The sequence below is a fragment of the Lygodium microphyllum genome, chromosome 25 (assembly GCF_053477565.2).
Source record: "Lygodium microphyllum isolate KBCC chromosome 25, Lygodium_microphyllum_v1.1.10, whole genome shotgun sequence".
Lineage (NCBI taxonomy): Eukaryota > Viridiplantae > Streptophyta > Polypodiopsida > Schizaeales > Lygodiaceae > Lygodium > Lygodium microphyllum.
The window spans coordinates 51,476,472-51,548,560 of record NC_141159.1 but is presented as its reverse complement, the minus strand read 5'-3'; the positions used below and the strand labels follow the sequence as shown (position 1 = coordinate 51,548,560).

At 39.7% G+C, this 72,089-nt stretch overlaps 1 protein-coding gene across 1 annotated transcript; it reads right to left on the bottom strand.

The window, feature by feature from the left end:
- Positions 1-31,677: 31,677 nt before the first annotated feature.
- LOC148014217 (uncharacterized) lies at positions 31,678-64,580 on the bottom strand. The gene is made up of 8 exons (XM_087666473.1): positions 64,129-64,580; positions 63,200-63,287; positions 62,968-63,053; positions 62,548-62,626; positions 62,303-62,362; positions 42,728-42,849; positions 42,566-42,637; positions 31,678-32,387 (listed from the first exon to the last, which is right to left on the bottom strand). The coding sequence occupies exons 1-8, from the start codon at positions 64,557-64,559 to the stop codon at positions 32,285-32,287; spliced, it is 1,041 nt and encodes a 346-aa protein (XP_087522599.1). The 5' UTR covers positions 64,560-64,580; the 3' UTR covers positions 31,678-32,284.
- Positions 64,581-72,089: the final 7,509 nt, after the last annotated feature.

Below are 72,089 nucleotides of genomic sequence, written 5' to 3'. Positions count from 1 at the left end.
GCGAGTATGATTATCAATGAAGGAAACATAATACTTGCAACCACTCAAAGTTGTAGTCTTTGTAGGACTACACACATCAAAATGTATCAATTCAAGTGGCTTCTTGCATATAAGCTTTTCATGTGGAAATGAATGCCTTGCTCGCTTTCCAATTTGACATGCTTCACATACTTTATGTATCCCATCAACTCTAAACTTAAGCAAGTCATCCACTACTATTTTGACTACATGTCTTTCAGTCATTGCACATTCATATGATCAATTCTCTTATGTCAAATTTCAATATCATCCACAACACTCGAACCTTGTGCAAATAGGATAACATCCATTTCACTTAAACTTATGTTAAGAGGAAACAATTTTCTAGCACATTTCCCTTTTGCAATCAACTTGCAATTATTTTTTAGATCTTCTACATAACAACCATTTGATGTGAACCACACCTACAATCCTTGTTCTACTACATTTGACAGACAAAATCCAAAGTTTTTGTAATATTTGGTATATGTAGCACATCAATCAAATACTTAGTTTAACCATGTTGTATATTCACGGATCCCCAGGTACTATATTTTTATAAGAAACGCAACTAGCAAGCTATCATCCCATAAATTGGCAACAAAAGCTGCATTCGTAAAATAGGATTTTATTCATTTCTTGCATATAATCTTTTCAAGGAATTCTTAATTGCAAATTCCAAGGGGTAACTTGGGTTTGTACAAGAGAAACCAAAGATAGTGCAAGGAAGGTACTGTGTCCCTAAAAGACTTAATATTTTTTATTTGTATTGATCTAACGAAACCGCTAATGGATAATCACGAACGCTAATTCTCGGTATATAAAAGACATTGAGATGAAATTTCTAAAGAATATTGTTCAAAATTAAACTAACCAATATTTTCTTTTATTGTGGACAAGGACCAACAAAACTCCAATGGGGAGATTCTCAAGAATAAAATTCTTGTTTAGATTCAGTCCAACTAGATCCCAAGGAGGAAGGGAAAATCCGGGAAGACTATTGGAAGGAATTGCCACTTACACTAATTTTGCCACTTATACAAAGTTTTGCCTTGATGTTATTATTTTTGGAAGAAAAAGATTTTTCTTGGAAATAAATTTGTTAAAAGCAATGCATTCAAAATAAGATGTGATTGTTATAAGTTAGGTATTGATCTTTCCTAAAATCATCAGGCTAAAAGATGGATGACCGAGTACAGATCGCTGATTGATGCAGTGTTCCGGTGAGTACAAAACACTAATTGAGACAGTATTCTTAATGGTGCTAGACCTCCCCAAGGCCAGCATAAATAAAACCTATTTCATGGGGGTTTTCCTTTTGTTTCATGTTAGTGAGTATAGACCAATCATGATGTGAAAGGTCTTGTCAAAGGAAACTCTAGTCAGCAGGAGGAGGTGAGGATACCAGGGGGCTTTGGTCATAAACTCCTTAGGCTCTTAGGAACTGCCAACTACCCTTCATTTTCTAGACTGTGTCCTAGAAGTTCCAATACTAGTTGGGAACAGAACTTGGAGAGAACAATACCTTCAAATAGAAAACATTGTAAAAGGTCATTTTTTTAAAAGGAACTATTAAAAAGTGAATTTCTTTACTCTGTTTTTGTGTCATGAATTAATAGCATGTAATGAATTTGTATCAGAAGATAATTTACAGAAGTTGTTTTTATATGTTGAACCTAAAGTGATAGGTAATTAGGTAATTAAAAACACTTTCTCAAGGGAAGCAGGAGGATGGACCCCAGATAGATCCAGGCCTATGGTTGGCTGGTCTCGGTAAGCCAAGAGCTTTCCAAAGAAGGAATAAAAATCGCATTTTTGATGGACCATTAGAGATCAAAGAGCCTGACTCGTATCACTTAGAACCCTAGGAAAAAGGAATTAAAGTATCATACTTCTCCCATTCTCTTTGAACCCAGCACAACGTATGTCGGTTTCAGTCACAACAATTCCTATGGGGGATGGAATCTTGAACTACTAATTTTAATCAACTATAGGGGATGGAATCTTGAACTGCTAATATTAATCAACTATTAGTAATAGATTTTACTAGAATACTCAAGTCAATCCTCATGGGAATGGTCGAAACTTCCATTGTGGGGTAGACTCAAGTCAGCCCAGTTAGCAAACTCTGAGGGTTTCATCAAAATCTTGGACGGTGCTTCCTAGGACATCTCTTGATGGGTTACTAAGAATGTACCACCAAGGAAAGCTTGGGTGGGCACATTACAGTTGGTATCTGAGTGCATTTTTATGTAGGACATGATGCAAGTAGATAAAACTAGTTATATTTATAGCATAAAATATATTTTCCTTAAATAGTGAAAATCTTCTCTTGTTAATATATGTTCTTGATTTCTAACAAATAGACGAACCTTGGAAACGATTCTTGATTTTCCAAGTTATGTTCATGTCATTAATGCACTCCTCTAGTTTCATTTGGAGAAACTAGATTATGCGAATATGAGATTAGATATACAATCCTTCACCCCTATATTATGAAAGGCGATGGATTCTAAGTAGAGGGTATTGTTATATTGACGCAAACCATCTTGCTTACCTCCATAATAATTTAAAGAGGTTAAGGTGGATGGAAGCCCTTAAGGTTGCAAAGATTTATCTCTTCTATCAGGCCAGACTAAACTCAAACATGTTCACTAGACGATGATAGGTCAAATTAAACTGGTACATCTATGAGGAGGTTACAAGGGTTATATTGGTTGATCGAGTCATGGTTGTAGAATGCTTCAGTTGCCATAATTACAAGAAAGATGGATTACCTGATCTTCCCCTGAAATATAGATTTCTTGATATCTATTCTCAGAATCCTAATTACTATGCGATGGATGTATCGCAATGCCATGCCTAGATTGTGGTAGAAGAATATTTTCCAAGAATAATACGAGCGCTCGGATCACTCAAATAATGTATTCCCTTCCTATTGACATAAAGAATTATTTTTTTCCATCCGTTTGTCTCCTTGATAAATCAAAAATAGTGAAAAGATATTATTTGTTTGATGAGATATTTTTTTTTATTAAAATTAAAACTCTCTTTTGAAGTATAAACCCTGATCATTATCGAAAGGACAAGTAGTACGTAATTTTCTTCCTAAATCAAAAAGGTAGATTAATATAATTTTCCCATTACTTAGTTTATTTTAATGTGTGTACATTGTGCTCACCCATATATTCATACATTTTTATCATCACGCTACAAAAATGGAGCTCCCTTTTCGACATCATCAAAGATGTCATCAGAAGCGCTAAAAGAAAGCGTTCTCTCTTTGTCATCGACAATGTCATAAAAAAACACTAAAAAACAAGTGTCCTCTCTTTAAACCCCTTGCAAAACTAAAAATTGAGGGCTTGGGGATGACCAAGAAAGGGGAACTAGAGCAATCTTGATGGGAATGAGAAGTTGATGGAGAAGGAAGAGACTCTATTCCTTGAGATGAAGAGACATCATTTCATTCAACCCAAGAAAAGGGATATGCAGAAGGTCTCTCATCCTCTTCTACTCTAATCTGAGAAGAGAAGACATTGAAGAAATTTATCATATTCTATCAATCTGGTTAGAAGTCATACCTCCACTCTTGTCCCTATTCTGTCTACTAGAGAGAGAGAAGTATTGCTCTCCATGAGGCAAGAAGAACCATTTGCGAGGCCTACATCATTGAATCCCGCAATAGCCATCATCATCATAGTGAGTCTTGCACCTTTGCTAGCCGGTATTACTGTTGTGTTCTTCTTCTTCTATGAATTATATTTCCATCATTGCCGAGGAGAAAAAGAATTCAAAAGTGGAAATCACAAATGACCCTATTAATGTGGAAGCAACAGTTAGAGTTGTGAGCAAGGGGAGTCACTAATGGAGTCACGGGCGCGGATAACAACCCTTTACCAATTTCGATACCCATAGTTTTTTTTCTAAAAATTTCTATCCGAATTCAATAGAAATAAGATAAGTCTCTTAAGAAATACAACGATCTTAGAGTATTCACTTGGTAAATTATTAGAACATCTTATAAGCTAGAAATCATTAGGGAAACTATGAAATTCTAAAACTCAAGAGAAATCATGAGGAATTTTTCAAGACGGATTTATTAAGAACGAACCCCGAAGAAATTAGTAAAGGATATAGTTTAATCTAGAAGCCTTGACAGAAGATTTTAAAACAGGAAATATCTCTAAGTTGAAGAAACTGACTTAAGGCCAAGAAACTTGGTTACAAGAGTGTCATTATAAACCTTAAACTAAGAGGTTAGAGACCCCAAAATCTAGATACCCTAGGGGAAGAGCTCATTGCGTGAATTTCAAATGTCAATTGCTACGAGGTTAATCATCACTTGAAAGTTGCATGAGTCTTTGAAGTCATAATTGCTTGAAGACATCAATCTTGTTTGTGATTTTCTAAATTAGATCCTGATTGAATTAAGTATTGGAACATATATAAATTGAGGATCCCTATACCTCCCCCAAGGATAGGTGCTGAATCCCCATACTAAGAGGGGATGTTTTTACTACCGCGGAAGCATGGACCGACTCTGATGGCGAGAGGTCTCCCAACAGGGATCATATTCAGTAGGAGGTGGTTAAGGTGCCAGGGGGGCTTTGGCTAGTAAATCCTTTACGCACCTACAAACTACTTGGTCCCCTGTATGGCCTCGAGTTCTACTTGGGACACCTAAAAACGCTAGCTACAGGTGGATTTGATATTGGTGATGTGCAGATGCGACGGATGAGGTAGCACATGAAACTGTAAATTTTCTCCTGTATGGGCGGGAGAACATACAATATGGAACACATAATCAATGAATTTATTTTATTTTAATTGTATGTTCGTGAGTAAATTACAAAAATGAACAATTGTGCATAAAAGGATTCTTTTTAATTAATGAAGCTGTTTTTATATGTTTCACGTAATGTGGTAGGTAATTAGATAACTAAGAACTTCTATGGAGGAAAGCAGGTGGATGTATTCTTAATGAATCCAGTCCTATAGTAGGGTGGTCTTGATTAGCCGAGAGGTTTTCCCAAAAGCAAATGCTAGGAAGAAACTCTAGGAAGGGCCGATTTGCCGACTTACCTAGGGTTTGGTCTCAGAACCCGAACTGTAAATTACATTAGGGGAAATGTACGACGGCTGTGCCAGAGCACTGTGAGGGATTTCATAAATTCTTAGTCTGCTACTAGAAAAAAGTATTGTGCTCCATAAACCAAGGGTAATGACAGTTGCTCCTTCTAGACAAGAAGCCTCTAGAAAGACACCTTCGGATGTGAGCTAGTTGTTGATAGGTGAATGTTAGGTCAATTAGGAACCTTTAGGTCGGTCCTTCGTGGGTAATGACATGACGCTTCCCTTGCAAGGTAGACCTAGGATTATAGAGCCGGGACAAAATCCGATCATTCTGGTTAGAGTACGGATGGCAATGGTTGGAAGGTAAACTCTAGGCGACTACTAAAACGTTACTCATCATGTAATAAAGGCATGTACATTACAATTAAGCAAGTAAACATCTTTTTTTAAAATATGGTTAGGAAAGAAAATTAATCATAAAATTTCATAATTTCCTAGAACGTCACCCCGAATCTCAATACTACGGAAGCTCAAGAGAAGAAATTTCTTCTCAAGTGGTACAAGCCACTGGAGTTTGATGGTAAAGAGACGGACATTCCAATTGAAGTAGAAACATCGATAGAATCTATGGAAGACTATTTCATTGTTGCAAGGACTATACTGTGAAATCAAGCCATGATCACCAAACTAAAACTCATAGGAGATGCCCGTTGTCTTTGGTGGAAACAATGTTGCAAGGACCAAAGAACGTCTGAAAGCACTATCACTTGTTGGGAGACAAGATTAAGGACATTGTGCGTGGGAGGTATCTTCTACCCACATATCAAGCCCAGAAGATGAACGAGTTCTTAAATCTAAAGCAGTTGAACCTATGCCTAGAAGCCTACTACTCCAAATTCGTAACACTTCTAAAATATGCACCTACCATGGATGTTTCACAGCAAGTATCCAAATATTGCAATGGTCTAAATCCACCCCTGAATACGCTTCTTGAATCAATGAGACCATCATATTTTCAAGATGCGTTGATTTGAGAAGCTCCAATAGTTCAGGAGATCGAACAAAGGCTAAGAAATGCAAAGCTTTGGAATAAAACAGTCAAGGTAAGGGCAACTTCCAAGGTTATGCGAAAAGAGCCCAAGGGCAGTACAAACCAAACAAGACAAAGAAGGCCAAATTAAATGCAGTGGGAAGCTTTATATCCACGAGAAGGAGCAATGAAACTCCAAGGTGCTTATATTGCAAGGAAGCAAGACATTTCAAGAGCAGTGCCCGAAGCTTGGTCAAGGTCAGTTTCACAGACAAAGCCAAGGTACCACAAGAAAGGTTGCTGGAATAAACCTAAAGAAGGTCAGTAATGATAAAGATCCGACAATGGAATCCGATATGGAAAGAGCTAGAGTACACGCCACTCTCATTATGAAGGGTCTAAATTGCCAATTTTCAATAATTTAAACACTAGCAAATTATCAAGGTTTTGAATTTTAATCGACTGTGGTAGTACCCACTCTTTCGTATCACTAAAATGTGCAAAAAGGCTAGGCATAAACACTACTCTTGTACCTAGATTGCTTGTGGAGTTAGCAAACAGCAAAGAAGTTCTATCAACACAACAAACTAGCAAGGTCAAGTTTAGCTTGGGTAGCAATTCTTACAAAATGAGTTTTTGAGTTATGAACCTCGTGGCTTATGAATGTTTGCTAGGAATGGATTGGTTAATTCCAAATAATGCCCATATCCATTGCGAAAAGGGCCAAATCACATTTCAAAACTTAAAGGGAGAGCAAGTAACCACTCAGGGAGAAGCAGGAAACCCTAAGGTTCAACTGGCTAAAGATTCCCGAATAATAAAAGGGCTAAAGAAAGGATTACCCATCTATCTAATTAAACTCAAGAAGGCCGAGCAGCATGATAGTGAAGCCAAGGATCAACCATCTTGGCTAAAATAATATGCAGATGCTTTTCCAGAAGACCTAATAGAACTCCCATCAGCAAGGGAAGTAGATCACGAAATTCAACTCATTCAAGGCACTGCACCCATTGCCAAATAGCCCTACCAAATGTCAATTCCTAAAGCCATTCAACTAAAAGAACAACTCAAGCAGTATTAGACAATGGATATATCTAGTCAAGCAATTCACCATGGGGAGCCTCGATTTTATTCAGAAAAAGAAAGATGGAACACTTTGCCTTTGTATCAATTATCGTGGATTAAACTCTTCAACTCTCCAACTTCTCCAAGCATTCATGACTTCTCTCACCTCTTTTCTCTCATTCTAGTATTTCTCTCTCCTTCTTTCTCTCTCTTCTACACTCTTCTCTCCTCCCTAGTCTCCTTCATGAATTAGTCATAGCTTAACCAAGACATGAATCCCATTCAAATAGTGAATCCAAGGTTACACGCAAACACATGGTATAGCACTTGAAGAAAACTAGTGCAGAGACCAAAGATCCTTCAAATGAAGGAGATAGCTTATTTGGAGGCTATTTCAAGATATGGAGGAAAAGTTGAAGGCAAGGTGGACAAATTAGGAGGTCTCCTCTCACCTCTTTTCTCTCATTCTAGTCTTTCTCTCTCCTTCAATCTATCTCTCTCCTCTTTTCTATCTCTTCTCCACTTTTCTCTTTACTCCCTACTCTCCTTCATGACATCTCTCTTCCCAAGTTACATAGTTCTTTACTAGTATTAAGGATACATAATATTTCATGTACTTGCTTACCCACACTTTCAAATATTTTTACCATTATTGCTAGCTTCATCCTACTTAACCTTTACAAGGATTTATCTACATGATAGCTTGATGAGTTACATGTACAACTAAAAATCTTTGCTTGGGAGAATTCCATCTTTTCCCACTTCTTTATGAGGCCCCTTCAACAACTTATTAAAAAATCAGCCCATAATCATGTCCCAATTAGGTTGCCTCCTATAAGAGGTGGTTATATGAGCATCTCTGCAAATGGCTTATTGATAGATTTCCCTAAAGGTCTTTGCAAATATCTCTTGGAGTCGCATTCTTCCAAGATAGCCTTGATGCCCTCATCCTACGATGTATCAAGAGATGAATATGGAATATGTTAAGCTTCACCTACTAGCTAACACACATGTTTATTAGGTACTACTAGGGGCATATGCTAAGCTTCACCTATTAGGCAATGGGTTAGTTGCATTCATAGCCACATCTTGATTTTAGTATTATTGTTAGTTATGAACCATCTCACTCATATGTAGAGATTAGAATCATTGTCACACACAAACCATCTTGCTAGTGATAAGCCACCTCACTCATATGTAAAGGTTAGAATCATTATCTCACATGAACCATCTTGCTAGTTTTGAGCCATCTCACTCCTATGTAGAGGTTACGATCATTACCTCACATGAAGGTTCTCATTCTAGGAAACACTTGAAGGAAAGCATTTCATGCTTGTGTTTCTTGGAGGGCTATTTTTTATCATCAATTAATAGGCCACACTTAGCTCATAATTATTACAACCTATGTTGGGTTATACTCAATAGGAAATGTGGTTATTATAGCTTGAGGTAGTACAATACTAATGATTTGCTTTATCTTTCATGACATGAAACAATCTTCCACTTGTACCATTAATTAATAGATTATCATTATAACCATTAACGCCTATATTGTATAAGCAATACACTATGCCAGAATGTCATGGGTGCAGTTAGCTATCAATGCATATTTTTAATGTGTTCTATGTGCCTATTCATCTTTTAGCATTATAAGGATTTCAATCCATATTAGGTTTTCAAATAATATACATGCTTACCCTCTTATATAGAACTCTTCAAGCCATATCAACCTTTACTCCCATCACTATATTGTGACTGGAGTTATATGTAAGCATACTAATAGTGGTGTATGTCTTACTCGGGGAAGTTACTATATATATAACCTCTACATCACATGTGTTCAAGGCCTATTTATAAATATCCTTATTTGTGATTTTTTCTTGAATAAAATATAACACTTTTCTATTCAATCTGTAAATAACCCTTTATATTACATCCATCTATATGTAAAAAGTGTATAAAAATGGTATTTTAAAAATACCTTATTTTGAACCCATGTGATGCACACATATATTTCATGAGTAACTTACCCAAGATGTCTTATTAGCTGGAGAAGTTTTGTTTTGTTATTATAGTTAGCCATTGGGACTTGCGGCTAACTAGCGTAATTTTGAATTGTTAAATCCTTTAGTCCAACAAGCAAACTACATTGTCTAAATTCATTGAAGCCATTTACGCTATACTTAACTAGGATAGTCTCTAAGAATAGTCATCAAATAGTATGGGTGCACAAATTATTGATTTCCTTCATCAATCACAAAGAATGTCTCAATTTTGCACACTAATATTTTTTTGTTCCTTTTCAACATGTATTGGGCACTTATTTATTGCAAAAAATATGGTGTAGCTCTCTTGTCAAGGCATGCAATGCTTGGATATGGTAATTTTGAACTATTGTAGCTTCCAACTAAGTGGGCTTACCCCATGTTTATAGAGCTATTTCTACTAATAATCATACTTTTGACTACAATGGAATGTACATACCATATTGACTACAACTACCTTCGAACTAGCCTTCAATTGGATTCATGTTATGCTATATTAACTTAATATAGTAGTATGTTGTGCAATGTATTGGGGCCTCATATTCCTTCTCAGCATCTTTGACATAGATTGGGCTAGAATGAGATCATAGAGGTAACTAAGTACTATAATGATATTTTTAGTGATTATATCAACATGTCTAGATCTCATGCTTTTAGTCAAAAAGGAGCAATATTACATGCACTCATTCATTTTCTCAATATTGTTGATAAGTGGAAGATGTTTATTAGTTTCCAATTCATATATTTATTAGATGATCAAGTCCTTAGCAACAAACTCCCATAGTATCATAAGGGAACCTTGTGTACAAAGTACTTCTAGTTGGGTGTACTTGGTTATCAATGGTATCTTGAATATGGACCTACCTAAACAACTATTTTACTCTTCTAAACATATTTTGCTAAATTCAAAGCCCATGTTTATATAATTTGATGTAGGTGATTCAAGAAACACTATGCTTATTTTCATAATATCGTGGCAATCCAAGAAACGCTTAGCTTATTTTCATTCTATAATGGCATTGATGTGATCTAATAATGAATATTGAAATTGAAGCTTGTGAACTAAAGCCCATTTGGTTTGAAAAATGATTACCACATCAATAGTAGCATGTTGGGAACTGCTCACATGAAAGCATACATGCTAATATAAGCATCACATAAGCTATAAAAAATTGCAACATCTAATTTTTAGAAATGCAATAATTGATTATTCTTCAAGAGAGATGATCTAGTTGTAAATATTATATTAATTGTGTTTGTACAAGTTCTTAGGCTCACTAAACTAGCAAGGTTACAAATGAGTACTCATAGTATTAATTACCTCTCTTCACCATAGTAAGGTTTCAAATATATAAAAAAGAACTGAAACCTACATAGGAAGGGAATCCCCTAACAATGGGATTACTGTAGCTTGTGTTAACAAAATAATATAAAGCTCTTGGTTCTTAAACTTGGATGTGACTTTGATAATTAGTAGGATTATATAAAGAGTTTGCAATGTTTAAAATCTTGCTTGAACATGCAGTGGTTGTTGTTAGAAGGAGATGACTTGATACCTTGATGCTTAGGTTTTTTCTAATTAGAAGTAGTTTTCTAAGCAAAAGAAAATTTTCTATGAAATCCTATTAAAATTAAACATCCCTTTCTCAAGTTGAGCATTAAAGGAGCCTATATACTAGCTTGAGTGTCTACATGACCCTTGAGTTAAATTTTAGTGAGTAATCTCCTTAGAGACTTACAAAGTTTTTTTCTTGAGTAACCAAATTGTTTGCTTGTTAGGTTCATAGCTAATAACTCCTAATTACTTTACACAAATTTCCCCCTCAATTATTTGGATTGAAATACAAACTTAGGCAACTCCCCTTGGTTCTATGCTTGAAGTTACTAAGAAATAAATATCACTCTTCTAAGCTCCTTTTGTGGGATTTGCCTTGCTTTTATGCATGAATTGATGCTTTAGTGAATTAATAAAATTTATATAATATACATAGATGGTTACTCAATCAAATTTTCTTTTCATATTAATTCCTTTAATAATGTTGAAATTTAGGTAATTTTTCTAGAAGGGTAATCTATCAAAATGTCTTTTTTTGGTCCTCTCAATAACTTATTTTCATAAGATTTGATGTTGGTTCTTCTAGCCTCTTAACAAGTGTGGCAAAGATAACAAGCACATCATAGTGTCTATACTTGCAATGTGAATTAAGATGGATGGTTCTAACCATGTTTTAAATATGGATGCCACTAATATCTAGACCTTCATGGAATGTTAGTTTGCTTAAACTCTCAAAGGATAAATTGTATTATTTCAAATGAATTTTATTATGAGAATATACTAAATTCAAATTAAAGGTCATTTTTTAACCTTTTAATCATGTTTATGTCAATTTCTCTTGAAATAATATCAATCTATCAATTGTTATTATGTATCTCAATGAATTTTTGTATTGATTTTATTTGTCAAATTAGATATTATATTTAAGCTAGTTTATTGATTTCTCAATTATCATATATGGTTATTAAAGGGAATTGGCACTCAAACACTTACACACCCACTCTTTCTACCAACTGTGAATTAGATATTATATTTAAGCTAGTTTATTGATTTCTCAATTATCATATATGGTTATTAAAGGGAATTGGCACTCAAACACTTACACACCCACTCTTTCTACCAACTGTGGGTTGGGTTATTATAATACTGGCTAATTGAAAAACCTATAGATTATACTAACACATGTGACTCCTAATCTAGATTTATATTGACCAAGTGGTTTTACATATAGCTCCTATATGTCTTTTCTATTGGGAATGTTATGAGTTGCCTTTCATTATAGTTTTTCATACATCCCTTAACTATTAATCTCTTGACATGTTCTACTGCAAGGATATAGCACAAAAACAAGAATGACATCAATAGCTTTTATATATATTATATTTACACAAGTAACATTAAGTATACACCAACATATACTTGCCTTGTCGAGACCTCTTTAAGATTTTTTTCACCATGATAGTAAAATAGCATGACTTCCTTTAGCATCCACATTATGTAAAGTGAAAATGCAAACACACGATTGAAGTGCTTGGGTAGCCTTGTAGTCAAATGATTCAAGATAGTACTACCTTTGAATGTTAAGGCATATGTTTGCTTCAGAATACAACATAAATTTGCCTATCATCGCTTTTAGTCCTCTTTAAGCTTACATATAGCTTGATAGAAAAGTTAAGACCTTTGTTTAATAATAATGTAATAGAGTATATGCACCAGCACACAATTGAAGTCTATGGTTTGTAATTGCCTTGTAGGTTTTGTTTTCATGTGTGCTAAATTATCATTCTTCTCTAGGTTTTCAAACAATTAGGGTTTCCAACTTCAATTTTATTTAGACAAAATGATATCACATTGGTCTATGGGGTTACAAAGCTAGGTCTTAAGACTAACACGTTTTGTTCTTTTATGATGTGGTTTAAAAAGGTTTGGATTGCAACAATTTATTTTTGTACCATGATATCACATTGATCTATGGGGTTTCAAAGTTGGCCCTTAACAGTCTTTATCCCTTGGACATTTTGGGGCATGCTTATGGCTTAGTAATCAGCCATAGAGAATGTAAGCATGTTGCAATGAGATGAGACAATTAAGATAATAATGGACTTCCACGTCTTGAAAGTTTGCTCTTTCTATTTTCTTCTTATTTTTCTCACATGTCGTCAAAGTTCACTCTTTCTATTTTCCTTCTCACCTTTCTTTTCACATGGGATAAATTGTCATGTTGGATTCGATTCAAAATTCAATTTATTTGTACACTATGATGACACGGTATTCTATTAATAGGTCAAATCACTTGTAGAGACATTTTCAAGCTTGCATGTCTCTTTGTACTATTCACAAAGGGTAGGTAAACACTACATGGTCGCCCAATTGAGAGCACCTTGTAAGTGATGAGGTTGGCATACCTCTAATCATTGTGGTTTATGTCAATGACATTGGTCCTAATCAAATACATATTACTTATTTTAAGTATGATATAAATTTTTCTTTTGACATGTTAGATTTGGGCCTATTGCATCCATTATTTGGGTGTTCAAGTTAAGCAGTGTGATGAAGTCATTGCTTTGCGTCAAACAAAGTATGTTGAGATATTCCTATGTGCAGAGATGTGGACTTGACAATTACAAGGTCCCCCAAAGTATATTTATTTAGCCCATTGTTACATCAAGAACATTATTCTAACTATTCTGGAATAGATTGTGTTGATTGGGCATGACCAATTATATTTGGTCAAGTTTCACCATCTAGCATTTTTCTTATGTTTCAAATATTCTAACACAAATATACACACCTCCCCCCTTTAATGAGTGCTTCTTCACATGTGATTGCATGCCAAGTACGTGGGGTTGTTGTTAATGTGTGTGTACTTGTTGGAGCTCTTAACATTGTTTACTATGCCCTCTGTAAAGGGGATGTAGTATGAAGTTCATCCTTGTCTTGTGAATGGTTATTTTGGTATTCTTGTGCTCATGCTATAGGAGAAGGTGTTTGATGCATTGATATGGGTGTTTGATGCATTGATATGGTTGCACCCACCATTAGAAGTGAGTATTAACCCATTGCATCTTGCATTTTGGGTTCACATTGTGTTCAGTCCCAAAGCATATATTGGACGAATCAAAATGAATTTCTCTTTCTTTATTCATGTATTGTTATTTCACAAGCATGGAGGGTACATGATAAGATTCAAGGGATCAATGTATGTTAATATCATCTGATTGATGATTTTGTTTCATCTCTTCACTAACTCATTTCTATGAGGATGATATGGAGATATGAATCAATGTTCTATTCCCATGCATTTTATCAAAACATGCATCACTTCTTATTGGAATTGCTTGTCTTCATCAAAGAAGACTATTTGGGCACGTCTTGAAATTTGACATTTTCTAACAAAAATGTTGTTATATGTCAATTGTGTGGTTTATAATAGCTCTCCCTTTGTATCATTAGATAAGGTATTTGGTGGGAGCAATACTGTACCGATTGTCTGAGGTTGACCAAGGGAAAGGTCCTACCAATGATATCCCAAGTGACCATCTCAAATGTTGTGGACACTATGGTTAGAGATCGGTGGCCTTCTTTAAGGTTTAGGTTCTAAAATTTTAGGTACATTAAGCATGCTTGGAGATTATTCACTACAATAGCATGGAAGCATAGATGTGATTGATAGACACATATTTACAAGTGTGTCTACACACATGTGCAATAACACATAATATCGTGGACAAACAAAAATCTTTGATGCACATATTCTATACAACTACAATTGTGGTGTATCTAAAAATGTACCTTGCATATACACACAACTAAACATTCATGATAGTCCAAATTTACATCAAGTCTAATAAGTGATCTTTGTTTCCAAAAGTAAAATTTAAAAACACAAATAAAGAGAAACATTTACAACACACACACATAGACTGAGAGGGGAGGGATGTGCACGCGCGCGCGCACACAAATCAACCCAAGATGTGAGAGCTCCATGGCACCAAGCCATTAAGATCAAATCTATGCTTCTTTTATTTCTTTTGGTGTTTAGGGATTCTGACTTAATGATCGCATTTTGGTTGTTTCTTGTTATCTTTGTGTGTAAGCATGCAACTTTAGGCCATGCTTACATGTAGCCTATGCCTAGCCCCTACCTATACCATGCCTAGGCTAAGCATCGTGTAGCCTATGCCACACGTAGGCTAGTTGTCCCATGAGAGTAGGCTAGGTGTGGAGTGCATAGGTTAGGTGTCCCATGAGTGTAGGCTAGCAAGGCATGGCTCGCAATAAGGCCATGTTGTAGGCTAAGGACCTTGCACAACTTATCCCAAGCCTAGCCTATGCCATGTGTAGGCAAGGAATCATGGAAGCATAGGTTGGGCTAGGCACGATGTAAGCTAATGGCGAGCATACCTGCCTTATGCATTGCCTATGCCTAAGTTAGACTAGGCCTATGCATACACCATGCCTATTATACATCTATGCCTAGCAAGTGAACACCTACATATAACATATATATGTGCCTATACCATGCCTAGCCTAGCATTTTGCATGTTATTTGTTGTGCTAATGTTAGATTGCAGTATCTTGTATATAGATGTACATCACTAATCTTGACATGTTGTGTTTTGTAAGATGTATCTATTCATCTTGTTGAAAATATTGATGTGGCCAAGATCCTCGTCTTAGAATCTTGACTTAGAAATTAAAAGAGACTGTGCAACCCATGAGGAATTTATGGTAGAGATCAAGTCAAGCATCCCCCTAGCATAACAAAGGTGTATGCATATATGACTAGCCCTTAGTCTTCTTGGACACATAAGGCCACACAATCCTTGCTAACATGCCCTTCTACCCAAGAAGAAAAGCTTTATTTCCTTGTACATGGTTGGATCAACTTGTAGCAAACTATTGATTAAGTTTTATTACAAACTAGGTATTTGTTCACTTGGCTCTCATTGTAGGGCTTGAATTTGTTGTAGAGCTAGCTATGTGAGGTTCTACTAAGCAAAACTTTGGGCTAAGTGTTTTCTAATGACATACCAACTTACTTTTATGTGTACTATCAGACAAACCATGCAACTACAATTTCTTCTAGCAAAGTTTATGCTTCCAATGCTTTTTTGTCCTTTGACCAAATATGGTAATTTGATGCATTTTTAAAATGATCAATCAACATTAGAATGTCTTATGTGGGTAATCCATCAAACTTTTTTGGCCAAACTTTTGCATTATATTTTTGCCAACAACATTGTTGTGTTGTTACATAATCTACTAGAGATTGGTTTGTGGTGATTTACTTTTGCTAGTAGGGTTGAAAGTACATTAAACATATGTTTTAAATGCAAATGTTTTGTGTCTGCAAGGAATTTGAAATGCTTGAACCATCCTTCAATGGAGATGAGAATAAGTGAATCCAAGGGGGATGTAATTTGTCTTATACTGTGCAATGAGAGAATGGATCAATCAACATCTCCATTGGTGTAACATGCCTATATGATTATACAAACACGCAGATTCAACCAAGGGGAGAGAGAGAGAGAGAGAGAGAGAGAGAGAGAGAGAGAGAGAGAGAGAGAGAGAGAGAGAGAGAGAGAGAGAGAGAGAGAGAGAGAGCAACCTATGAGACAAAAAAATGTACAATGGGTAAGCTTGAAGGTTGTTCTCCCTTAGTTAGAGAGAGAGAGAGAGAGAGAGAGAGAGAGATTGATCAAAAGAGTCAAGTCCCCAACTCAGGCCTCCCAAAGTGTATTTATACAACTTGTTATATCAAGAACATTATTCTAATTATTCTTTAATATATTGCACTAACTAAGGCAGAACCAACTATATTTGGTCGGGTGTCCTTGTGTGGGCCCTATTAATGATGTGTCATATCTACTCAAGTGAACTTGCCACAATATAGTTTTGAAGAGAGAGTGCATGGTTTTCTGAACAAGTAAGGATCCTAAAGTCCATAAGCAAAACCCACCTATTCTTGTGGTAGTGTCCTCTTCTCTAGGCATAATATTACCGTATAGTTCTTTACCAATCACCAAACTCCTTGAAACTTGTCTACTATCTTTAGCTTAAGAGTGGCTTCACTCTAAGGGCTATATATTGTGATGATAATCTCTCCATTGCATTAACCCAAACCCTTTTTTGTTGATAACGAATTAGACTTCCTAAACTAACATCCATTCCCCACAAGCATCCAATTTCAATCAAAGGCTAATGAAATGTAAAATCTTGTTTCTCAAGTGCTAAATCAATCACAACTTTGTTGGATTTGACTCATGCCTACACTCACATAGGAGTATCAATGATCTTTAGTAGGACACTAGGGCACTTTTTACTCTCTGTACGATAGGTTTTTTCATAAATATTTATTTCTTTTATTTTATGTGCCTATGTTATATAATTTTGGGCACTTATCATTTTTACACTCTTCGGATGTGAACACCCTCTTACAACGCTAAGGTTTAAGGGTTTTACTTTGTACTTGCACCTTACACTTCAGATTATTGTATTTTTGTGTCATGCTCTCACACTCTACACTGTCAATTATACTCTCGATCTATCTTTCCTCTCACATTTGGTATTAGAGCTGAGCTTCAACTCAACTGACCTCTCGGCCCCATCGTCAACAGGTCCTCAATCATCATCACAAGCTCCACTGCCACCAACAGAGCTACCAGCAGCAAACAACTGGCGACTACCTAGCACCATTAGCAGCACCTACATGCTCTGCCAGCCGCCCATTGACTATGCCACCGTGCACCTCACCTTAGCTTGCGCCGAGAGTTCCTTGTCCCTAGGTCCGACCCGCTGGCAGTCTGCAATGAGCCGCTGCCCCTCGCCTGCCTTGTTCGCCTGCCGCAGCTCGTCCACCTCTACCTTCTACTCCAACTTCTAGTAGCTCAACTACTTGGTTCGACATGCGAAGCCTACAGCGTTGCCAGAGCTGCTAGTTTAGCTACCCACAAGTCTACCTGCCAGTCCCTCATGCAGCTTGGTCTACGCCTACTTCAGTCGCCTCCACTACCAAAGCCACCAGTTGAGCATCCAACTTAGCCACTCAAATCAATGAGATTTTGTGATTTTTAGGTCAGACATTTCGAGCTTTTGCAGTTAGCTCAGAGATTCGCAAATGTACATATGTGATAGTATGAAATAGACTGATTTCGTGCATTTTGGGACACGAAATTTTGGGGCTTTGCATTTTAAGTGATGTTGAGCATTTATTGCACCTTGGACAGCCTGCATTTCAGAGAGTTATTGATAGTGTGATTAAATTTTCTATATAGATTTTGTGCATTTTGGGACAAGAAATTTTGGGGTTTTTGCATTTGCAGTGTTGTTGAGCATTTATTGCACCTTGGACAGCATGCATTTTCATAGAATTGTTGATAGTGTGATTAAATTTGCTAATTATAACAAAGTACTTGCTGTAATTTTTAGAAATTCTGATATTTTCAAGTTGATCCAGCTTGAGAAATTGCTATTTTTCTTTCTAATCAATGACATTTATCATGGAAAATCATGGAGGTGATGTATTTACATATGTATCCAAGGAGGATAGGTTGGATGGTAATAACTATTCCCTCTAGTACTTCATGATGAAGAATGTGTTGATTGTGAAGAATCTTTGGGATTATGTCAGCGATGAAGAAGTTGGGCCCAGAGTTGCGGCTCCTACTACTCCTCTCCAGGAGGACGTGGACAACGGGAAACTCAACCTATTCAGCCCACTCCAGCTCAGCCACTTCCTTAGAGATTAGTAGCACAAAAGGCATGGGATACACAAGATGCACAAGCTTTGTCGTTGATTGCATTTGCAGTTCAACGGTCTATCATCCCTCGCATTTAGTCTACAGCTTCTTCATGATAAGCATGGCTGACCTTAGAGTAGATGTTTGCTGGAAGGAACGAGACACGCAACTATTTCTTGAAGAAAGAGCTTGAGACTTAAAGATGAATTAGGGTGATTCTATGTAGGATCATCTACATAAAATTCAGGACTTGTGTGAGCAACTTATGAATATAGATGAGTATTACTCATGTGCGTTCATTGCCGCCCTCATATTTGACCTTTCATATGGCATTGAACCTCAACATGAGGATTTCCCCACATCCACTTACTTTCCTTCAATTGGTCAGTTTACTCTTAGAGGAAAAGCAAACAAGAAAGAACAGTGGTGTGGATGTTATAGCCTCTAAGCAGGCTTTTATAGCAAGGCAAGAGGGCAAGGCCAACCAAGCTAAAAATGCTCCACATAGCTCTAGGATATCAATTGCCTCACAAAGTAGCAAGAAACAAGGGAGCATGCAAGCCAACAAGGGAAAGTGCCACTATAGCAAGAAGCCAGGACACTACATCACTAAATATAAAAATCGAATAGCCAAGGAGAAGAAGAAGTCAAGGATGTCTACTTCTAATGCACCTTCTACTGCCATTGAGTCTACATCCTTTGTTGTTGCAGACAGGGACTATTGTTTTTACACATGCAGTTATGACTCTTCTTGGGCTGATAGAGCATTAAGCTCTACTGAGGATACGAGCACATGGTTTTTTGATAGTGGTGCTTCCAAGCACATCATATCTCGCAAAGAGTTGTTTGCTTCTGTTTTGCAACTCGGATTAGCATGCCTATACAATGTGCCAACAATGCATCATATCCTATTAGAGGCATTAGGGAGATTGTATTGACAACCATTAATGGCTCTATTCTCTGCTTGCAGGATGCCTTATATGTATTACACATAAAGAAGAATTTGTTATTTATTCTTCTTTGGCAAGGTGTGGTTTGTAGGTCACCTTTGATTATGACAGATGTATGGTCAAAGATAAGAAATACATGAATCTGGTTTTGATTGGCACTCTATGTCATGGGCTATATGAGTTAGCGGTCTATCTAGCATCTACTCTCACTCCTGCTATGTCACATGTAGAGTTATGCATGCTCGCATCATGGGGCAATGGTAGCTTGATGCTTATGCAGTACACACAGATGCTCGATGGTTTATCTCTCTTGGAGAGATCTCTTGAGCATATATATGAGGGATGTAATTTGGGAAAAATGCAACGTTTTTCGTTTCCCTGTGATGTTGCTTTTAGAGCAACTGCCTAACACAAATTGTGCAGTCACGTGTATCTGGCCCTATGCAGACAAAGTCATTGGGTGGTTGTTACTATTTTGTCACTTTCATTAATGACTTTACTTGTTTCTGGTGGGTCTACTCTTTGGTGAAAAAGTCAGAAGTGCATGATGCATTTTTTGCTTTTGTAGCACTTGCTAAAAATCAATCTGGCTACAAAGTAAATACTCTCCGTTCGAATCGAGGGGGGAGTACATGTCCTCTATGCTGAATTCTTTTTTGAAGCAAAAAAACATTATTCATCAATACACTACTGCTTATACTCCACAGCAGAATGGGGTTGCACAGAGATGGCCAAATGTATGCTAAAAGAAAAGAGCTTGCCACACAGTTTTTGGATGGAAGCAGTTATGTATGCTTGCCATGTCTTGAATAGGTGCCCCACCAAGGTATTAAAGAATATCATGCCTTTTGAGGCTTGGAACAGCTGAAAACCTTTTGTTGGGCATTTTCATACTTTTGGATATCTTGCATATGCACGTGCACATTCCCAATGTACTCATCAAGAAGAAGTTGGATAACAAGGTCGTTAAATGCATTTTTGTAGAGTACAACACTAAGAGCAAAGGATATAGATTATATGATCTTGTGTCTAAAAAGGTATTTGTCAATAGAGATGTGGTTTTCAATGAAAAATCAGAATTATCCCTTACTGGGTTATACAGGCTGCCAATGATGTATTTGAAGGGTTGCTACCCATTTATTTCTGTGGTACAACCGAAGCTTCAGCAAAACTGAACTCAATGTTCAGCTAGTTGCTCCATTGGGTAATGCAAAAAATCAGTCCATGGCTTATCTAAATATTTAGCAAGGTGCTGAATTTTAAATTCAACAAGAGCTTGTACACAGTCAGGAGGCTAGATAGATGCCTAGATGGTATTTGCAGACTATGAAAGATAGTCATTTGGATGCTCCTATTGTTAGCCGTACTAGAAGGCAAGCTCGTATGCACGATGGTGCACATACCATGGAGTTTGTTATGGCAGCAGCAAATACAGTTGATAATGAGAAGCCTGAATGTTTTGAGAATGTACAACAGAGTCTGCATTAGACGGCAACAATGCAAGCTGATTTTGATTCCATCATGAAGAATCAAACATGGGATTTAGTATCTTTGCCTGTCGGAAGAAAGCCATTGGTACAAAGTGAGTCTATTCGTTGAAAAGGAATGCAGATGGATCCATTGACAAATATAAGGCTAGGCTTGTGGCCAAGGGCTACGTATTAAAGAAAGGCATTGACTTACAAGGAGACACTTGCTTCTACCTCCCGCATGACTACCATTAGATCTATGGTTGCTTTGGCTGCCCATTATGGATGGACTGTGCATCAACTTGATATAAAGACTGCATTTTTACATGGGGAACTTCAAGAAGAACTGTATGTACAGTAGCCCATTGGTTTTGCAATTAAGGAATTTGAACACTTAGTCTGCAACCTAAAAAATGCAAGCTCCTCGATCTTGGTATGCAAAGATTGATGCTATTTTACTCAGCAAAGAGTTCATAAACAGCACATCAAAGACTACCCTTTACGTATATAAAGAGGGGAGATTCTTGCTGGTCATATGTCTATACGTTGATGATCTTCTGCTCACACGAATACATACTAATCAAATTTTAGCATTCAAATAAAATTTGCTGCAAACTTTTAAGATGTCACATTTGGAGCCTTTACATTATTACTTGGGCATTCAGTTCATTTGTGATGCTAGAGGCATTGGATTATCACAATCGAGATACATTGGTAAACTTCTTGAGAGATTTGGCTTACAGGATTGCAAGCCAGTTTATACACCAATGGAACATGGACTGAAGCTATCATTGCATGATGACAATGACTTGTTTGATATCCATATATATTCTCCAGCTCTTGGATATCTTATTTACTTATGCAACACAAGGCCAGACATACAATTTGCAATTTCAACCCTAAGCAAATATATGCATCAGCCCCGTATGTCACATTGACAAGCTGTCAAGTGTGTTTTCCATTACTTGCAAGATACTAGAACTCTTGGATTGCTTTATGCCAAGGGGAGACCACTGCACTTACATGCTTACAGTGATTCTGATTGGGCTGGTGATTATGATTCTCATCACTCCACTAGTAGCAATTGTTTCTTTCTTGGCTCATCTTGCATCTCTTGGCTTAGCAAAAAACAATCCATCGTTGCCACTGTAAACGCCCCGAACAACGTAGTATGCTTAACAATTATGATATTCGCTTGTTTTCGAAACTTAATATAAAAGAGAATGAACACTTAAAGCTGAAAGTGAAAATTACTCACAAAATTACAGCCATGAAAATGTAAAAGTAATGGAGACAAGATTGAGGGTTGAAGATGGGCAAACCCCCCCCCCCCCTGAAGGAATGTATTTCTGCTCAACCCAAGTCCCTTAGGGAAGAGCTCAGTTACAATCAACCTGAGAGTGAGAAGAAGTAATTCTCACTCTCACAAGATCATGCAAAGATGTACAAACACACATGCATTATCTATTATGCAATGATAAGAACTGATTTCTTTACAGTATGAGAGAAGAAAAAGGGAAATTCAGCCTTTCTCCATCGTTGATCAGCAGTACATGGATAGAGCTTGCTTCTTGTAGCTAAAATGGAAGAAAGAGCTCAAGAAGGAGGTGCTGTAATGAATTTACAGGCTTGCTGTCTTGTAAAATAATAGTGATAGAAGAGAGAATATGGAGAAATTTGATAATGGAGAAGTGGGGGATGATGATGGGGATGGATGGGGCCAGTTTCTGGCTATCTGTGGGTTCTTTACATGAGTTTACAGCAAAGAAAAATGATGCTCAATGAAGAAAAACGAGCTCTTATTTATAGGAGAGGGGAGAGCTAGTACAAAAGGGGAAAGTGGAGTAGCACAAGACAAGTGTCCAGCCACATGTCATGAGATGTGACAAGTGGTGGGACACTTGGAAACTTGTGTGACAAGTGTCTTGACACTTGTCTCTTCTTTATGGCCTTCCTTTTTGGGTTGAATACTGTCAAGAATAGAAACAACCAAATTTAGTAAGCACAGTCAGAGTACAGAACTTACTATTTTTAGAATGACATCCCTATTTTTTAGGACTAGCATTTTTAGGCTAATTCGAGGCTCCTAAAATTTAGGGACCTCCTAAAATTTAGGGATCTCCTAGAATTTAGGGACCCCCCAATATGGGTATCATATGAAAGCTTTTTCCGTGTACATCGCAAAAATGGTATCCGAATCTTCATGTGACTTTCCTATGCAAAGAAATGTGCATTTCAAGCTTTCAACCCACACATGCACATTATACAAGCATTTCATGATCATGCCATCTTGTTGATTGTAACTGTCTGTTCTGGTGGATCTAGCTCACACTTCAAGGCATCAATCCTTTCTGTGTGCGAGTCTAACCCTGATATGCGTGAGTTCTAGTCACAGGCGCCCAATCGGGTCATATAGGTGGAAGTGTGAACTATCTTTTCTCTAACCCACCATATGGGTCCACCATAACCTGTGACCACTCATCAGTGGCCAGCTCCAATGCACTTTTCTTTATATCTAATTAGTGCAAAGAAAATAAATTTAATAAATCATTATATAGACAAATTAATGAAAAATGATACAAATTCTGTTTTTATAGAGTTGTGACAGCCCTCTGGCTTTTATTCAGCTGTCCTCAGCTAAAAATCTTCTTGATATTGTTGTAGAATATTTGGGTAATCCTTCATGAATTTTTCATCTACCCACTGTGCATCTGTGGTGGGTATATTCTTGAATTTTAGCAAGAATTTTCGTGTCACAAGGCCACTTCTCGTGGTTCGATCCTTGAGAAACAAAATCTTTTCAGGTTCCAAGAGTTGCTCTGTTTCTTCAACTTCTGGGGGATCTTCAGTAATGGGTTCCTTTGGTTCTGGTCCTATGTAAGGTTTTAGCAAACTTACATGAAAAGCATTGTGTATTTTCCAATGAGTAGGAAGCTCAAGTCGATAAGAAACTTCATTTATTTTCTCAATCACTTTGAAGGGTCCAAAGTATCTACTGGAGAGCTTTGGAAAAGATGAATTTTGACCAGAACCTTGTTTGAGCCTGCTTTTATCAAACTTTAGCAAGACATATTGACCTTTTTCAAAAGCCAAAGGTCTTCTTCGTTTATCTGCTTGCTTCTTTTGTCGCTCTTGGGAAACTTTGATAGTGGCTCGAACTTGATCCATTGCGGTTTTTAAATCTGAAGCAAACTCATCGGCAGCAAAAATCTTATCTTTAGTGCGAATAATTGGAGGAGGAATCACTTTACCCTGTACTATTTCATTTGGAGCTTTCCCTGTGGATGAGTGCACTGTATTGTTGTAAGCAAACTCCAATAATGGAAGATATTTCTCCCATTGTGACTTATGTTCACTAACATAAGCTTTCAACATATCCAAAAGAGTGAGATTCATCACCTCTGTTTGGCCGTCAGTTTGAGGATGAAAAGCTGAGGAGAACTTTAAAGTGGTTCTCAAATTCTCAAATAAAGCACGCCAAAAGTTACTTGTGAATTTGGAGTCTCTATCTAAAATGATCTCAGAAGGCATACCATGTAATCGGAAGATATGTTGAATGAAAAGTCTTGCAACTTGTGCGGATTTCAATGTTTTATGACATGAAATAAAATGTGATTGTTTGCTGAATCTATCAATTATGACCCAAATCATATCATGACCTTGAGGTGTTCTTGGAATACCTGAGATGAAATCCATTGTGATAGATTCCCATGGATCTTTGGGCACTGGAAGAGGTTGCAACAATCCTGGAATCTTCTGCCTATCATATTTGGATTTTTGGTATACCAGACAAGCCTCGATGAAGTTATGTGTATCTTTTCGTAATGTTGGCCAATAAAAGTAGCGCTCAATTGCACTTAGAGTGGCTGCCCTCCCTCTATGCCCTGCATAAGGGGGTTCATGACTTTCTTTAAGCACCTTTTGTCGAACAGGAAGAGTGACACAAAGGTGATAGTTCATGAGAAGGTAACCGTCCTTGATGGAATAATCTGGATGAGAACCTCCTTGCTATAAATTTGACCAAATTGCTGCAAAATCAGTATCTTCATCATAAGTATTCTTCATCGTTTGAAAATCTTCATGATGAGCCACTGTAATAGTTGCAATGCGAGGCACTCTAGAAAGTGCATCAGCAACTACATTTTGTTTCCCTGGAGTGTACATAATTTGAAAATGAAACATAGACAAGAAATTTTCCCATCTTGCATGTTTCTCCTGCAAATGCTTTTGAGTCTTGAAATACTTCAAGCTTTGATGATCGGTCTTAATAAGGAATTCATTGCCTAAAAGATAATGTTTCCATATCTTTAAAGCATGAACCACTGCTAAGAGCTCATAAATGTCATACCTTTTCTCCACATCATTTAGACGGTGGCTTTCAAAGGCTACGGCATGGCCTTCTTGATTTAGCACTGCACCAATACAATCACCGCAAGCATCTGCTTCCACCACAAATGGTTTTACCAGATTTGGAATGATAAGAACAGGTCCAGAAGTAGGAGTTGTTTTCAGCCTTGTGAAGGCTGCCTTCTCTTTTTCCTTCCATTGGAAAGAGATCTTCTTCTTTGTAAGGTCATGAAGTGGAGAAGCCATATGTGCAAAATGCTTAATGAAGCGGCGGTAATAAGAACATAAGCCAAGAAACGATCGCACCTCATGTACATCACGAAGATGAGGCCATTCTTGGATTATCCTGATCTTTTCAGGATCCATCTGGATCCCTTCAGAAGAGATGACATGCCCAAGGTAATTTATTTTATGCATGAAAAATTCACTCTTTTTACCATTTACCAAGAGTTGATTTTGTTGTAGTAATTGTAGAACAATTTCCAAGTGTTGATGATGCTCCTCTTCATTCTTGCTAAAGACAAGAATATCATCAAAGAAAGTACCGACATATTGTCGATGCTCTCTAAAGATGCGCTCCATCATTCGATTAAAGGTGGCTGGTGCATTGGTTAATCCGAAAGGAACCACCAAGAATTCATAAAGACCGTATGAAGTGCGGAAAGCAATTTTGTGTACATCTTGTGGTATTACCCTAATTTGATGATAACCACTCTTTAGATCAATGCGGCTGAAAACCTTTGAGCCTCCTAGACGATCCAAAATGTCGTCAATTCTGGGAATAGGAAACCGATTCTTCACAGTGATTTTGTTGAGGGCTCGATAATCAATGCACATCCTGAATGTGCCATCTTTGTTTTGAACGAGAAGAACCGGTGAACAAAATGGTGAGCTACTTGGCCTAATTAGCCCACGGTTGAGTAGGTCTTCGACTTGCTTTCTGATTTCTTCTTGTTGAGGACGGCTCACACGGTATGGCGCTATATTAGGAGGAGAACTGCCCGGGATAATATCAATGTGATGGTCTTCAGGCCTTTCTGGGGGAAGCTGATAAGGAAGATCTTCCGAAAAACAATCTTTATACTTTTCCAAGAGCTGAAGTTGCTCTTGGTTTTTAGCATTCATATTATCTTTTACATCAGTGACATAAAGCAGACAACATTGAACACAATCCTTAATTGCTCTAGAGACTTGCATATGGCTTACCATAGGTATGGTGTCTCCAGAAACTCCAGCTTGGATCTCGTACTTCTTGCCTTTGTTGGTGAGTTCTACCTTCTTTTTCTGAGAGAAGATGGTTGAATCTACTCTATGATTCCAGGGCATGCCAAGAATCACATCGCAACCATCAAGGTCTCCGATACAGAAAGTATCTTCGTCACTGTAGCCTTGAATTTGAAACTTGAGCTTGCCAATGTAGGGTATCACAGTCTTCACTGTGTCACCTTCATCAGCATTTAAAGCTTGGCGAACTTCTACCGGAGTGTCCATCTCTTCATTCTTTAATCCAAGCTCTTTAGCTAATTGCAAGGAAATGATATTTTCATTCGCCCCAAGATCTATCAAGAATAGTGCTTGCTTACCTTGCAACTGTCCCCAAGCTTTTAATAATTTGCGCGTCTCTGGAGTGTGAGTTGTGTTTGCAACTACATCACTGATAGCATTGATTTTCACTGGCGACTTAGGCTTGTTGTCAGAAACCTTGCTTTGTCCCTTGTTTGGACATTGCTTCGCTATGTGGCCTGTTTGTCCACATTTAAAGCACTTCCCTTCTTTCATGAAGCATTGCTTTTCTTCTTCGGAAAATTGCTTTGCTTGTGGGTATAGATTGGAGCGAAATTGAGGTGCATTAGGAGGTGCATAGGGCTTCATCTTCTTTTGATTTGATGGTGGCTGCTTTTGCCACTGTTTTTGTCCTTCATTTGGGGCTGAATACTCCTCATCATCAACTACTCTCTTCTTATCATTCTTTTGGAATGATTTGTTGCCATTGTGCTCCATTTCCCATGTCTCAGCATGGTCAATGAGTTCCCTGAGACTAGAACAATGATAATGATTAAGAGCAGTACGAAGTTTAAAATGCAAACCTCCTTGAAACTTCCTAAGCTTTTCCGAACTACTGATCTTCTTGAAATGTTGGACCTTCAAAAGTAGCTCCCAAAATCTCTTGGTATAGTCACCAAGTGACTCATTTTTCTTTTGCCAAAGCCGATCCCATTCCATTTTTACATCTCTTTTGAAATGAACAGGAAGAAATTGGCTTTGTATCAGGCGAACAAAGGACCGCCATGATTTTGGGGCAGCATGATCATATTCCAACCCCGTCCACCAAGTATGGGCTAAGTCGGTTAAATGTAAAGCTGCAAACTTAATCTTTTCTTTTTCTTTATACTTGTCACGACCATACAAAATTTGAAATTGACGAATAAACTTCAGAAGAAGATCAGGATTTCGGGAACCATCATACATACTGAACTTGATCTTCTTTTCAAGTTGAGATAGTGACTTAGTCTTCTTCTTCTTCTTATTCTTTCGTCCATGCTCGGATCTTGAGGTTGAAGATGATGAAGTGCTTGATGGGGATGAAGATGGAGACGAGGGTGAAGAATGTCGACGCCTTTGACGATGATGAGGTCTTCCACGAGAAGGGTGTGACTCTTCATTACTAGAAGAGGATCCATCAGAATAGGCGCCAGATGACTTTGAAGAAGAGGATGAGCTTCGACGCGATCTCTTTCTTTGTCTTGAAGTAGAATGGGACTGCCTCTTAGAAGTAGTTGGACTTCTTGATCGGCTCCTTTCATTAGTATGGCTTTGTCTTCTTGAAGTAGATGGGCTTCTTTCCTTGAATTCTTTGGGATTCTCAACTTTTTCTAGTTTGAGAAGTTGCTCACGAATTTGTTGATTCTCCTCTCTAAGACTTTGAATGGCTTGAAGGATAGCACTCGATTGATCCATTGAGACTAAAGAAAAAAAATATGCTCAAGCACTCAATGCAAGGGCTGAAAACAAATAAACTTATAGTTGTAAGCACTACCAGTGTTGGGGGTGAGGACCGAGCCAAATCTCTGATACCACTGTAAACGCCTCGAACAACGTAGTATGCTTAACAATTATGATATTCGCTTGTTTTCGAAACTTAATATAAAAAAGAATGAACACTTAAAGCTGAAAGTGAAAATTACTCACAAAATTACAGCCATGAAAATGTAAAAGTAATGGAGACAAGATTGAGGGTTGAAGATGGGCAAACCCCCCCCCCCCCCCCGAAGGAATATATTTCTGCTCAACCCAAGTCCCTTAGGGAAGAGCTCAGTTACAATCAACCTGAGAGTGAGAAGAAGTAATTCTCACTCTCACAAGATCATGCAAAGATGTACAAACACACATGCATTATCTATTATGCAATGATAAGAACTGATTTCTTTACAGTATGAGAGAAGAAAAAGGGGAATTCGGCCTTTCTCCATCGTTGATTAGCAGTACATGGATAGAGCTGGCTTCTTGTAGCTAAAATGGAAGAAAGAGCTCAAGAAGGAGGTGCTGTAATGAATTTACAGGCTTGTTGTCTTGTAAAATAATAGTGATAGAAGAGAGAATATGGAGGAATTTGATAATGGAGAAGTGGGGGATGATGATGGGGATGGATGGGGCCAGTTTCTGGCTATCTGTGGGTTCTTTACATGAGTTTACAGCAAAGAAAAATGATGCTCAATGAAGAAAAACGAGCTCTTATTTATAGAAGAGGGGAGAGCTAGTACAAAAGGGGAAAGTGGAGTAGCACAAGACAAGTGTCCAACCACATGTCATGAGATGTGACAAGTGGTGGGACACTTGGAAACTTGTGTGACAAGTGTCTTGACACTTGTCTCTTCTTTATGGCCTTCCTTTTTGGGTTGAATACTGTCAAGAATAGAAACAACCAAATTTAGTAAGCACAGTCAGAGTACAGAACTTACTATTTTTAGAATGACATCCCTATTTTTTAGGACTAGCATTTTTAGGCTAATTCGAGGCTCCTACAATTTAGGGACCTCCTAAAATTTAGGGATCTCCTAGAATTTAGGGACCCCCCCAATATGGGTATCATATGAAAGCTTTTTCCTTGTACATCGCAAAAATGGTATCCGAATCTTCATGTGACTTTCCTATGCAAAGAAATGTGCATTTCAAGCTTTCAGCCCACACATGCACATTATATAAGCATTTCATGATCATGCCATCTTGTTGATTGTAACTGTCTGTTCTGGTGGATCTAGCCCACACTTCAAGGCATCAATCCTTTCTGTGTGCGAGTCTAACCCTGATATGCATGAGTTCTAGTCACAGGCGCCCAATCGGATCATATAGGTGGAAGTGTGAACTATCTTTTCTCTAACCCACCGTGTGGGTCCACCATAACCTGTGACCACTCATCAGTGGCCAGCTCCAATGCACTTTTCTTTATATCTAATTAGTGCAAAGGAAATAAATTTAATAAATCATTATATAGACAAATTAATGAAAAAGGATACAAATTCTATTTTTATAGAGTTGTGACAATCACATCATCATGTGAAGCTAAATACAAAGCAGCTTTCACTACCACAGTTGAATGCGTATGGCTTAGACACTTGTTAGCCCATTTAGATGTATCTATCATGGAACCTACTCCTTTGTTCACTGATAGAGTGTCATTGCAAGGGCACGGAAACCAATGTTCCATACACCCACAAAACACGTTGAGATCAATTATCACTTTTTCAAAGAGAGACTACATGCAAATGATATCAACCTTGTCTATTGTCCTACCACCAGTAATGTAGCAAAAATCTTCACAAAGCTATTCATCGTGACAAATTTGAAGCATTTCACAATGCATTAAATTTGATCTCTTTGGTGGATGATCCTTGTATCTTGATCACTCCACTCTAAGGGGATTTGTTGGATTTGACTCACGCCTACACTCGCAAAGAAGTATTGGTGATCTTCAATAAGACATGGGGACACTTTTTACTCTCTATACAAGAGGTTTTTTCCCAATTTCATTTTTTTAATTTTATGTACCTATATTACACATTGTTGGACACTTATTGTGATTTACACTCTTCGAGTATGAACCCCTCTTACAACCCAAAGGTTTAAGGGTTATACTTTGTACTTGCATCTTACACTTCAAATTATTGCATTTAGGTGTCATGCTCTCACACTCTACATTGTCAACTGTACTCTCAGCTGAGCTTCGATCTATTGTCCATCCTCTCACAAACTTAAAATTTGCTTTGGATACACATCTAATTTGGGCATCATCCAAGTAACTTTCATGTATCTTTCATGGACATACATGCTTGGCATTGATGAAACCTCCCTCCACAATTAGACTTAACATTTTAAAATCAATCACATATATTCAAAGAGCCAAAAATAGGCAAATACTCGTGCACAAAATTCTCAACCACTAGCCCATTCTCTATCAAAAGCCTACAGCCTCTTCAATTCGTTCAATTTGGTAGCAACTTTTAGATCTCTTTAGCTCTAAAAGAGCTCTTAACCTTTCACTACAAACAAGAATTGTTTAGAAACAAATTTCATTCCAAGAATATATTAGAGTTTAAGATGGATGTAAGAACTTACTATGGAGACTCAAAGTGGAAAAGGTAAATTAGGTCTCATACTACAAAGGCATTCGATTCCTAGTTGAAGATAAATGTGAAGAAGCACAAGATTATGGTGCATAGAAATACACTAAATCTATCAAATTGAGATGCAGTTTTATGACACTAAAATGCCCTCAAACATACCTAATGTTTAGCTTCCATTCTTATGAAAAGTGCTACTATGTGACCTGTAGAAGCTACATGCCTTGCAATGTCAAGTGTTCCAATACTTGCAGCACAGTTAATCAGACTGCATAATGCTCATATTACATTGAAAACTGACTATTTTTCAAGCAGTTTGCAGGTAACTCATTGGAAAGAAAAACTTGCTAATAAAACAGTGAGATGCCTCAACTTACACATGTTTTAAAGTGAAATTTATGAATCCTCGCTTTCGCACTTTTCTCGCTGAACTTTGTAATGGACATAGGACAACTACATAAAACTAACTTATGAAGTTCTAAGCATCTCATTACATTTAGTTTTGTCAATGACTCTAGTGCCTTATTGGCTAGGTAAATTTTGCCCTGATCCAAACTGGAAATCATAATCTGAAATAATCATTTGAGTCATTCATGCGCAACTCTAAACAGAGCATTATGGGTTTGTAACATTTCAATTATTAGTTTATAATGCTAGTTAAATTTGTTCTTAGTTGATTACCAATTTATTTTGACTATATGAGAAATAATGCATTAATTGCCCATCCTTGAAAAGGAAGTACTTCAAACAGTCTGAAGAGAAAAGTTTGGAGTAAAACATCTGTGAATGATTGCCCATTTGCCACATGAGAATAAAAAAGTAAAAATCCATTGCTAGATTTATGAAGCATGAAAAATGTAAAATGAGCTTCCATTCCCTGTATCTTACACATCTCAGCTTCATTGTCAATTGATCAAAAACGATTCTTGACACAGTTTCTCAGTTTTAAATGATACCAGTCCTTCCATGGAAATACTTCTTGCCACACATGATCTGTCAGGGCATGTCTAACACATTGGTATAATTACGAAAATAACATCTCTTCTTGGTTCTTGCCATTTATGCCATGTGGACCTCTTGGTGGTCTGCTAACCTAGAAGCTCTGCCTTGCACAAAAGGCTGTAGAGACACATCTGGCTAAGTAACCTTGAATGCACCCCTATCTATCAAAGGCAGTTCTTTTACTGAGAAAACAAAGTTTGAATCCTCTTCTGAGCCAATCACCATATGACCTACCATACCCTTCCACAAGCTCTTGAGATGCAGTCACATGGGTCACTCCCACCATAGATCAAGACACATTCCCACCTCGATAACTCAAATCACAGGTCAGACATGATACAATCATGCATGCCGAATTGATGAAATATCATATTCTGTAGGACTTGTAGCCATCATCCTCAGTTGACATCTCCTCATCCCATTTTCCAAAATCTTTTCCTCCAAATGTGACCTCCTTAATGCCCACATAGCTGGAAAAAAGTGAGCATTAAAATTAAGCGCTCGGTCTCTCTCTCTCTCTCTCTCTCTCATGAGAATAAAGGCTATTACCAACACCCTTGCTGCTCACTCCTTGTTCATACTATTTGACACGCCCCTTCATACTTTTCCTTTCAAATTTTCTACACTCTACAAAGAATCATATTTCATCCAATATCTCATTTAACTTTTGGTCTCATAGGTCATTTTGGCCTTTTTAGAAGTTACTATAACCTTTATTTTCCTTATGTAAAATTGCATTAATGGAAAAGAATCAGCTATCCTTTTGGCTGACAGGTCAATGTCACAGGCCTTCTAACCAAAAGGTGCGCACCGAAGTTGCTATAACCTTTATTTTTCTTACATAAAATTGCATTAATGGAAAAGAATCAGCTATCCTTTTGGCCGACAGGTCAATGTTACATGCCTTCTAACCAAAAGGTGTGCACCAAATAAAAGTATCTATTATAAGCTTTCAAATTAACAAGGCAAGACTCAATAACTTGCCAAATCCCAAAGAAGAAAACAAAGTTCGAAGTCTAAAGATGAGTATTAAGCTACCCCAAACTTAGCCTAAAAGTTAATATCAAAACTAGGGACTAATCTAGAACTTGTTCAAATACAAAACTCCATAATTTTTTGTATGAGAGATGGCTTCTATCAAAGGTCATCCTCTAGAGCATCATGTAAGAGACAAGTTCCTCATTGCATGCAGTAGCTAGGAGTGCCTGCGCAATCAAGTTACCCTGAGCATGAAAGAGTGTGAGGGAGTAAGTGTGTGAGGGTGAGGGACCGGGGTGGAGAAGCTCTCCTCTCTTCTTCCCTTCTTTTCTCTTCTCTTGTCTTGCTCACGGCAATGGAGCTTGGAGCGTGGAGTTTGAGGATGGAGCTTGCTTGAAGCTTGCACTTGGATTGTAGAGCTACGAGAGTGCTCAAGAGAGGAGGTAACTCAATCGGGCATGGAGGTAAGCTCACTACACCCATGGAGATGGATAACGCGCCGGCTATGTGAGAGGTAGCCATTAGTGCTCGGCTTGAAACGCTTAAAACAATAAGCGGTCCGTGTGTCTCGGCGGTTGATCGCTGCTACAAAAGGGCAAAGAAAGATCAGCCCTCTCTGAATCCCCCTCTAAAGTAGACAGGGAATCCAAAAACTCATGGATCACGGACTCTGAAATGTTTTTCACCACCACAGATGTTTGAGGTCGTGCCGAAGAAGATATCTGGGGTGGTGAAAAACTCCCAGAGGTGGCCTCTCGAACCTGAGTAGACAAGGGTGAAGGGTGCGGCTCAGACTAGAACAATGAGTGGGCAACAGTCGCTTCTTCTCAATGGAGTGGACTAGGAAGCCGAAGAAGAGGAAGAAGTCAAGCATCCACTGTCTCTCAAAGGAGCAGATTGACGAGGAGACGGTATCAAACAATCACCGTCTCTCGATGGAGCGGACTGCAAAACTACGGGCCGTGGTAGCCACTGTACCCGAAAATAGGTGGGAGAAGACTGCCGCTAGCACTGCGACGATCTCCAGGAGGTCGTAGTGCCAATAAATCATCCATGTCCTCGAAAGGACTTAGTGTGCATCGGATGCATCTTATTACCTTGAGCATAGTACTTTGATGGCCAATGCACAACGATCTCCGTGGCCCAAAAAGGAGAGGTGGCACAAGGAGTGTTTGGTGGAAGACGCATATACTTCGAGGAGGTGGGGAGCAAAGGTTGAAGTCGGCAAGCATCAGTGGTGTGTCCGGTGAGGCCACAGTAGGAGCACCCAGTAGTCTGGTCATCTGTTGGTAAAAAAGCCATGGGTACTAGTGTGCCTTGCTGAAGAAGAAAGAGGTGGAAGAGGTCAACCACGAACCACGAACCACGAACCACAATGTCCACCTCAAGCCTCAAGAGGTGTGAGGATAGTGTGAAGGATGAACCGCAATGTCTACCACAAGGAGTGGAAGGCCAGTGGAAGGGTTGGAAGTAAGCTATTAGTGGGAGGAGGATACAACCAACAGTAAGAGATTGCAAACAGTAGAAAAACGCAAGTGAGGAGAGAGAAAGACTAAAAACACTTTAAAAACTAACAATAGCAAGCTAAAATCAACTCCGAACAATGCATGATAGGCTGGAAATAGGCACTAGACTGTTATAGACAGCAATGGCCAGCTTGGACTGTGATGTCCTCTGCATCCGAAGTGTGGACAGCAAGCTGAAATACCTGAAATCTGCAAAAACGAGATTGTTTTCTGAGTGGAGAGTGATCAGAAATAGTTGCTCTGCTCTGAACAGTTGCAAACTACAGGTGGAAGGCTGAAAACAAGTGCCAGATTGTAGATGACAGCAAGGGACAGCTGAGACTATAATGTCCTCCATGAAAGGGGTGTAAGTAGCAAGCTGAAAACACCTGAAACCTGCAAAAAGGAGATTTTGATGCAACGGAAGAAGAAAAGAAGTGCATGCTGAAACCGCCACCGGTATTTCCAGACACTAGAGTGGAGGATCTTTGCCGTTGTTTGAGCACATCCAGCTCTGATACCATGTCAAAAGATGACGTACTAGCAAGATAGTAGGGTTTGCAGGGAGGAACACGGAGTGAACTCGGCAAACATGGAGAAGAGAAGAGAAGAGAAAAGAAACTCTGATGAATGAAATGATGAAGTTCTGAATCATGAAGTGAATGTGATACAAGGGAATAAGGGTGCCATAGCATAAGGAAGATGATGAAGACAGCCACGAACCACGAACCACAATGTCCTTTTGAACGGGTGTGAGGATAGTGGAGAGGGTGAAAGAACTGAGTGTCTTGGATTTGAGGTCACATCGGGCGTGGCTCATATGCAAAGAGGTAAAGAAATGATGATGCACTAGCACAAAGCTTGGGCTTGCGATCAAGTGCCTCAAGCCCACCAAATCAAGGAATTGAGTGGTATCCCGACAATGGAACCATGAAACCAACCTCCTTCTTGGATAGAATGGTAATTCCATGATTAAGCACTTAATTACAGCAATCAATAAATAAACATATATTGAGATACACACTTTACCTTAATAATCTTGGACAATAGACACCTTGTTGGCTCCAAAATTGACACCCCTTTCGATATTTCTTAACTTCAATTACCAACGGATTTATTACAAGCCAAGATTCCACAATCTCCTTGGCTGATCCAAAAGCCCTTTTGTTGTACCAACAATCAACAAACAAATTGGGCAATTTGCCCCTTGATTTTCACCCAAGACTTTCTCTAATCGGATCCCAATTGGCCAAATGCTACCCCAAATTTATCATGGATGGTCTGGTATCTGTGATCCCAATCAATATCACAAATTGCAAGTGCTGATTTCAGTGTACAATGCCTTATCCTGTTAGTATGCATGCCGAGGTGGTTGCTAAACCCTAATTTTTATAGAAATTATTGTTTACAATAGAATTCCCTCTATTGTCCACCAAATATGGCTGTCTGCTCCAAATGGCTGGGCAATGCTGAGAATAGCTAAGCACAAACTGGAGAAGGTGAAAAAATACTGAGATGAGAGAGAATTCGAAGTTTCTTCGTGATGAAACGCCTAGAACTGATTGCTGGCCTGTCAATTCTGCAATTAATGCAGTCATCTACTGTCCTAAGTCCTCATAAATATTGTTGCCTGATCGACAATGCTATTGCCAGTCCCTAGAAGGTATCTTCCTGCTGTTGCCTACCTCCTAAAGCCCTGGATGGCTGTCACCTACAGAAAATGCTGATTTCTACACATGTAGAATAACCATTAACCTTCTCTCTCTCTCCCACCAGCTCCAAACTAACTGAATGGCTAAGACCCAGCCCCAAAAAAGATTTTCTCACTTGCATGGGTATTTTTGCAAAAGTGGCAACCTTCTAGACCCAATTCTCAGCATTATCCAGCCATTAAATTAATTTTCAAAACTAAATCATTTTAAAAATTAATTTCAATCCTTCTGACCCTGCCCACAATTGAATGTGCCCATCCATAATTAAATTGGCTAGGCCATTTGCAACCTAGATTGGTCCCCAATCTCTGTTGACCCTTAGACTCGCATTAATTAATTAATTAATTAATTGCTAGTCCTTAATGTCACCACTAACACTTATTGGCCAACCACAGACTCGCATTAATTAATTAATTAATTAATGCTAGTCCCTAATGTCACCACTAACACTTATTGGCCAACCACCTATCCTGGGGTCAAAACCCAACACCACCTTATAATCAAAACCCAACTCGCATAACTTATCACAACTTTTGCCTTTGACACCCACTGCATCCTTTAGGTCCTTGGCCTATAACCATGAAATAACTGTCATGTACATCACATGTGCTGAACAACCTTGCACATTTGATTAGTAACTTAATCAAATGTTATCAACAAGATTAAAGCATCTCAAATTTTCATGTCCCCGAGACAATTGGAGAAGCAACCTGTAAAAGAAGCGATCTGCCCTAGCCAGTCAACCTAGTGTAAATAGCAAAAAGGACCAAAACTAGCCGACCTGACATTAGTCAACTAAATACCAGCTCGCTGACTGCATTTAATGCAGTCAGCTACATTTTAAAAAATGCAAAAAAATACAACTAGTGTGGCAATAAAATTGGGAGTTTGGATAATGTCTGACACAGTGGCCTAGGCTGGGGAATGTTAAAAAAATGCTCACAAAACTCGGAAAATGCACACTAAAATGCCAAAGCTCCCATGTCTCTGTCAGACTCTAACAGGAGCTCACAATTGAGAGACAACAAACTAACAACACTAAGTTAACAATTCCTATCCTTCTTGGTATTCTACAAGATTTGACACTTGCCTTCAAGATCGGCCTATCTCCCTTGTTGTACCTTCTCCTTTGCATTGCATGATTTCATCATCTTTGTAAAGGGTCCTTGGGCAAGTAAACAATTTCCCCACGAGGGACACTCTCCAAGTGGCACCTGCCGCATGCGCATTCTCATCATGCAGCATACTCCTTTGCATCTTAGTGCACAGCAAACATAGACAAATCCTAGGCTATCTCCATTAGCGATTCTTTACCACCACACCACCATCCTTCATTAACCTTACCCTTGTCATTGATAGCCTTGTGTGGTTGGATTTACTTGTCTGTTTTGTGATGTGTTGGATCTAGCCATCCCTTTTCATTCTCCCTCAAGGCACAATTACTTGAAAAGCTGCAAATCATATTTGTTCTCGCCCAAACCAAAGAAAAAACAAAAAGAGCTAGTTCACAATGGTTCCATCTGCCTTTACAAGACTTGGCAGGCCACTTGGCAACCCACAAGCACCCTTTGTCCAATGCCCTCTCCTATCTGGGATGACTATTTAGACTCCCTTGGTAAGATTATCATTGCCTCTATAGTCTTGGTAGACCACTAGCCAACCGATGTACACTCTTTGTCTAATATTGTGGTTACATTGGGATGGGATGCCATGGAGTCTTTTTAAAAATGGGCTTAAGCTTTTCTTCCGATCCCTTCTTGGTTCTAGTTTTAGGCCTAAGAGGGAGCTTGAGCTAAAAATTCATTATCCATCGATTAGTTTAAAACAGCCCCAAAACAACAAATATCCAAAAGTTTTATTAAGCAAGTAGTTCTAGATAGTTTCTATGTCCCACGCAAAATCCTAATTTGAGAGTATCCTTCCACATCTATAAATGGATAGACTGCCCACCATTCAATCTCATCCTTCTGTGCAAGTTTCTCGCATTCACGTGCAGATTTTAGCCATTAGCCTTCCATGCAGTGGTTATCTAGTCTTCACAACTGCTGCCACCTACCCATCAGCCCTCCCAGCACCTAGTGATTGTCCTCTAGCTATTGCCTTGCTACCTAATGACTTCCCTCTACTAATGACTTCCCTCTGCTATGTTTGGTGGCTTCCAACCATCGCAAGCTCCTCTAGCACTCGTTTCTACTCGTGTTTGCTGCCCCAACACCTGGTCTCTAGCGACTCCCTCCACATTTGCATTTTTCGATCTCAGCTATCGCCTTTATCATCTTCCATCACCTTTGTTGTCGCTTGGTGCTCCATAGCCTCCAATGATTAGCGTTTTCATCTTCTCCACACTCCAATAGCTCCGACTAGTGGTTGTAGCACTCGGGATCCATTTTTTATGGACGTCACACTCCAACACTCTTCAGCTCTACCCTTAAGGATTCTATATATTCTTACACTCATTTACTACATTGATTCATTCACTTAAAAGTTCTCTTCCTTCTGTGTCTATGTTTGTGTTGTTTTGAGTTTTGTGTTTTGTGTTTTGCATTTTGCATTTAGGGTTTGAGTTTTGCACCTCATTGTCTAAGTCTTTGTGCTTCACTCATGGCCATACTGTCTATGTTTCCTCAATGTAAACCCTAGCACAACTTCACAGTACAGGCCACTTATTTGAGTACATTGTTTGGCCGACTTGATCATTATTTTGTTTTATTCCTCCCTATTTATAGACCACCTCTCGTCCTTATCATTATCATCCGATACATGCACACTAAATCCTACTAGAGAGGGAGACTAGGAGCACTCTATTGGTTTCCCATAGCCTTTCTTTATACGTACTCGTGCTTTGGTGCATGGATTCTATCTCCCAAATTCATTATTTATTACAGCAGCTCCATATTTTTGCTTTCAATTCTCCACATTGAGCTACCAAAGAGAACTTACATATACTTAATTTGATCAACATTCAGCTCCAACTAGACTATTGAGCACTCATACTTTGTTGTATTTTTCTTCATCTTATTTTACAAATATAATCAGCCAAAGCTCAAGCACTTGCACAAGGGTATTGATCTTGGTGCACCTCCACCTCAAGCATCAACATGAGGGTCCCGATTCCTCTTCCACTAGCGCTGTCCACACATTAGGAAGGGATGGCTCCTTCTCTTTGAACATCCAAGGATTGTTTTGTCATTGTATATAGCTCTTCGTGGAACACTATTTCCAACCGTGTCTCATCATAATTGTAAAATGGAACTCACACAAGCGAACAATTCTACTACAAGGGCACTACTCAAGTAGGACCTATTGCACTAGCATTTTAGTTCAATCTTGCATTACCCATTGCATTTGCATTGTGTTTATGTATTTTGATGCATTACCCATTGCATTTTAGTTCAATCTTGCATTACCCATTGCATTTGCATTGTGTTTATGTATTTCGATGCTTGGATAAGTGAAAACCCATTTGGATGGCCTTCAAGTGAGAACTTGTGCTTCACATAGCATGCTTCTCCTTTTACCTAATCGAACAGACCCATGAGCACATTAGGCACAACAAATCCCAAGCAAGCCAATGGTCACCATGCAGCATTCACTCCTTACCTCACTTCTCTTCTACCCCAACACCCTTGGAGGCTGTGAGAGGTGAGAGAATGCACAGAGATTGAAGCTCAAGCTCAGCTAAGAGTACAATTGACAATGAAGAGAGTGTTTGTTAGAGGGTTAGCACGACACCCAATGCAATAATCTGAAGAGTATATGATGCAAGTACAAAGTACAACCCTTCAACACCCAAGAGGTATAAAACACGATAAGTGCCCAAATTGTGTAACACATGCACATAAAATAGAAGAGAATAAATGTGGGGGGAAAAATCTCTCGTAAGGAGAGTAAAAAGTACCCCAGAGTCCTACCGAGGATCACCGACACTCCTCTGTGAGTGTAGGCGTGAGTCAAACCCAATGAGTGAAAAGTGATCAATATACAAGGGTCATCCACCAAAGGAGATCGAATTTAAAGCATTGCAGAATGCTTCAAATTTGTCACGAGAAAGAGCTTTGGTGAAGATATCTGCCACATTACTGGTGGTAGCATGTAGCCTCTCTTTGACAAAGTGATAATAGTGGATCTCTATGTGTTTCGTGCAGGCATGAAACAAGGGGTTCTGTGCTAAGCGTCTAAGCCATACGCATTCAACTGTGGTAGTGAAAGCTGCCTTGTATTTAGCTTCACATGATGATGTGGCAACCATGGATTGTTTCTTGCTAAGCCAAAAGATGCAAGATGAGCCAAGAAAGTGACAAAATACCAAATGTGAGGTGAGAGAATGCACAGAGATTGAAGCTCAAGCTCAAATGAGAGTACAATGGACAGTGAAGAGAGTGTATGAGTGTTAGCACGACACCCAATGCAATGATCTGAAGCGTGTAAGGTGCAAGTACAAAGTACAACCCCTAAACCTTAGGGTTGCTAGAGTGTGTTCACAACCAAGAGGTGTAAAATACGATAAGTGCCCAAACTGTGTAACACAGACACATAAAATAAAAGATGGGGGAAAAAACCTCTCGTAAGGACTGATGATCATCGACACTCCTCTATGAGCATAGGCATGAGTCAAACCCAACAGAGGGGTGGCTTGCACTATGGTTTCCTTGAAGAGCTTGAAACATGTATATATTAGCCAACTTTTAATTTAAAAAATAAAAACCGACAATAATGACAACAATAGAGAAGCTAAGGTCAATAGGAGTTCTCCATCACCTTTGTGATCACAGCAAACCCTCTGTGAGACCCTAGGTCTCATGTCTTAGCCTCTTTTGGGTGAGCCTCTTGGGCAACTCGAAAGAAGATATCCACCACCTTGCAATCCTGGAAGGACCTCAGGCAGCCCTTTGTAGCACCTACGGCCCAATGCCTTGGTCTCTTTTGGGTGGGGGGATGGGAGCCTCCAATCCTAAAGAAGAAGGGCAAGCCAAAGAAGACCAGCAGCTGTAGATGCAGATGGGGTAGCCCAAATCTGCCAAAGATGCCATGAAAGGAGAGTGTGTTGCTGCCATGAACCACCGGTTATGTCCCATGAGCCTAGACAACTCCAACAGGCATGAAAGGGGAGGAACAGATGCAGCAAGTCAGCAAAATTCAAATCTCACAGATGCATCACAATTTGCAAAGATACCATGTGAATGTGCACAGAGGAGCAACCATGCAACTTAGAGAGGAGAGAATACAAAATGCAATAGAAAACTTGAATCGTGATGACAGGACTGCAAACAATGCTGAAGACAGACTGGGCCCCTGCGTGATGCCAACAGACTCCAGGGGGCAGGATAACTGAAGGCACTGGATGAAAGAGAGGAGAGAGATTGCAGAAAACACAGATGGCTGGAAGGAGATGACTGCAACAGCATTGGTGGTGACCATGACCAGCAAGATAATGATGAAGAGTGCGAAGGTGATATAACTGGCAATGATGAAGGGGAGGTCTATATAAAGAAAGAAGCTGCCAAACATGCCAACCAGCAGCCAATCATGGCAAAGTTCCAGAAACAGATGGCTGATCTGCCTTATAGAATGGGGAAAGCCCAAAATGCCATGTATCACATCACAGCAAACGAGCAGACCTGGGTGGCCAAATGGACATATCTAAGTGGTCTCATGAGGCTGCAGTGGGATGCCCATAACAGTGGCATGCCTCCATCTAATGTACCCGTGATGAACACTACTAAGAAGGGCAGAAGACTGACAGACATGACCAGTGCCAAAGCCTTGTCCCACACAACTGAGCCTAAGGCCTCCAGTGTGGAACTGGCTGAAAAAGCTTGTTGTGAACTACTTCATTAAAATTGAGCAGCTCCCTAGCCAATCTGCAGCTTGACTGTAGCAAGAAACAACATTCCTGCTAATATGATTGCTAAACAAAACTATAATCTCCTGGAGAGTGGTGGTAGCCTGGCCAGAACACAGGAAAGAGCTGGTGGGGATAAACCTAGAATCTAGATGTTCCAATCATGAGCAATAAAACAAAGAATGAGCTATTTCTGCCAAAATATTTTCAAACATCTGCTGCTGCTGGACTTATTTGAGAAAGGTAAGGATGCTATCAGTTTCACTATGCGGCCCACCAAAAGGCTTCCAGGCCTCTGTGAGAATAAAAGTGCAAAACTACAGATTGATTGAACATTCTGCCTTTGCAAGTGTTTGTCCAAGCTATCTCTACCACGTTCAGACCTTCTTCAATAGAGAAAAACTCAAATAATGTTTTTACTGTCTGTGTATATGAAATATTCGTTTGATAACATCACATGTTTTAGTAGCCTAGGCCTCAGCAAATGATCATACTTGAGTGTCATTACATCATATTATCCCAAATTCACAAAAAAAATCCCTCCATATCATGCCTTTAACAAACAAGATTAAACACTTAAAAGGAATCAAAAACCTAAGTTTTGCACATACTCTGAGCTCACAGCAGTGAAAGCATTTATGAATACATCGATTGCAAGGGGATCAGAGGTTCCCATGTCCACCCTGCATAACAGTAACTTATTTAAGTATGCCTCAGCGAATGAAAATGTGCATAAATGTCATTTCATAACAGTAAGAAGCTGGAAAACATACCACAATCTTCCCTGGTTATGTTGGAACTCCAACTCTCCAACATTGTGGAAACGTGCAGGCAGAATCTCCTCCTCAACGTTTTCATTATAGGTAAGTCGTTCGTTGACTGGGATCCTTGTCAGCTAAACTTCAAGCAATACCAACCACATCAGAATGGGTTCATTTAGATAATGACATAGACCAACTGTGATGTATGTACATCTTGGACATGAGTGTAACAACATGACAGAGTAATGGGATGTGAAAACTTTTTTTTCAACAAACAGATTCTACTAGAATTTAATAACACCGTAAGTCAACAAACAGATTCTATTAGAATTTAGTAACACCCTAAGGAAAGACACTTTCCTTGAGACAAAGTATGAAGTACAAAATAAACCCTGTAAAGGACTTGAAAGTACATCACAGATACAAGCACTGTGAAAACAGCCAGTTCAGGGCTGTAATACCAGACAATATGTGACTCAAAGTGGATAAAGGTCGCACTAATCTTGCCAACAACAAAGGAAATAGAAGGATCACTACCAGAGTTGGCTTTTAACATTACCATAAGAAGCCCTAAGAAAAGCACAATCTTTTTGGCTGAATTGTCAGATAAGGTTCTCCAGGTCAAGCTGCTGCATATATATTCAGTGGCCATACGATTTTTCAAATGCACCTCACATTGTGTAGAGATTAAACCAATAAATTCTGATCAGCAATTTCACTCACCAATATCCTATGGTGATGCTGGTATAAAAGCTACATAACTACTGAAATGGACACATGAATCTGATACTGTAAAGCAGGTCCAGAATATTTGATCCACTTAAGTACGATGATAAGAGAGTGACAAAAGAGCTAACGAAAACTGCCTACAACATTGTGTGTGCAGTCAATTGCAAAATTCGCCTGACTATATGTTGCTGTGAACACCAGGTTACCTAGCCCCACTGCTCACATGCTTCCTAACTCTTGACAATGTGAGAGAAAACAGCCCAACAACCACACCTATGGCAGTAGCACACAACCACCAAACAATAGAAACAATTAACAGAGGAGACTAGCAAAGCACATAAATGAACCATCCAAATCCACTAGGAATCAAACCTTCCATCAGCATTGATCAATCTGATCATCAAACTGAAGAGCAAGGCAGAGACAAGACACCAAAAAGATTAAAAAACACAGAAATTAGAGAAGAGAATGATGCAAACAAGCTCTGCATAATGTGATCAGTAATACAAAGGAAAGTGGAAGTAAGAGCCAGGTTGCAAGGCATACAATACAAGAGCTCAAAGCTCAGGGCAAAGCACCACAAGAAGATGAAGGATAAGTTCCTCAATGCTCTTGAGTGTATAGCTTACTCATTCTTATATAGTTGAGGCCTAGGGTCTTGCTTTAAGGCACAGCTACTCCACAAACTCAATGCGGGCTGCTTTCGGACAACAATACCTTGCTTTTCTTATCATGGAAGAAAATTAGTGCTCTTGCTTTGTCTTGGGTGAAGAATGAGTCTGCTCTCCTTGCTTTGATGATGGAAATACCTAAAAATTCAGTGGTGCAATAATACTGAAGGATCAAATCATGCTGCTCACACAGAAATTCATGCTGAAATTATTGTGCCAAATCTCCCACATGACAGCCATACTGGCTGCCACAATTAGATACAACAAAAGCAAACTCAATTTGAAGCTTACTAAGCTTTTTTTGCTTTGGTAACAGCCTGTCATATGTCCTGCCCACTTGCAAAGATCTCTTGATGCTTGTAAACCATGTGTCTTGTTATTGGGACAAAATTTATCTCTGGAACTCTCTTTTCGAGGGTCCAAAACATTACATGAGCTGACAGCTAAATAAACCTTAAAAAGAAAGTTTTGTTTAATGTAATTAATTTGGGTGTGGACAAGTTTTGGGCTGGGACACTTAGTTAAGTAAATTAGTGACTGAATGACTAAATTTGATGTTAATTATTTATTTAGTTAAAAGCCTACAAAATGTAGGAAAAGCAAGAGAAACACATGAAAGGCATAAGAATGCAGCTTTCTCCACATATGAGGCTATATCTGGGAAGATCATGGCTGCAATCAATGCATCCATCGCCTCCTGCTGGTGCTTGTGGCTGCCCACCTATTGATTGTGCTATCCAAAGTATTGGCAAAGCTAATATAAGAGCAGGCAAAGCTGTTTCAATGCTAATGATGCTATTTTTCAGCCTGGCAATGCTGTTTAAAGGCAGGAGATGGCATTTAAACGTAGACCATGGCTGATCTAGTGTAGATGATGCTGTCTCAAGCTGGGCAATGCAGTTTCAAAGCTATCTTAGTGGCTCTAGAGCTAGTTCAGGCCTCTCTATTAGAAGTGGCCATATCATTGTTTCACAGGCGCCCACGCCATAATTTATGGGCATCCTCTTTATTGTGTATTTGATTTTTGGTCAACCTATTTTGTGGTGAGACAACTCCTTTACTTTTGTCTATAAAAGGAGGAGTGTGACCATGGTCATTCATTCATGTATTTGCAGATTCTTGGTGTGGAGAGAGGGAACTTGTGGAGTGTATGAGCTGGCACTCAACCATTGTACTCTTGATTCTGGTAGTGGATTCCTTTTCCCGGTTACAACTTGTGCATCGCCTCTTTCATCCAGTTTGTGTCTCTCATTATTCCACTACTTGTTTTGCTCTTCTGACCTAGTATCAAATGTTTAGGTTTGTGATGGAGACACGCTTAGGTCCTACATCTGATATATTGTGTAATCTCTGCAGGGACTTCATGCTTGTTTGGGCGTTGTGTGATATGTCTACGTTTTGACTTGCTGTGTGTTCTGTACTAAGCCTAAATTTTGGTTTGTAAAACGTGGCTGGTATTGTTTGTGTGACTGCAACCAACTGCAATCATCCCTACCTTGTTGTGATTACAAAGGCTTTGACAAACTGGGTGCATTGACACCTATCTCTGTTTACCTGCATTTCTGTTAGTCAGTCTGTTTCTCGCAATTGTGGTTGACCAGTTGGATTATGTGGAATACAGCACTTGAAACTTCTCTATCCACCAGATGATGCCTCTGTTGAGTGCTCTTGACCTGTCTAATGCTGTCTGGGTTAACCTTGTGCTGCTTTGGCCTGCACTTTTTGCATTTGATGGTTGTTCCATTGCCTGTGTTGACTCATTACAGGTTGGCCAATTGCCTGTTGTTGAAGACTTCACTTGTCACATGTCATAAAGTTGATGTCAGTGCTTGTCATAAGTGCTGTTGATTTCTACTCGTATTTGAATCCTTAATCCATGTGCATCCCCTTTGCAAATGTTCATACGGCATGCTTGTTTGACTTGTTTCGCCCTTGCATTTGTCGCATGCTTTGAGATCTTTGCAACCAATCGCACACCCTTTGCTACTCTCTCCCAACTGAGGTAATGTGGAAGTAATCATCCTTTCTCAATTCACTTTATTATGATCTTGTTCATACTGTTGTAATTGTGAGATTCACTATTCTAGCATATTTCATGAAGCTATGGTTGAGTGTTACAATGCTTACTAGTGCTTTTCAAAGCGGGTGTTGGACTGCTCCAGCCTTTGGAGCCATCTCAACTTCCATCACGATGTGGTGGAGTGGTCATACACGTGAAGGTGAAGAGGAGTGGTGTTGCCTCATGTCACATTTTAAGAGAAGGAAGATGCAAAGACATGCCACTGCTCAATGTGGTGGATATCACAGTCCTGCTTTGTGGAGCACGAGATCATGTGTGTCTCCCCATCTTGGTTCACTAGGGGCCTACCAATGACTCGAGCAAATGGTCCTTCTCGGCTCTAGTGATGTCGCACACATTTACATGCTCCTACCTAGAAGGGGCAAGTATGAGAGTGGAGAGAGGGCATGTCGATGCTCTTTCGTTGTTGATTGATTTGATGAGTAATGGAGTTCACGTGTTCTAGCGAGTCCAAACCTTGGTGGGTCCAATGCCAAGTTCATGATGGGCCATATAACATGATATGCTCATGTGGTTTCGCATAAGGAGGCCAGAAGGGCATGCATATACTCTAGTGGAGGAATCTTGGTGTCACGGCAAGCTATTCATGGAGCTTGTGTGCCTATGGGAGTTGCAAGGTGGCTCAAAGAGGAATTATGGCATTTAGACTTCTTCAAGGTGCTTTCTTACCAAGACACATCTAGCAAAGTACACATTTTTTGGAGTATCAATGGTGCATTGTGGGTGTGCTTGCTCTTTGCTTATTCACCTATGCTCTAAGAGAGGGTGTTATAAGTGGTCATATCACAAGTTCACAAGTGCCCGTTGCCCTAATTCACAAGCATCCTCTTTATTGTGTAATGATTATTGGCCAACCTATTTTGTGGTAGGACAACTCCTTTATTTTTGTCTATAAAAGAAGGGAATGTGGCCATGGTCAATCATTCATGTACTTGCATTTCTTGGTGTGGAGAGAGGGAGCTTGTGGAGTGTGTGAGCTAGCACTTAACCATTGTACTCTTGATTCTCATAATGGATTCTTTTTCCCTACTACATCTTGTGTATTTTGTTATTCCCCCGCTTATTTTGCTCTTCTAACATTCCTATAAGGTTTTGTGCTTTTCTATTGTGATCCGTGGCACCTGGAAGAGATACCATTCATGTACTTACATTTCTTGGTGTGGAGAGAGGGAGTTCGTGGAGTGTATGAGCTAGCACTCAACCATTGTACTCTTGATTCTCATAATGGATTCCTTTTCCCCACTACATCTTGTGTCTTTTGTTATTTCGCTACTTGTTTTTCTCTTCTAAAATTTCTATAAGATTTTGTGCTTTTCTCTTGTGATCCGTAGCATCTGGAAGAGATCTATCATGAAAGACTTTGTCAAAAGTTAATCTTGCAAGATCATGCTCGAGTAGATTGATGTGCTTATGCCTTGATGGAGTCGAAATCTTTTTCCAAAATAAAGTGTTCTTGGTCTTAGGTGGTGAGACCAATTGAAGACAAGTACTCTAGCACTACGAATTCGAGAGCAATTGTACTAGATTGACCTAAGCAATAATACTTGTATTGGCAATTCAATAATGATAAGAAAATACACCGAGGACCACCAAGATTTGGGCCCAATCTTTCTTTGTATCCAAGTGTACATGAAAACTTTGGGTCTACTTCATTATTATATAGGCATTGAATTTCCCACCATTAAAAGGGGTATTATTATGACACACAACTCCAAAATATTGGATAGCTTTAAATAACTCTTGCACTCCTTTAAACTGATAATCAAAGTGCTTTGGCCATTGCATGGGATCCAGTTTTCCATGCTCACACAAAGCATATTGAGGTGCATTATCACAATATTCATGGGTACATGTCAACAAGAGATATCCAATTGTCTTATGTATCCACTAAAGACAACTTGGAAAATCTTTGTACAAAGGCACACCTTGAGCAAAGTTCCAAACTTTTGACAAAGCCTTGAACTTCCTCCAGGGACAAATGCATCGACACCCTCAACTCCATAAGACAAGTCTACTAGTTATATCTTTCTTGATACATATTATCTCATGATCTATCATTCTTTCTACAACTATAGGTTGCTATATCCATCATGATATACATGTGCAACCTTGACCATATATATTGTATGTTTTGAATATTATTCTAAATTTGTAAACTCGCATCATGGAGGGTTTTTGTTCGCTATCCATTGATATCCTTTATCCCCTAGTATCTCTTGCAAAGCGGGCATTCAAGAAGCTTCATCGACAATGCATTCAACACAGGAAGAGAGCTTGACTTACGACTTTCACATCAACCCCATTTCAGTCCATTTGAGATATGCATTTGCTTTCTACCTTCAACACTTGTTCTAGGCTGGTTGAGGAGCTTCCCAAGGCTTAGTTGAGCCTTGTTAAGTGCTTATTGAGCTCAGAAGCGGCCATTTTATCCATTTTGAGTGGATACAAAGCATGCCACAAAAGCCATGGGCAACTATAGCAACTTGAAAGCACTTTTGTATTTTAGCCATAACTTTTGCATATGATATCTGATTGAGGTGTTCTATAGCTCAAAGTGAGGAGCACGACAAGAGCTACCGATCTGAGCAATCATAGAATTGATTCTGTGCAATTTTCAAATTATCTGTTTTCCACAAAACAAAGCAATTCTAGTTTTGACAACAAGCACTCAAAGTTAATGTCTATGTATTGAATACATAGACATTAACTCTATTTTACACAGAACAGAACAATTCTAGTTTGGATAGCAAGCACTCAGTTCTAGTTCGGATAGCAAGCACTCAAAGTTAATGTCTATGTATTGAATGCATGCATGCTATTGGAGTATGCCACATAGTTATATTGATACTTGGCATTGTTGTTTATGCCCGGATATGCTTATGTTGAGCTCTACATCTTCAATTTAAGCTTAGTTGGTTACATTTGGATAGTGGCTATTTGCTCCAATGATTTCCACTTGCGAGCTTAAAGACTTATTGAAGGTATATACTCTCAGCTATATACATGATGTACTTTGGGCACCCAGATGCTATGAGCTATATGCATTGAGCTTCGTTTGATACTTACAAACTCCGGATTTGCTTCTAGTGGAAATACTTGGTATTTTCTTCACAAAGCTTCATCCATTTGAGTCAAAGGAAGACTCTCTTATGCTTTATTGGTTTATGCATACTATCACTGTAGAGGTTTATGATGATTGTGGGCTCATTTGCCTTTGATTCAGACACCTCGTACCACTAATTATCAGTGAGTTGTCAATGGTGGATACATGCTTGATATATGCATTGTGGTATCCATCTATGTACCTCACACCATAGTTTTTTCCATACTATCACGAGAACGTGAAAATTTGATGCTTTGCTTATGTTTAATTGACATTTAATTAAAGGATTAATCAAATGTGCAATTAAAAGATGCACATGTGAGGTGCAAGACTTTTTTTACAGTTGAAGGCCCAAGGGTCCTGTGAAAAAGATGGGTGTCAAAGGCAAAAGTTGTAGCAATTTACACTTGTTAGATTCTAGGTGAATTTTAGTGTCAGTTTGCCCCTAGGGCCATTAATTGGCCATTAACTGTCAGTGGTGACACTAGGGACTAGGCATTAATTAATGGATTAATGCTTGTCCAAGGGTCAATTAATGCATGAGACCACTTTGGATTGCAAATGGCCTAGCCAATTAATTTTTGGATGGGCAAGGTCAATTTTTTGGGCATGGATTAAGGGCTGAATTAATTTTCAGAATTGATTAATTCTGAAAATTAATTAAGTGGCTGAAAATTGCTGAAAATGGATTAAGAAAGTTGCCACTTGGCAAAACTTTCCCATGCAAGTGGGGGAAAGGCTAAATAGGACTGAAGGGAGAGGAAAATCTCGTTTTTTCATTTTGGAGCTGTTGGAAAGAGGTGTTGGACTGTTGCTGCCAGCTTCCAACCATCGGAGACCATTTTGGTGATGGAGATTGCATATTCTTGACCTTGGGAAGCTGGCAATTGTTGCTGATGCACTTTCTCCTGAAGATCACAGTCTCTGATGCTCCTATTATTGTTGGTGCATCTGTTTGGGGCTGGTATAGCAGGGCAGCAGCTGATTTCGATTAGTTCTTCGCGACAAATTTCAGAATTTTCTCTCTCTACAACATTCTCTCATCTCCTTCAGCCTATGCTCAGTCATTCTCAGCAATTCTTAGCCATTTGGAAGAGATTTCAGCCATTTTTGGTGGGCTGATCTGTAATTTCTGCAGTAAACCCTAATTTACAGCAGAAATTAGGGTTTAGCAACCACCTTGGGATCCATGCCAGAGATTGAAGGCTCTAGGGACTGAAATCAACAGTTGATAATTGAAGATTATCAAGAGATTTCAGGAGCCAGCCCATTCGGAATTGATTTGGGGCAGCATTTGGCCAGCCAAGGGTCAAATTGGAGAAGAAGTCCTGGGTGAATCAAGGGGCAAATGACCCAAAAGGCTTGCTGGTCATTTATGACAGCAAGAGCAATTGGTTAGCAAGAGGAGATTGAAGAATCTCAAGTTGTACTCCTTCCAATTGAATGAAGCTAAAGAAATACCGCAAGGGGCGCCAGTTTTGGGGCCAATAGGGAGTTTACTGTCCAAGAATGTTATGGTAAAGTGTGTATTTCATTTTATGTGTATTTATTTATTGCTGTAATTAACTCTTAAATTAGGTTATCATCACCCATTCCAAGAAGGAGGGCTGGTTTAACATACTCATATGTTTGAGCAAACAAACATTTGCAAATATCTGAAAATTTTTGAGTATATTACGTATAACATACTTGTCCCTTCGGCCAAGTATGTTTCGGATAGCATACTTTGCAAATGTATGAAAAGTATGAAAGTATGTTATTCATAGCATACTTGTCTTGTCAAATTTTTTTAGAAAAATAGTCTCAAGTGCCCAAAATTTAACGATTATATCTTGGCATCCCCAAAACTGCTGCGATTAAACTCTGTAGGGCCCAGCAACTTGTTATTTGGTAAAATCAACTTGTTATCTAGCAACCCTTTTTATGTACTTAATACTTTGTTGAGTACTTCAACCCACTTATCTAGACCAGCATACTGTTTTGGACTATTTTAGCTTAATTTTTTCTCTATTCTTTGGATCTAATGTCTACGATGAGTCTATAGCCTTACACAATGTCTACACAATGTGGCTCAAGTATATCAAGTTTTCACATTGTAATGCGTGTTTTAAAATGTATGTGTCATGGGAAAATGTGGTTAATTAAATGTATACTAGTAGAAAAATATGTTAAATTTTCAAGTCACATATGATTCAAATTTTGTCAAGTTTTCCCATTATAATGCATGTTTTAAAATATGTATGTGTCAGGCCACAGTGTTAATAAGATGCACAAAGATAGGCACGATCTCTCACAATCAAGTGGCTACCTATCACGATGACATGAAATTTTAATGCTATACTTAGCATTAGATTAACTTATTGATCAAATGTGCAAATGTGAGCGGGTGGTGCACATACACATTTGGGGAGGCTAGACTTCCATTATACACACTTTCGGGATATCCCCCACATGGGACACACCCCCAAGCATTCCAAAGTATAGATCAACTAGTACCACAGTTTGCCTCCATGGCTTTACCTAGAGGACCTACTAGTTATTATGTTGTGTTCCAACCAACTTTTCGACAAGGCTTCCGCATTCCAATGACTCCACCTCCATCCGCACCTTATGGAAACATTCATGTTCCACTACCTTCGCCAATGGCATCATATGGAGACCCACCTCCTCCTTATCCCCCTCCTTCCTACCCTCCTAATCCTTCTTACCCTTCTTATGTGACACCTCATGGTTCATCTTTCTTTGTCGGCCAAGCATGCTTTTTCTAACAAGATTCATTGCAATGGGTCTAGCTACACCACTTGGTCAAATTTGATGAGGCATATTCTTGACTCTCAAAACCTATGGGACCTTGTTCAAGGGTTGGAACCCCAACCTGATCCCTCACTTGTTATTTGCTCATGGAAGGCTAGGAATGCCTCTGCCATAATCAAGTCGATGCAAGGTCTCCTTCCCGAGTTTCACTCATAGTTACAACACTTTAACCTAGCATCCGGCTGATGGCCACACTTAACCGACCGCTATGCAGCTCAAGATAGGACCCTTCATATCACACTTGACCATGAGCTTCAAAACTTCAAAATTTCTAACCAAGATAACCTCAAGGTCAAGTTCGCTGAATATCCCAACTTCTCGTTGAATTCTCTACCACTGAGACTTTCAAGTACTCTAATGGCCACGTCATGTTGTCTCTACACAAGCTGCAAAAGAAATACTTCCATTTTGGGCAGCATGTGATCTCATAGCCTACCATGTTCACATTCTACGAATTTGAGTATCAACTGTTATGTTACACTCGACTATTCAATCAATTTATAGTACTTTCTCTTTAGAGTGATCCTTTGTTGCATCTTCTCAAAAGGGGGAGCAAGGAAAGGGCAAACAAAACCAAAATCAAAATCAAAAGCAAAATCCAAATCAAGCCAGTGAGTCATAAGGAACCTCCCAGTCTTCTCTCAAACCCGCATGGCAGAATGTACGTAAGAAATATAGGTATTGTCAACATTGTCAAAAGGCTCGCCATTTTGACAAGAAGTTTCAATCAAAGGCTAGAGACACACAGCAAAAACCCAAGAATCAAACCCCCACCCCTCAATCGAGCAACCCCTAGCAGGGGAGACAAGGTGGTGGCAACCAAAATCAAGGGTAGTGGCATGGTTAAACCCACACTGCCATCGGTCAACCATCACAGTCAACATCGTTTGCAACTCCAAAGAACTTGCCTAACTGGTTTGCAAAGGCTCACCTCGTCTCTTTAGAGACGTCCAAGAATGTGAGCCTCATACACATCTGCAAGCTATCTCCTAGCAAGATGACTGCAAAGGCCCACTCTTCGCAACCTAGCACTTCTTATCCCCCTTGGATTGTGGATAGTGGGGCTGTCAATGTATCTCCTTGAGCCGTATCTCTCCCATCAGCACCTAAAAAGCAAGTGAGGAGGGTAGGCTGCCACCGGCAGCTAAATAGAAGGAAATAATGTCATAAAATAATGCAGGCAGTCAGCAAAACTAGCCAACCTAATCAGAAAACTGCTAACTACACCACAAATGAATATAATAATCAGCAAATAATCCTCCAGCTGCCATGTGGCATCATCACCTACTTGATAAACTGCATGTACACTGTGCCTACTGAAAATGCCCACTAATAGGAATAATGAATAATGCCCTTGGAGAGTACCTCCAAGAGAATTGATTGCACCAAAGTAACTTAAGAAATGCTAGTCCAAGGGATGACTAACCTCTAACACCCCCTCTTAGATCCTGGACACAACATAAGGCTCAAGGATCTAGAGTGCTACCGAAGAAGAAGCTGAGAATGCACCTTCGTAAACAAATCTGCGAGACTATCCTCCGTCTTGCAACAAACCACATTAATGGTCTCATCATCCAAGATCTTCTCCCAAATGAAATGGTATTAAATCTCAATGTGCATCGACCTAGCACGAAACACTTGGTTCCATGCCGAAGCAATGCAACTCTCATTGTCACAATGAAGTGTCGTGCGACCTGTCTAAGGATATCCAAGCTCTCCTAGTAACATCTAAAGCCATACCATCTCACATGTAACAGAAGACACCACTCTATACTCTGCCTCTGTGGAAGAAAGGGCAACAATGGGCTTACTTCTTGCTACTCCACGAGATAACACTTGCATCCAAAGTAAAACAACATCCTGTCGTTGACCTCCATTGGTCAACATCTCTGGCCCAATCTAAATCCATCCATCCTTTAAGAACCAAAGGTGAAGCTTAATGAATACCAAGATTGGGGGTGCCCCTCAATAACCACAAAATCCTCATAGCAGCCTTCCAATGTACCATCTTGGGTTCACTCATGAATCTGACCAACAAACCTACAGAAAAGCAAAAATCAACTCGAGTGTTAGGAAGCCAAATCAAGGAACCAATCAACTACCGGTAACGGGTAGCATCCGCCACTAGAGAATCTGCATGGGCCATAGCCTTCCAATTCATATCCATAGGAATAGAAATGGCCTTACATTCCTCCATCTCAAATTTGGCCAAAAGCTCTTGCACATACCACTACTCAAAGATGAAAATCCTCCTTCAAATCCGGTAAATCTCATGGCCTAAGAAGAAATGAAGAAGGCCCATATTCGTTATCTCGAACACCTCATGTAGTACCATCTTAGTCTCCTTGACCTTCTGAGCATGGTCACATGTCAAAATAAGATCATGCAGATAAAGCACAAACAACGCATGCCCTCCAACTAAAATGTGAACATATAACTGGGGATCAAAAAAGAAACATCAATACCCCAATTCCCTTTAAGGAACAAGTCTATCTTCTCGTTCCAAGCATGTGGAACCTATTTGAGGCCGTAAAGAGCCTTCTTCAACCTTTACACCTGTCCATCTGATGAGAAAAAGCCAGGAGGCTGCTCAACATAAATCTCCTCCTTCAAATCACCATTTAGAAAGGCAAACTTAACATCAAGCTAATAAACCGGCCATCTCCTATGGCTGGCTAAGGCAAGAACGGCTCTAATGGTAGCCATCTGAGTTGTAGGTGCAAAGGTGTCAAGGAAATCCACCCTTAAATGTTGTGCAAAGCCCGTTGCAACGAGCCACGCCTTGAGCTAATCCAGAGTATCATTACTGTGATATTTAGTATTGAAGACCCATTTTACACCAATCACTTTCCTATGAATGGGCTGGGACATAAGATCCCAAGTGCCATTCAGCTCAATAGCATCCAACTCTTCCTCCATAGCCTTCTTCCAATGTTGAGTGCAAAGCCTCCTTCACGGATGGGTTCCCTATCCTATATGGCACGGGTCATCAAACAATAGTTAGTACAAACAAGCTCACTAGTATCTGCCTAGTTCCTCTAAGACCGCCACAGACCATGCAGTTGCCGCTTCCCGGGGACTCCCTCAATCCCTGAATCACGAAGTGTGTCTCAAGTCCAACGATCTGTTGAAGTCTCCGAAACATCTACCAGCAATGGCTCACTAAATGAAGTCGATGGGAAAGTAGTATTCTCATCCAAAGATGAAGCATCTCCACAAGGCACGAGCTCCAAAGGTACTGGTGTTGGTGCCAAACTATCTCTTAGATCTCCAAGCACAGGATGCTCCTCACCCCTCTCTAAGGCTAGAACCTCCGCAAACCGAACATCCGAGCTCATGTAGGCATTCCACTTAACGGGATCATACAATCAGTAACCCTGGGATTGCGAGTTGTAGGCCCCAAACACTTGCCTTAAAGAAGCCACTTCAAATTTATCACCTTGTGTCTTTGGGATGTGGACATAGGCATCACATCCAAAAAACTTGAAATAAGAAACATCAAGATTAGACCTAAAATATGCCTCATAGGGTGTCATACCAACAACAGCTGAAGTGGGGGATCAATTAAGGATGTAAACTACAATAGCCATAGCCTCAACCCAAAGACATTGAGGTGTCTACCTATGCTTGAACCATCTCAATCACACTCCACTTCTTTCACTCCAATATGCCATTTTCTTGAGGTGTTGAAAGTCTCTGACTTCAACTACAAAAATCAAGCCCACGTCATCCTGCTAAAATCATCCACAATCAACATGAAATACAAGCTCCCCTTAAGGGACTCCGTCCTCATAGGTCCACATAAATCTGTAGAAAGAAGCTCCAAGGGTGCTGAAGACCATCATGAAGCCTTGCTAGGAATAGCATCACGATGTTGTTTCCCACGAATGCAAGATGCACATGGCTGCTGGCTAACCACAATGTCCGGCATACCTCGAACAAGTTGTCCCCTAGAAGCCTTCTGAAGGTAATGTTGTTTCCTACGAATGCAAGATACACACAACTGCTAGCTCACCACAATGTCCGGCATACCTCAAACAAGCTATCCCCTAGAAGCCTTCCGAAGGCAATCATAATTTAGGTGGCTAAACCAAGCATGCCAAAGCTCGGATTATGTCTAAGAGGTAAGAAGAAGAGACGTCAAAAGGCCCAAGGAGACCTTAGCTTGTAGACTCCATTCTCCTTATAACCGGAAGTAAGCACCTATCTCAATCCACGATCAAGAATCCGAAAGAAATCCTTGTCAAACTCAAGGCCGAGGCACAAATCTTGTGTACGAAAAGCAAATGGTAACCCAAGTCTGGCACATAAAGCACCTCTAAAGTATGGGCCACCCTGCCCATTTGGAATAAGCTGCATATTACCCCTCCCTTGAATAGGAACAAAAGAGCAATTGCCAATGAGAATCTATCCATGCAACGGCTACAAATGGGCAACACATTCTGTAGGAGTCATGTGCTAAGAGGCAAAACTGTCAACAAACCACTCAAGACGGTGTGGGACTGTCAATGTAGCATCAGAAACCCTAGGGGTCGATGCCTCAATCACCTCCAAGTGGAGGAAAGCAACTAATGAGGAACCAGCCACCGCTCCTAAATCGTTTGAAGACTTCTCCTTCTCCTTGTCGAGGCCTTCCTTCTCAGTGACCTGTCTTGCCACGGATGTGACAAGTGGAATCCTTTTCTTTGTCCTATTTTGATTTGTCCTCCTCCTTTTGGTCCTTCCTCTTCTTCTAAGGGGACTAGCCAATCAATGCCTCCAATCTGAAAGCATTTTGTCCTTTCAATTGCTCCTCTTGGTCCAAAACCACAAGAACCAACTCTTCCCAAAGAAGAGTCTCTAACCACCTTGAAGCAATCAAGGCGGAGTAAAATGCACTGAATCGGGGCGGTAACTGAGAAAGATGAGTTATCACCATGTCCTCCAAGTGATCACCTTCCTTGCATTCTAGACCTACATCTACATTGCTGAAGCTTTTTGACATTCTCTAGCATACAAGAAGACTTGATAGGACTCAAAATCCTCATTTGAACATCCAAAGACACCCACTTCATCACAGTCATCCGATTGTACATCTAATCAAGCTCCAGCCATATGTCTCAAGCCACGGTGAAGTGCTTGGTAAAGTGCTCGATGTGAGCAATGACGGCTAGAGTGCAGGAGAGAAAGAGGAAGGAACAAATGCGGACATTCAATTTGTACCAATGTGCCTGTACCTTCATCGACTTGACTTTCTCATCTAAAGAAAGCTTGGAGGTATCACAAGCTATAGGATGGTCTATAGCCCCGGTCACGAGCTCTACCAAATCATAAGACTCCAAGATGGCGAGCATCATTACGCACCAGATGCAGTAATTCTCGCCATCAACCACCCGGATTTCCTTCTACTGACCGAAAAAACAAGGTCCTTCGTTTGCGGAAAGCCCTTTATAGGCTAAAGCAAGCACTGCAATCTTGGTTCCAAAGGATGAACGAGCTCCTTAGGACTCATGGATACCATTCTATCCCTTTTGACCTAAAGTTAAATATCCATATCACTTCCAAGGGGGTCAGCTATATTCTAATAAATGTCAATGACTTACTTATCATTGGCTCAAATTCTATTGCCATAGCAAACATTAAGACCCAACTTAGTGCCATATTTGGGATGAGGGACCTCAGTCAATTGTTTTATTTTTTGGAAATGGAGATAGTCCGATCAAAGGGTAGTATTTTTGTATCATAGTAGAAGTTTTCTCTTCAATTGGTGGAACAGTATTGCACACATCAAACACGACATGTGGCCACACCTCTCAATCCCACTGTCCACTCATCTAAGGATACTCTCAATCAGCCCTTTAATGAGCATACCAATAGGTCTATTGTAGAAAAGCTTCTTTGGCTGATTTACACCAGGCCAAATTTAGCATACTCAAGTAGCTTGCTTAGTCAATATTTCATTGCACCTAGGATATCACATTAGACTGTTTGTTTACGTAGTTTGAGATATCTTCCATATACCTATTCTTATGATCTAATATATGATCATAGTTTATGCTTAGAGGATTACACCGATTCTGACTAGGCAAGAGATCCTGGAGCCTGGCATTCCCACGGCAGCTAACTCTTTTCCTTGGGCACAACTCCCATCTCTTGGTCAAGCCATAAACAGGAAACAGTGATGGCTTCCATAACCAAGGTGCAATATTGAGTTGTTCACAATGGCACCATTGAGGCCATGTATCCAAAGAGCTTGCTAGTGGCGCTTCAATTTCCTTGTGTTGCTCCAACTGTCATCTACAGCAATAACCAGAGTCCAATTACACTAGTTGGTAACCCCATCATCACCCCGCAAATGAGGACTCTTTAAGTCTACTTCCACTTCACCAAAGAGCAAGTTAGGCTAGGCACTATTCACCTAGACTTTGAGCGATCATTCGATAATTTTGTAAATCTTTTGACCAAGGTGGTCAATCGGCCGGTCCTTCAATACTTGCTACCCAAGATTGGCTTGGGTACATCCTCCTCTACTTCTTCGAATTGACGGAAGAGGTGACTCCCTCTAGCTTTCCCTTCCACTTTGAGAGGGGCCAGCTTTTTTCTCTTGATGGTGACAAGGTTTTGGTTACGGTTTGATTCAGGTATTATGTATTTTGTACTTTGTATCATCACACACATCATCAAGATGACCATGATTGTGAAAGGGCATCTTGGCAAGTGAACAATTCCCCTACAAGGGTACTGTTCAAGTGGCACCATTGATAGCATTTTGCATGAGTATGATATCTGCATTACCTCTTGCAAAACTCCAACGCATCAGCATTCTATTCTTGTAAACATGCATCTATGTGCATTTATCCGTTTTCAGCCTTTGGAGTGGTCAACACTTTGTCCACCATATTCGTGGTATCTCCAATGGCAATCTCTTAGGGCTTGCTTACTTAGCTTGTCTAGCTTGCTTCCACCTCTCTTTTATGCCTCTACTATATACATCCCATACCTTTTATCATACAACTTTTCCTTGCCATCGACACCTAGTAGTAGTAGGGACGTTGTTTTGTGACAGTATTGGATCTGACCATCCCTTATCGTTCTCTCATTAGGGCACTGATACTCAATAGGACAAAAACTGATTGAATCCCCTCACTCAATACTGAATGTTGAAAACAAAACAAAAAGCTTTCCAAAAAAAAAAAAAAAACCCAAAAAAAAGGTCCACTGTGTTTCCATCCACCTTTGTGGGACTTTGTAGGACATTGGGCAACCGACATGTATCCTTTGTCTGATGCTCTTAGCCTCTCTAGGATGAACACTTAGGCTTCTTTGGTAAGAAAACCATTACCTTTGTAGTCTTCATAGGTCAATAGGCAATAGATATGCACACTTGCCCAATACCCTAAGCTGCTTTGGGTGGGATGCCTTGGGGTAAAAGAAAAGAAAAAGAGATTGGGCTTGTTTGCAGTCCCTCCTAGTACTAGTTTTGGGCCTAAGAGAGGATGTTGAGCTCAAAAATGCATTACTTCTGTAAAACAACCCCAAAACATGCTTAATTAATAAATATTATCAAACTTTATTAAAAGAAAAGTGTTCCTACCGTGCTACTCCAAATACAGCTGCATTTTCACCTTCTAACTGATCTACTGCTGTAAACGCAGCCCAAACTGCTGCGTTTTCATCATTTGCTGCCCCTTTGACTGCTACAAGTCCACCATCTACATTTGCAGTCTTCTCTCTCATCTCTACCTATCTAACACTAATCCAGCTCCACACTATTGCGTTTGCTGCTGCAAGACACCTTCAGAGGTTGCCTTATTGCATTTCGGGATGCATCAAGGTACGACAAACTCAACATCTCATTAGCTCTGCCCCGATCCTTGGGACATAGGGAGTTCAAGGTTCGGTACCCATCGCTGCACTGTGTGTTTGCTGCATTGAACATCGTATTCTATTTAGATTCATCAGTTTCAATATTCAATGTGTTCATTGTCTCTATGTTGCCCTAACCCTAGCTGCGCTCTGATATCAATCTATGTTTTATCATACAATTGTATTTGTGTTTCTGCGTTAGGGCATTTCTTTACACCCCTTCTTCTTCTTCTTCTTATCACTTCTCTTTGAAGTGGCCAATGAATGATCTTGGATGCCGCCAAAATGAGACTTGTAATCTGAGTGTAGATTCATGCCTCCAATAACATACAGGTCATGTGCTGAAAACTTACTAGAGTCAATGACATCCAAGGTGTTTGCCACACCATTGTACTTGGGAGGCGATGTGTAGAGTACAACCTCCACCAAATAAGCTCCGATACAACTGACTGGATATTGTGAAGCTGGTCCTGAGTAGGTCATTCAAAGGATAAATTACCAAATGGTTTTGGTAGACTAGAATCGGATGGCCTGAAGCTAACCATAGAGTGCTAATAAGCCCACAATCAAAGGTTCAACAGTTCAAGCAGACCGTTTGAAATCATAAAGCATGCAAGAGGAAGCAACATAAGCTGAAGGGAATGTAGTGCCTAAGCACAACAATTGACACACATAAACCCTCTCTTAAGAAAGAAAAAGATCAGATTACCACCAGCCATGAAAACGCAAGGATGACCAAATCAATGGCAGGATGGTGACTACAAGGAGAGTCCAAGCAAAGTTGATGGACTCTGTCAAAAGGTAGGCAACTGCAAGAGGGGTCCAAACGAAGGCAGCTGCTGCAAGAGTGCAGGGTGAGGAGCTGGAAACGCAGCATGGAGAGCAGTTGCAACATCAAAAAAGGGTCATCTACAGGTCACCCAGCAAGCACAATGAGTTGCAGCAGATAAACTCAGACTATGAAGCAGGTACAGCAAGTCATCCAGGTCAAGTAATAGCTGCCAGCAATGGAACATGGAGTAAAGCAGCCCCTGGACTAGTAAATGCAGCCTGCAGCAGGTCTGAAATCATAGTGACAGCAACAGAAAAATCACACCAAGACCAAGAACTTGGTCATTTGCATAAAACCCATGAAATGCACAAATGCTTATAGAGCATGCATCCCTTTGCTCATTCTCAAAACCAGTTCTAGATCCACCGCAACTCCATCCTTGCCCTCGTAGCTCCAAAACCCTCTTCACATCTTGATATGGCAGCCTTATGTGACATGTTTGCTTCCAATTCCTCACCTTTGGCAATGCTCTACAGCTTGTGTGACCAATTGACTCCCTTTAGCTTTCCACAACAAATCCTGGGCTGGCCACAATCACCTTAAACCAGCTTCGAGCAGCTATATGTCATTAAAATGCAGTTGCCCTGTCCTCCCTCACTACAGAACATAGCCCTTCAGTCAAAAGCACAGAAGTTCACAACCTTTTTGGACTGAAAACCAGCACCAGCAGCAACATGCAGCCATCCCTGCCTCAACTACCTGGAACTGCTACACCAGCCACCCTTGGTCCTCTGAACAGCTTGCACAGCATCCTACTTGAAGGACAGTAGCAAAAACCTCTACAAGCCAACATACCCATGTAAGGGTAAAATGCAACTAAGAGCAAGGAAAAACACAGCTTTTAGAGTCACCCTTTGCTCCAACTATCAATACATGAACTCATGACTACACCCAGCTTAAGAAATCAGAGCATAAGATTTGATAACATTTTGGAAACCTGGATGGCGACAGACCACATAAAAATGAAATGCTCGTTCTGCATTCTGGCAAAAGAGAGCAAAATGAGCAATGAAGGACTTTGTCCTAACTGAAATGAAGAGTGGCACAAAGGGGAGTGTTTCATGGGCAACCATTGAGGAAATCCTAAGCACAAGTTGAAATAATGGCTACCCTCCCAACCACCCAAAGGCCACTAAGGTCCCAAACCAAAGAAAAGGCCTAGGACATACAATGCTTGGATCAGTTCGTGTATAAGAATGCCCTATAAACCCGAGTAGTCAAACATCTACAGTCTTGCTTGCCATATATCAACATACAAGCTAAGGCATTTCCGAAAGCTGTCTGAGGCTTGCCCTGAAACCCCTGATTAAAAATGCTATCAGTGTTTAGCAGTTTCAAGATTGAAAGTTGGTGGTGTATGGGCATGTAGGCTTCAAGGACCAACAAAGATCTGAGGCATGCAACAAAAAAATAGGTGGCTACAAACAGGTCAAGATGATGCAACTCCTAAGAGCTCAAAAAGTATTATTTACTTAGTTAAAACTTAATTAGATGAAGAAGCTAACAAACAGACCTGCATATTGAGTGAGTTATAACCACCAAGACAGCCCAGTAAATACCACGAGCGAAGAATCTGCACATGAAAAAGACAACACAATGTTCTCATTAAATGAGCAATTAGACAACTATTCTTGCATTAGTTCAGAAGAATGCTTCTTTTTCCAATGGTGAGCAGAAAGAAGAGAGAGCCTATCCCCATATCTTGAAGTCAGACAGAATGGCAATATACAACATTATTTGAATGGAACTACTACTCACACTACCAATCATGTCTATTTCTTTTTCAGAGGGAGAGTTGTAGAGCTCCATCCAAAGGTAGGAATCAGTAGCATCAAAGCTGCATACAGTTGAAAGTTGAAACTGGAAGCTCAATTCAGTAAAAGGGGTATTGTGACTCACTTTGATCTGTAAGCTATGAAAAAGAATCTACAAATTTCATTTCATCACATTATGTCTCTGATTTCTATGGAACACAATACCAATTAGTGACTCCAGCCTGACAGAAGCAAGTTTTCACACACAATCCATCATCGTGTCATGTCATGGATTTTATTACCCAAGCAAATGGCTTAGAACAGTGTAAATACATGAAGAAGAAGCCAATTTTAAAACCCTTCCTCAAAAAACTAACAGTATAATTGTTTCCAGCTGCTATTGGGAAAGACAGAAATCATGTACCCTTTGAAAGAAACTTTCATAGGACTAGAAGACCCAGTCTTGGCTTCCAAAATGTCCTTCTCCTTTCTTTTCACTCTTTCCTGAACCTGCATAAGACAACAAAATGGTTCTACCTCCTTAACATTTTTTAATACCATCACAGTACAAAGTTACACATAGTAATAGACCCTCAAATTGACAGCAAAAGACAAGCATTATCCCAACAGGAGAGCAAGGCTTCTCAGAACTTTACACGTTTAGACATTGCCTCTGGGTCTGTCACACTGTCCCCTAATATTTCCTGGATCTCTCTGTCATCCTTGAAAGCCTCCTCCAAAAACCTGCTCAGGCTTGCCAGATCAAAATCACACAGCTGAAAACCCCTAAGAGTTCTTCCAAATCAAGTCTCTTCGCCTCTTTTACCAGAGAGCTTGTGTAAAAATTACAGGACCTGTGAAACAACCTAAAGTTTCTGGGCAAGTATCAAGGACTTCACAAAATATCTTGACTAAACAAACTGCAGCAACTTACAGAATCAATCTCTTTTGTTTTAGTTGACCCACTGTTCTTTCAAAGATTGAGGACAATCAAGAAAAGATCAGAAGTTATTATTAGAAGCATCAAACTGAGAAGTATGTACATCACAACGTGGCAGCTAAAAGGGAAACCCTTACAGGGACAGTCCAAAAAATGTGATGTGAGAAAGACGAATGTACATCATATAAACGTCAACTTTTGAAAAAGGGGACATTCATCAAGAGGATTTTTTGACATTTTTTCCATATGGGGAAAGGGGCCTTTTGCCCTTGTTTTTCACTAGCTTTCCCCTCATTAGCTTCTCCTCAGGAGGCACTCCATATCTAGCTAGGAGCAGTTGGGGGAGGGGGCTGCCAGCCACGCTGAACCTAGCTAAGAAGCTCAGGAGGCGCCACATACCTGGTCCAACAGCCCCTGCCCCCAATTACGCCGAGCTGGCTATGCAGAACCTCTCTTCAGAAGCTCATAATGTTGCCATAACTCACAATATGGAAATTATGGTAGGAATTTGTCCAGAAGTTCTTGTGAATCGAAACGGTTTACATGCATACGGCGTTTCAACGAAAGCCAAGTTCATTGGTAATTACTCTCCTAGAACTATTGAAAGAACGGACAACACAAATTCTCTGAATTGGATTCACTTACTCTGCCATGTCTGCATAGTTCCCCTTATTCCGTACCGTTTCTCCTTCAACTATATCATCTTCTTTGTCTTCCTTTTCCTCGTAATCATGTGCGATGTCTTGTTCTGCTACGTCCTCGTCTTTTTCTTCTTTTTTGCGGACTCGAGCACTAATTCCTTGCACTTTACTGTTGATAGCTAGGATGTGGATATTCCTCACGTTTCTGCACCATGTACGAGGCAAGCTTTCGCGGCCGAAGAAATGCAAGCGTCTGCCGCCGAAGAGAAGGTTGCGGGAGGCCAAGGAAGGTACGACGGAGTTCAGACGAAGCAGGGATGGAGACAGCATTTTGTGCCTTAGCATGGCAAGCTTCTTCTCGTCTTCATTCCAAGGACAAGCTTTATCGACTAGTGGAGGGTGGTCTGGAGCGTTCAGAGTCATGGGGACATACATTGGTATACACTGAACCTTAGTTAGCCACGAAGACTTCCGATACCTTTATTCACGTCACGTGAAGACTTCGCAACATCAACTTCCCAAAGACCTTTAAAGACAAAGAAGGCACCCACTAACGCTTGGTACAATGAGCCAAAATGCCAATCAAATCTAGATCTCCATGCCTTTATCAGGTTCAAAGACCTCTGTGGCTATATCAAGTTCAATCATTTTGACATCAAGTGATCCTTGAGCTAAAGCTACTAAAGTCGGAGGATGGCACATGGATACCCCATTTCACTATACATCACCATACAAAACTTTTGAGAGGCCTTGTAGGCCCTTGAACATGATAGGCCCTAGGCAAGTGTTCAAATATTTGGGATACTCACTCAAAGTAAGAATAACAATGAACTAGAAGGCTAGATGGCTAGAAGAAAAGGTGGTAGGTAAGATGAGGATGTGGACTAACCTATCATTAAGCTTTAGGGGTAAGCTTGTTAACAACCTATTATTATCAACATCGATTTACCTATCATTAATTCATTGTTTCGATAATGCAAACTAGAAGAGCATTGAGAAAGAAAAGGGATAGATGCTTTGGAAAAGAGGTGATAGGAAGGCCTAGCACTCAATCACATGGGCCTTGACAACAATCCAAATGGAGAAAGGTGGATTACATGTACCCAACCTCAAGACAAGAACACAAATGCTATCATTCTCCAACTTCAAGTAGTTAGAGTATGTTCAATTATGGGCTCTCCAAATTCAAGAGTGACTTGCCAAACTCAAGATGAAGAAAAGGGGCTTGAAGAACCTTAGTTGGTTGGATGTGGTCTTAGTTGGGTAATGGGTCGACATTTCAAAGTCTTAAGTCACATAAGCAATGGTGAACTCTTAGGGTGAGACACTAAAGTTCAACTAATTGGTGAAGGATCCCCTGATGAAGAGAAGACTAACCCCTCTCTATTGCAAGTAACGTGTGTGGACCTTTCAACCGGCTTATGAACCCCCCATGCTTGCCATTGAACGAAAATCTAAATATGGAAAAGAAGCTAAATAACAAAGATATACTAAGATGGTCAAACATATGGACCTAAATAGGACATAAGGCTCCTCTTTGAAGCATAATTGAGCAAGAGATACCACCTAGAAGAGGACGAAGCTAATCGCAGAAGAAACTAGACAAGAAAGAAGGCCCATGGTTTTCAAACCCACTCAAACCAGCATAGCCAAGTATATGCACTCATCGACTAGGGTGCCTCTTTGGAAGTGCAAGAGAAGAAAGGGCTTCTTAAAGCGGTCCTTGATCAACTTGCAAAAGATGATATTGTTTTGGCAAAGAGGCTTTCCTAGAGCAAATTAGAAGATGTGGAAGAGGGAGATGACAAGAGTTTGGAAGGCTACGCCTCCCCCTAAACTCAATCTAACTTTATGGAAGGTGGTGATGATTGATAAATTTGCCATGTGACACAATTGGGAAAGACAATAAGGGTATCACCAATGCACCCACTACGTGGGAGGGAAGAGGAGAATATCTCTCGTCAATTTTGGAGGTCTAGAGGCATCCTAGCACAATGGAACAAGCCAAGAAGTGGATGTAAGTAGCAAGATTTGATGCAACCTTAATAGGAAGGCATCCTTGTTTAGTAATCGAGTTTGCCTAAATGGGAAATGTTGAAGATTTGGAACATGTTGAGTGTGACAATCATTTGTAGGATCTAGAGATGTGGAAATTACATAGTCTTTAGCAGAACAAGGCAATGGAAGTCACTGAATGAGAAATGGGTGAACCCCAATAAGGAAATCTTGATTATTCTAGGGGACCTTAAAGGGAAAGCTCTAGTTCTACAAAGTAGTTTGGAGTAGATTGAAAAAATACTAGATTCCTTTTACTTCTAAACTTTTGACATGAAGGAATGTGTCTTTAAAAAGCCCTTTGAATGAGCTAGCTATGTAAATATATCTAATTAACATTATTATTTTTTAAAGGGCCTTCTAGGCTACCTTATATAGAGACCCTTCTATGCCTAGACCCTTTAGGATAGTGAGGATCTCTTGTTAAAATCTATCCTTGGAATTAGCTCAGCTAGAATAGAAGGGCAATTTTATAAAAAGCTTATTGTTCCTGAATCCCCACACAAACCTAATTGTGACAACTCAAATTACATTTGAAACTTGGCTAAGCCCTCATTGAGATCTCCTAGGTCCCAAAGTTCAATAGATTTAGATTAATTGTGATGTGAAAGTTCACCTAGTCCACACCTTCAAGCCCCACACACTTTTAACTTCTTGGTAGTTTTGGAATCAACAAGGGAGGGCTTCACCAACTCTTTTTACCCAAGATGCATAGTGATGAGATATGCCAATTAACCTCTCCCTAGTAGAGAATTTGTTCATAAGGCATTTTCAAAGTGTCATGTTTGATGTGAGTGCTTCCACAACTAGCTTGACTCTTCTCTTCCATGTCCTTACTTTGATATAGGGGAATTTCCTCTTCCATTGAACATGTGGGTTCCATTATGAACCTTAAAGTCACTCTTCTTAGAGCATGCCCATGAGACTTGGTTTTTTATAAAGGCTAGGCATTTTAGTGGATGAACTATGCTTGGAAAGGATGAAGAGGACTTGGTAATTTTTTTGTTGCGGCATCTCTTATAGCTAATCCTTTTCTCTGTTCATTAGTTGTATTTGCTCGTAAATGACTTCCATGCTTAGCCATCTTAGGGATTCAATGTCCCGTACATCATACCATCTTTTAATTCCTTTGTCAAATAGGGCTTTGCAAAGCCTAGGCTTCACTTTTGCAGGAAGGAAAATATCCTCAAATGTAGCCCCAAATTACCATAGAGCATGCTAAAGACAAAAACTATTGTGACAAAAAATGATTGTCCCCAATGGCACAAATGGACTTGAGCACTGCAACTTTGCACCCAAAAGTAAGTGGGATAATGTTCCATTATTCAACCTTAGCCTTACCTTTATCTTGAAGCCAATTGAATCTATGTATGTGGGTGGCATGAAGACCTAAGGGACAACCTAAAAATCCAAATGTTTCCCTTGTTAGGAACTTTGAATCCATACTTAGAAAGCCAATCATCAATGGCATCATGGCCAAGGAGCAAGAGCTCTATCTTCTTAACTCAAAACCTAAACTATCATAGAATAAGATATATGACAAAGTATCTAAATTCTCTTTGTCTAGTTTAATTAGATTTGAGTAGTCATCAACAAAAAATCACAAAGTGAACTAACCCTTCTAGGAGCTCCAATCCCCTAACTGAGCCCATTAGCACTAGCCCATCATTTCCCTTAAGGAGTGGGTCAGTGGCTATAGCACATAATAGAGGTGCTAGTGGGCAACCTTGCCTAATGGACCTATTAAGAGGGAAAGGACTCAAAGAGCATGTCATTAACATATACCCTGGTTGTTGCATGAGAAAATAATGTCTTCAGAATACAATTAATCCTTTCCCAAAGCCAATAGCTTCCATTGTGGTGATAAATGAATTCCCAACTAATTCAATCATAGGTTTTATCAAAATAGCCATTACCCAATATATAATATTGTTCACTAAAGCCAACTCCATGGCTAACATGACATTCAATATGGAATCCCAGATCCAACTTTCAAAGACAAATCATACTAATCAAGGTGGAGCAGTTAGAGGACAATATTGTTAATCCTCAAGGTCGATGCTTTAGTTATCAACTTGTAAGATACATGCAACATGGTTAAGGGGTGCAATCAACACAACATTATGATGCTAAGATTAAGGCATGAGTTTGATTAGCCCAGGATTAGCTTCTAGGGGTACAAAGCCCATACTTTGGCAATAATTAAGATAATTGCAACAATCATCCTCATAGATTTCCCATAGTCATTTATTGAGTTTTGTTGTGATTCCAACAATCCTTTACAAATTTCCATCCTTGATTTGGTTCATAGCAAAATGAATCTTTTCTTTTGATTTTTTTTTTCTTTAGCATTATGGCAAATTAGTATGCATGCATAGTGACCTTCAAAGAAAGTTAGGACTTTAGCTTCACAGTCATAGGCTTTAATGAAAAGTTTGTTCCTATTATGGAAGCCCCTAGAATTCCTTTAGTATCTTTGAGCATACTACCATCGAAGTATATAATGCATGCTATGGCCTCCCTTCTATGATTATCCTTCAAAGCACTAAAGTAGAAAGAGGAGGGGGTTCTCCATAAGCTTCTCATTGAGCTCTTAGTTGGACCTTAGTAGCTTAAATTTCTATTGCCTCTTGATCTTTAAGGAAAGCATTGGAGCTTTGAGGAAAGCGTTAGTTTGTTGCAAGAGTTGATATAGGATCGAGCCACTAGAAACTAGGAGCAAAAAGCAAAATACCCCAAGCTCTAGCACTAAGATCCATAGTCATCATCATTTTACAAGCATAAAGTTGACCATGCTTTTTAATAGCTTTTGTTGTAGCTAGATTACAAGCTAACTACCTTTTTGCAAGGTCAAAAGGAGGCTCTCTATCCTCTCTCAAAATATGTTTTTATCTTCCTCAAAAAGGTAAGGTTTGATAAGAAAGATGGGTTGAGGCGAAATGGCAATGATCCCTCTTTAGATCTCACATGAGTAAGTAATCTAAAGGTACATTCAAGCATGCAATGATCAAATACAAGTATCTCTCAGAGCACCTTAATCTTGCAATCACCAAATAGACACCACACACCATTATTCACATATATTCTATCCAAGTAAGCAACTCTCGATGTATCCCCCTAATGATAGTTATGCCACGCGAAGAGGGGTTGCTAGATGAATTCATGTTTCAAAACCATTACCATTTCCCAACTACTCAATCAAATGGGTTGTCTTGCCCACTTTAGCAGGGTATTGGAGTCATATGTAAATACTATTACTTATTTGCTATAATTGCTCCTACCAATTTTGAGCCTTCTTTCTTTGGCCAGATAATCCTTGGGTAGAGAGTGTCTATAACCAATGTCATGTTTCCACCCTTCCTAAAGAGTAGCCACCAAGATATTCATATAACCATTTGCAACAAACTATTTAGTTTTCTCTTCCCTAATTATAAACTCTTGGATGGCATCGATTTTTAGTTTCCTCCTCTTCACTGTTGTAGAAAGCACATCCTTACTTTGATCTAAACGCAAACCTCTAACACCCCAAGATACTAATGTAACCTTAAAGTCCAATCCATGCTAATAGTCCATGCTAATAGTACTTTTCTTTAAAAGTGTCATCATTACCTCTGATGGCTATATTGTAGTTATTGTCAACAAGTGGAAGTCTTGCTAGCTTCTTAATAATGTTTTGCTTAGACTGTTGTTGCTTGTCCATTCTTGGATTCTTATTCTCCTTATGCTCTTTAAGTTTCTTTTATTGTGGATTTGGAGGGGACAATCAAACTTGGGCATTTGCTTACTTTGATCATCTTGTACCTATTGCACTTCTTATCATCCTCCTTAGTTGCTTTGATGGGGTCTCTCTTTATGTTGTGTTGGCTAGCTTATCCATCACTCACACCTCCTTTTCTTTCTCCTTGGGTTTTCACTCATCCACTTTTGTTTGTACTTCCAACTTCTTTAGGGATTCCTAGGCAAAGTATCCCCCTTCCCCCTTGCATATCAAGCATGTTCAAGGAAAGCAATAAACTAAACTTCCATTGCCTTTTCCATACCATTCACGTTAGAAATATTGATGCACTCTCAAGGGTCAACCTTCTACTCCAAAGAGCACATGCTTTTCTCTTATGTCTTACGGCTCCACAAGATGGTGCAACCATTGGCACATAGAGGCCTTTCCCTAATGCGTTTACCGATGTAGAAACTTCTCCCTCAAACCAAATTGGGAGATCATTGAATGACACCCAGACCTAATATTCATGTCGTAAGATTTCCCCTAGTGCTTCTACCAATTGTAGAGACTTCACCCTCAAACCAAATTGGGAGATCAAGGAATGACACCTAGATCTACCATTCATGCCATAAGATTGCCCCTTGGAAAAAGGATAAGCTCTAGGGGAGTGAATGAACATGATCTCATTTGAATCCAATCTCATTTTGAAAATTTACATTAAATCATATATTGGATTCTCTTCGATTGGAAGGTTCTTATAAAGGAGAAGAAGAAATTGTGGCTATGAACTCATTATAGCATTACTTGATCCTCAAGAGTGAGAGGGCAATGGTTACCAAATTGATCATTGTAGTGGAAGCTCACGCTCAACCGCCAAGACCCACGGACCACTTATTGCTTCAAGCGTTTCAAGCAAGCTCTAATGGCTATCTCTCACCTAGCCGATGCGACGTCGATCCTACGAGTGTAGTGAGCTTACCTTGATGCCGATGTGAGTAGCCTTCTCCCTCGCACACCTCGGTGACTCCACGATTCTTGATGCTAGCTCAAGCATCCTCAAGCCTCCTCCATCTCCAAGCTCCATCCTCCATAGCCGTGTGTGCGAGAGAAGAGAAGAGAAGAAAAGAGAAGAAGAGAAGAGGAGATGGTGAAGAGCTTCACCCTCTCGATCCCTCACTCCCACACACTCACTCCCTCACACTCTCACACTCCCTCTTCTCAAGAGCACACACAAGCAAGAAGAAAAGAAGAAGAGAAGAAGAAGAGAGCTCTTGTTAGCCACACACCAAAGAATGAGCTTCCATTCACTTTTTAAACTTTATATATAAACCCTAAAATCCCATGGGCACCCATCCCCTTTTTTACATGACCGGCCATTGTGGCAAGGTCTTTTTTCCATTTCCCTCTTCTAGCCTTATGCCTCTAGCCTATGCCCGTCTAATATTTTACAATTGGCACAGGAGGGAGCCTAGCGCTCTTTTACAAGAGTTTTCCAAGTTTTTTGAGGCGTCTTTCATTTAAAATTGCGCCTTTGGTCTCAGCTTAGCTTTTAGAGGTCGCCTGCGTGTCTTTTGCTCTTCTTCCATGTTCTTTCCGCTTTTTCCTTCATTTTCCGCCATTTTCTGCCATTTCGACTTGGGGTTAACATTACCCCCCTCCGAGATGGGTGCCAGTCCCATGGCACTTCTGTGTTGTTGTAGGGTGGTAGGCACTTGGGCAATGATGGTGTAAAGGGAAGGGCCACATGTAGATTCGGGTGCGTGTGGAAGCTGATGTTTGTCGAGGAAGTCAGATGGATAGTGAGTGGTCGACGGGGGCCTTCGAAGTTGGTGGTTTGCCGCTTGTGTGATGCCTAAAAGGAGAAGGTGCGGTGCTCTTCCTAGGGGAGTGTCTACCTTACTGTGCTAGTGAAATGGGGAGGTGGGTCTAACTGCAGGCAAGCCTGGGTGATGTCCCACACTTGAGGACCCCATTTGTGTTAAGGGAGGTGCGGTGCAAGTGACTTAGGGTGACCGTTCTAACCATAGGCGAGTGTTAGCTCCCTAGGTATGTCCTGCCCTTGATGTGCCCTAAGCATGAAGTGGGGAAGCAAAAAGGGCTAGGGGGTTAGGAGCGGAGCCGGCCGACTGAAGCCACAGGGCACGCCTAACTTGAGAACCCCTAGGTGCAGTGATAGTGCTCTATGTGGTGTT

What these genes read in the sequence shown, in the direction of transcription:
- LOC148014217 (XM_087666473.1), bottom strand. Translation starts at nt 64,559, where the DNA reads ATGTATGTCCCCATGACTCTGAACGCTCCAGACCACCCTCCACTAGTC. An exon ending in CAGAGGCAATGTCTAAACGT is followed by an intron (nt 63,054 to 63,199) that starts GTAAAGTTCTGA and finishes TGTCTTATGCAG; the next exon opens with GTTCAGGAAAGAGTGAAAAG. An exon ending in CATAACCAGGGAAGATTGTG is followed by an intron (nt 42,638 to 42,727) that starts GTATGTTTTCCA and finishes ACTGTTATGCAG; the next exon opens with GGTGGACATGGGAACCTCTG.